Consider the following 57,639-nt stretch of genomic DNA (forward strand, 5'->3'; position numbering starts at 1 on the left):
GAAGTAGAGGAAAAACTGCAAGAAAATCATGAAAAACAAGTCAACAGCTTGCTAAAGGAGACCCAAAAAAATACTGAAGAAAATAACACCTTAAAAAACAGCCTAACCCAAATGGCAAAAGAGGTCCAAAAAGCCAATGAGGAGAAGAATGCCCTAAAAAGAAAAATTGGCCAAATGGAAAAGGAAGTCCAAAAGATTACTGAAGAAAATACTTCCTTAAAAATTAGAATAGAGCAATTGGAATAGTGACTTTATGAGAAATCAGACACTGAACAAATCCAAAAGAATGAAAAATTAGAAAACAATGTGAAATATCTCATTGGAAAAACAACTGACCTGGAAAATAGATCCAGGAGAGAGAATTTAAAAATTATTGGACTATCTGAAAGCCATGATCAAAAAAAGAGCCTAGACATCATCTTTCAAGAAATTATCAAGGAAAACTGCCCTGATATATAGAACCAGAGGGCAAAATAGAAATTGAAAGAATCCACAGATCTCCTCCTGAAAGAGATCCCCAAAGGAAAACTCCTAGGAATATAGCCAAATTCCAGAGTTCCCAGGTCAAGGAGAAAATATTACAAGCTGCCAGAAGGAAACATTCAAGTACTGTGGAAACACAATCAGGATAACACAAGATTTAGCAGCTTCTACATTAAAGGACGCAGGGCATGGAATATAATATTCCAGAGGGCAAAGGAGATAGGATTACAACCAAGAATCACCTACCCAGCAAAACTGAGTATAATCCTTCAGGGGAAAAAATGGTCATTCAGTGAAATAGAGGACTTTCAAGCATTCTTGATGAAAAGACCAGAGCTGAATAGAAAATTTGACTTTCAAATACAGGACTCCAGTGGAACATGAAGAGGTAAACAGGAAAGAGAAATCATAAGAGACTTATTAAGATTGAACTGTTTATATTTCTGCATGGAAAGATGATATTTATAACTCATGAGACCTTTGTCAGTATTAGGGTAGTTGGAGGAAAAAATTATATGTATGTGTATAGATAGATTAGATAGAGGCACAGGGTGAGTTGAAGATTAAGGGGTCATATCTGGAGAATAAAATTAAGGGATGAGAGAGGATATACTGGAGAAGAAGAAAGGGAGAGGTAGAATGGGGTAAATTATCTCACAAAAAAACAGAAAAGAAAAGTCTCTTAAACAGGGGAAGGTGAGAGGGAATGAGGAATCTTATTCTCATAGGATTTGGCTTAAGGAGAGAATAACATACACATTCAATTGGGTATGGAAATCTGTCTTACCCTACAAAAATAGGGGGAGAAGGGGACAAGAGAGCAGGGGGTGATAGAGAGGAGGGCAGATTGGGAAAGGGGTAATCAGAAGAAATACTTCTGAGGAGGGACAGGGTCAAAAGAAAGAATAGAATAAATGGGAGGGCAGGATAGAATTAAGGGAAATAGAGTTTGTTTTTCACAACATGACTACTATGGAAGTGTTTTGCATAACTACACATGTATAACCTATATTGAGTTGCTTGCCTTTTCAATGAGGGTGGGTGGGGAGGGAGGAAGGGAGAAAATTTGGAACTCAAAATTTTAAAAACACATGTTTTAAAAAATATATTTTCACATGCTACTGGGAAATAAGAAATACAGGAAATGGGGTACAGAAGTCTATCCTGCTCTACCGGAAAATAGAAGGGGAAGGGGATAAGAGAAAGGAGGGGGGAGAGATAGAAGAGAAGGCAGACCAGGGGAAGGGGTATTCAGAATGCATGCCATCTTGGGGTGGGGGGGGGGTGAGAAATTTGGAACTCAAAAACTTGTGGAAGTGAATATTGAAAACTAAAAATAAATAAATTTATATTACAAAAATATAAAAAATACATGGCAGAGGGGGTGGTGGGAATGAGAACCAAGGAAATTGGGGAGGGCTTCTTGAAGTGACACATGCTATTTCACTCCTCAAATCATTATGTGGCACCCCACAAATCACACATTTATGACTCCAAAATCCAAAACCCTTTGTTTTTGTTGAATCATTTCAGTTGTGTCTGACTCTCCATGACCCCACTTGGGGTTTTCTTGGTAGAGACACTGGAGCAGTTTGCCATTTCCTCCTCCAGCTCATTTTACAGATGAGGAAACTGAGGCAAACAGGGTAAAGGGACTTGCCCAGGGCCACACAGCTAGGAAGTGTCTGAGGCCGGATTTGAGCTCAGGTCCTCCTGACTTCAGTGACAAGACTGTATACACTGTAGCGCATAACAGCCCTCAGAGCCCTTTGCAAGCTGGCTTTGAGCTACCTTTTCCGACCATGAGAGCTCAGAGACAGAAGGAACCCCAGAGACCTCCTAGTCCCACCTGCACTGGTTAAGAATCCTCTCAGCAAAGCCATCCAGCCCCTGATTGGATGCTTTCAGCAAAGGGGAGCCCACTCTTCCCCCTTGCCTCATTTTCTTGTCTCTGCTTTCTGTGCCTCTGATGAGATCTCATCCCATGCTTGGAAAGGCTCCCATCATCTCCCTCTTCTACAAAGACTGACCCAAGGCCAGCTCCTCTGAGAAGCCCCCACCCACCCCCTGTGACCACCCCAGGTAAAAGGGCCTCCTCTTCCTTAGGTCTCCCTGGCCTCCCTCCGCCCAGGCCTCTCCTTTGCACCCATCTCAATCTCTCTCTTGTGCTGTAGCTATGGGAGCCCTTACGGCCCTCAAGGCATTGTAATCTTCTCGAAGGCGGGGCTTTGGTCATGGCTCCCTCACTGTATCCTCAGAACCTTGAACCTAGTAGGTGTTTAATAATAATAATGAAAAAGTCTTTCAAATTGAATTGAATTGTTTCTGTATGAAGGGAGTAACCAGGGGAATGCCGGACCTGCTGGATGGAGAGAGAGCACTTCCCATCTCCTCAGGCCTTCAGCCTCAAAGGGTACTGGGATTTCCCTGGTCATCCTTGTGACATACACTGATAGACTTAAATTTGATGAAAAGCTCTTGCTCCAAACAGCCCAGCCCAGACACTTGGAAATGCAGGGCCATCCACAGGCAGTTTGTTGCCATGGAGTCCTGCACGATGTCACAGACTTAGCATTCCAAATACCATCAAGCTGGAGAAGAAATATACAATGGGTGGGGGCAGAAGCAAACATCTACTTAAACAAATCATCAGCAGCCTTTAGGAGATGAGTCAAGAGAGCATCTCAAAGAAGAAGAACGTGAGTGTCCTCAGCAGGCAGGCTCCAAGGCTAGGAAGCAGCAGCTACCTGGCCTGGTTATGGCCTTAGCCTTGGCTAGCTGTGAAAAGGGAGGGGGAGGAGAGGAAAAAGGAAGGAAGTGAGAAAGAGAGAGAAGAGGGGGAGGGGGCGGGGTGTAGACAAAGGCAGCTATATACAGCCATGCCAGGCCTCCCCAAACTTCTCGTGAGCCTGCCTGTGATGGAGTCTCTGGAGAGGAAGGATTCTCCATTGGCAAAACGTGAGCTTAGGAAGGATTCTTATTTCTTTGTGAGAAGGAGCCCAAACTGCTTGGACCTTGGGGGCACAGGGAAGACACATTCCAATGGGGTCCTCTTCCCAAGGAACTGGAGTTCAAGTGAGCCTTGGATACACCCCCGGGAGATGTGGTGCTAGGGGAGCAGTGTCTACTGTGATATGGACAGTCCCAGCAGAAGCCCTTAATGTCCAGCATCAAACAGGCCAAGGCTTTCTCCTAAGAAGCCCAGGAACAGGCAACCCAAGGGTGGGCCTGCCTACTGCCCTGGGAGACCTGCCTCCCTCCACTAGTGCAGAAGCTCACAGACTCTTCCTCTGATTACTTATGCACCCTGGCTCACTAGCCATTCTTCCAGAAGCCTCTCTCAGGCAGGTGCTAAGCCCTTAAGTAAAAGCCAAGTAGAAATCTTGGCTTGCTTCCCCCCAGATAATAGGAGACCCCGGCTCACCAGTTAAATGGGTGTTTCTACAGCTCTGTTACTGTTCCTTGCACAATTATTGAATCATAGCAGCATAGAATGGTAAGGTCCAAAGGGCCTTTAGTAATCTTCTTATACTGATGAAAAAGAAAGACTGAGGCCCACCACAAAGAGGAAGTGATTCTCCAGAGTGTTAATACACTCCTAGAGGCAGAGATGCCTGAATAGGTTGATCTCTGTCAGGGCCAAGGTAGGGAACAGTGACTGAGGGAAAGGAAGCCCTGGAATGAAAGCGGTTAGGGCCCAAGCCTCTGCACAGCTTCCATGCTGGAGCTGTCAGGGTGAGAGCCCAAGAATGAAAAGATTTTTGGTCTGGGTATTTACACATCAGAGGAGCTGGTATTTCCAGGTGCTTGTCACGGGTTCAGCTCATTTCTTCAATCAGATTGTGACATCCTTTCAGGCAGGGCCCACTCCTACTCCATGCATCCCCAAGAGTACCTAGTACAAGGATGGGCACTCAATAAATACTCAGATAATTAAATTGTATAGAAGAAGCAAATTTCAAATTGAGTCAATATCCAAATCATTCAACCTCTCCTTCCCTTCCTCTTCCCCCTCAAAAAAAGAAATCACTTTTTCTTTAATAGTTTAGATGCTTGTCTTAATTCTTCAAGATGAAATTCTCTGTGGGCAACAGGCTGTATCTGACCAGACATAGACTTGGAGCCCAGTGGTCACTGTTCATGCAATATCCCACCCCAAGCAGTGCAGTATATGTGCATCACACAGCATTTGAGAGTGAAGGGGAGAAGAAATCACATTGGGGGCTTATCCCTGAGACTGATCAGGATAGGCCAGTCTCAGTGAAGTCAGTAGTGTGAAACTCAAAATAGAAACAAGGTCCTCTAAACCATGCATGATCATCCCTGCCAGTGTATTTCAACTTAGAAAACCACCTATTAACATTATCTGTTTTATCATATTTTACTGATTTTGTTAAATATTTCCCAATTACACTTCAATCTGGTTTGGTGGACATGTCTTGACACCTCTAATTTAAATCACCACCTGTAAGCAAGACATCCCAAAGGGTCTTTATGCCTGACTCTTTAGCAGGATCTGTGCAACATTGGATAGGGCGGCCATCCTCACAAGGCACCCTGTAACTTAGAGAAAACACCGAGGCTGCCAACTAGGCTAAGCACCCCTCTCAGGCCTCCCACCAACCCCCTAGATGCATCAACATCCACAGAGGACAGGTGAATATAACGGTAAGCAGGGCTGCCTAGTGCCTGTCGGGCATTCTTAACTTCTGCTTACATTTGGGTTAGGCAGACTTTGACCAAGGGACCTTCCCTTCTCGTGAGCAGAGAGCAGCTCCCCTAGTGGGGGCGGCAAAGAGAAGCCCCAGACCAACAACTCGGTTTGCCAGAACAGATGTTCTCCTTTTTACCAGCTAACTCCTTCCCCCTACCCCAGCCCAGGCCCAACCCAAAGCAGGACAATGTTCTGCTGACAAGACTTTCTCTGATGAGACTCTTCTTCATAGAAACGCTAATGGAGCCAGTCCTGTGTGACCACGTAGACTGGTTGAAAGCGATAGGCAAACAGCTGCTTTCTTTCCTCATTTACCAGGTAATTCTCATCAGTAAAGAAAAAAAGCTTATTACTATTTATACATCAAATTAGCAAGCATTTCTAGGTACCTACTGTATTCAGGAAACATTCTCAGTGCTGGGGATACATGAAATGGGAGAAGGCGGCCCCTGCCTTCGAGGAGCTCACAGACTAACAGGGGAGAAGACAAAATATGCAAATAACAGGGCTCCAGACAGGTGATAGGGGAAAGATCTGCTAAGTGGAGATGATCAGGAATGACAGGAAACATCTGGTGATCTTGAAGGCGTCCCCTCCCATGGAGCCCTGCTCCCTTTGAAGGCTTTCAAAGACAAATGCTCCAGCTCCTGCCCCTGAAGCTGCTGGCAGCTGTCCTTGTCCCCGGTGCTCCAAGGAGAAGAGGGCTCCAGTCCTCTGTGCCTGATTTCCTTGGCCTCTTTCCTTAAATTCAGTCTAACAACCATTTTGAAAGTCCTTACTCCTTCCTGACCCTATGGTGGCAAAACAGAAGCCACTTTCTACCTTCAGGCTGCAGAGTTCACTAGGTGGAGATAACAGCACTCCATAGCGCAGAATCAGCACTTAGGATGTGCCAACCCTGGAGAAACTGAGAAAGGCAAGAACTGGGTCCTGCCTTCAAGGAGCTGAGTTTAATGGGGGATATGATAAGTAAACAAGTGTGCTTAAGCGAGATCTATACAACATAATGGGAAGGCAAACAACAGAGAGAGCACTGAGCAGAGGGTGGGAGGACTCAAGACAGGTTTTTTGCAGAAGGTGAAATTTGAGCTAAGCCTAGGAAGCTCAAGCATTGAGATGGGGAGGGAGGATGTTCTGGGCACTTTGTGAGATGAGGAGAGAGGATGCTCTGGTGCAGCCAGGGAAAAGGCACAGAGAGCAGAGATGAAGTAAGGGATGTGTGTGAGGAGTGTGGAGGAGGCCACATCCCTGGACTGAAGGGTCGGCGGGGGCAGAAGGAATAAGCAGGCTGGTGGGGATGAACAGGCCTGGTAGTGGGGGGCTTTAAAAGCCAAACAGGATTTTCTATTTGATTCTAGAGACAGTAGGGAACCAGTGGCATTTGGTAAGAAATGACCTTGGTAGCTCGGGCAGACAGAGCCTTCAGCAGGCTATGAAAGTAGTCTAGGAAGGAGGTGATGATGCCTGCCCCAGGGTGGTGGCACTGTCACAGGAGAAAAGGGGGCCTAGAGGAGAGACACAGATAAACAGATACACACATAGAAATACATTTTATATATATATATAATTTGTGTGTGTGATGTTTGTATTTGAGGAGGAAGGCGAGGGCACATGACCACTGAAAGGGACACAGAATGCTTCCCACTGAAGGTTGCTCTGGATTCTAGATGGTACTGATCAGGAAAGAGTCCATTGAAGGCTGATGAACAGTCCAGCCAAGGCAAGGATGCAGGCAGTCCAGTCTGGCTGTAATGTAGAGCCCTAAAAGGTAATGATACAGAGCGAGCCTAGAAAGATCGGTTGGAGCCAGGCTTGAGATGACTACCTGAGGAGCTGCTGTGTTATCCTAAAGCACAGAGAGAGCCATGGACAGGGGAGTGACATAGTCAGACTTGGGTTTTAAGGAAATTATTTCAGCTGTTACACAGACAGAGGGCAGACTGAAGAGTGAGGAGACTGGACACTGGAAAACCAATGAAAGTATGGCAGTAATTGAGGCGAGAGGTGCTGAGGGTGCTGGTCATATGAGCAGAGAAGGTGATGAGTATAAGAGATGTGACGGAAGTAGAACTGATGAGATGGAGGCTAAGGGGATGGGAGGGATGAGGACAAGTCACACTTGGGTGCCTGGAAAGGGGGCACCCTCAACAGAAGGAGGGAAATGAACTTGGACATGACTGAGGAAGGTGGGGAGATACGACGCTCTGTTTTGGATGTGCTGAGTTGGAGCCAGCTATGAGCCATCTTTCAGAGTCCCATGAGACATCTAACAGAGAGGTGGTGATGCTGACTGGAGCTCAGGAAAGTGATGACAGACAGCTCAGCATCTAGCTCTAGGAGTTGTCCACATAGACGTGATCATTGAACACCCATTTGATGAGATCGCAAAGAGAGGGTGAAGAGAGGGAAAGGACAGAACTGGGGCCAGCTCTGGTTAGAGGGTGGTGGCAAAGAGTATAAGCCTGGAAGTCAGGAGACCCGAGTTCCAGCCATCAGGGTCTCCCCCTACTTTCATGTGTGATCTTAAGTAGGCCCCCCTCCCCTCCCTCCATCTCAATTACCCCACCTGTAAGATGAGAAATCCTTCCATTTGAAGTCAGGGAGCTACAACAGATGACTACTGGAAAGGCTTTTCCATCTCGGGTCATGTCATCCATGTAATTCCTAAAGAATGATATCTCTGTTTCTTTTGCTCAGTATGTATCATGATGAAGACATTATTAAATAAGGTAGTTCACATTGAACGGGATCTGTTCTCTGATATGATGCACCCAAAAAGCCACAGGAAGTAGGAAGATGAACTAAAAAATGGGTGTTTTACATGTCGGGGAGAAGGGAAGCCTGTAAGGTTCTTGGAAAACCTTAAAGTAATGCACAAATGCCATCCGCTGTTATTCAGAGATGCTAACATCTGGGAGTTGTGGGGATGCTTGATGGTTGTCAAATACTGCCCAAAGCCCCAAAGAATTGTGACGAGAGAGCCCAGGAGAGATGGTCGGCCAGTCTCTGAGTGGCAATCTCCAGCCTCGGAAAGCCCATTCCCTTTGGTATGATTCTAATTATTCTCTTTTCTTCTGAATCAAGTCTATTCTTTCTGCCATTTTCATTCCCTTGCTCCTGGGTCTAACCTCTGAGGCCAAACAGAACAAGTCCAATCACACATTCCATTGAGAACCTTTCAAAACCTTATAGGCAGCTCTTGTATTCACACACACTCCTTTCCCCTCCCCCAAGTCTCCTGTTCCCAGCTTAAACATACTCTCTTTCTTCTTTCAACTAATCATCATATGGAATGGCCATCAGGACCTTCACTACCAGAATGTGCTCCTCTGGATAATTCAATTTATCAGTCCACAGGGACTTATAAAGATGCTACCATGTACCAGGCCCTGGACTAAGTGCTGGGGATTCAAAGGCCAAAGGGAGCCAATCCACCCTGATGGGAGACACCATGGATGTACGGAAGCATAGAGAGAATAAATACATAGAGAAATAGAGTTACCTGGAGTGAGACCCTGGCATGAGTGGGATCTACAAAGGTTTCGTGTAGACAGTGGTTCTAGAGGTTCCAAGAGTCAGGTGTGAGGAGGGGGAGTGTTCTAAGGCTGGGAAAGAGTGAGAGTAAAGGCTGGAGACGGATGACTAAGGGTTGTACGTTAGAAGCAGCAAGCACACCAACATCAATGGACTGTACAGGGCCCAGAACCCAAGACGATGCTCCCAAAGTGGTCAAATCAAGGCACAGCATGGTGCAAAATCACCTCCTTATTTCTGAACGGCATGCTTTTCTTCCAGGAGCTGAAGATTCTGTCACTTTCTTGGCGCCATCTTAACTGAGCAACTCATAAGGAAAGGGCAGGCCATATCACCTTTTTCAAATGTCCTGATACCAAATCACACCTCTTCTACCTGCTATCTGCAAAGCCATTTTTTTTTACCCCAGATTCTTCTTTCTGCTTTTCCTGTTCTCCATCATCTCCTGATCGTCACAGTGGATCTTTAACAAATCAACCGATATGCATTTATTAAATGCCTACTATATGTCAGACACTGTGCTAAGTGCTGGGGATACAAATTGAGGCAGAACACAGTTCCTTCCCTCAAAGAGCTTACAATCTAATGGGGGAGACAGTGTGCAAACAAATCTATACAAAGCAAGCTATATACAGGAAAAAAAATAATTAGGGAAAGCACTGCAATTAAGAGGGGTTGGGAAAGACTTCCTGTAGAAGGTGGGGTTTTACTTGAAAGTTAAAGGAAGGCCGAAAGGTTAGTAGTCGAAGTGGAGGAGGAAGAGCATTCCAGGGCTGGGGGGACAACCAGAGAAAATGCCCAGAGATGAGATATGGAATGTTTTGTTCATGGATCAGCTAGGAAGGAGGCTGGTGTTACTGGATCAAAGAGCACAAAGAGGGAAATAAGGTTTACAAAGATTGGGAAAGGAGGGGGGTGCTGAGTAATAAAGGACTTTGAACACTAAACAGTGTTTTGTAGTTGATTCTAGAGGTGATAGAAAGCCACTCGAATTTACTGAGTGGGTGGCGGAGGTGCTCAGAGCTGCACTTTTGGAAAATCACTTTTGTGTCTGAAAGGTTGGTTGGTGTCCTTCGTTCTCAAGGAGGACCAAAATGGCATCACTATGCTAGAGTCAAGGTACAATGTGTCCAACTGTGGCTGATCAGACCAACATGAGCTTGGAATGTTCTACCACAGGTCAGGCACAAATAGTCCATGTGAACATTTGGAGTGGATTCTCTAAATTTTTTCATCTCTCACTTTTTTGAGCTACTTCAATTCTGCTTTGCTTGTAGAGCTTGGAGGATGAACTGGAGCAAGAAGAATCGTGAAGCAGGCAGATCCCTAGAAGCTATTGCTTCTAATCCAGGTGTGAGGGAATGAGGGCCTGCACCAAGTGCATGGGGGCAGTGTCAGAAGAGAGAAGGGTGCAGATTAGGGATATGCTGCAGAGATAAAATTGAAAGACCTTGCCCACAGCTTTGATATGGGGTGTCAGACAGAGTCCAGGAAGACTCCCAGATTTTGAGACTGAGAGCCTGAGAGACTCATAGGATGGGGATGCCTTTGTCAATAACAGGGAAGCTAGGGGAGGGGGAGGATTTAGGGGAAAGATTATGAGTTCTACTTTGGAAATATTGAGCTTCAGATGTCTACTGACCATCCAGTTTGAAGCGTTTGAAAGGCAATTGGAGATCTGAGATTGGAGAGGTCAGTGGAGAAACTGGGACAGGGAAGGTAGATTTGAGAATCATCAGCTTAGAGATGGTAATTAAATCCATGGGAGCTGCTGAGATCACCAAGTTAAGTAGGATAGAGGGAAAAGAGAAAAAGGGCCCAGGTAAAACGCTGAGGAACACCTATGTTTAGAGGATGTGATCCAGAGGGGGATCCAGCAAAGGAGACAGAGAAAGAAAAGTCAGAGAGAGGAGGAGAACCGGGAAAAACCTAGACAGAAGAGATTACAAAGGAGGAGAGAAAGATCAATGGTATCCAAGGCTGCAGAGAGATTAAGGAGAATGAGAACTGAGAAAAGACCGGCAGATTTGGCAACTAAGAAATCACTGCTAACTTTGGAGAGAGCAGTTTTGGTGAATGGTGAGGTGAGAAGCCAGATTGCAATGGGTTAAGAAGAGAGTAAGAGGAGGGAGAATAGAGATACCTATTGCGGATGTAGATTTTTGAGGTTTTTAGCTACAACAGGCAGAAGAAATGTAGTTTCCCTGCTTTTATATCTTTTAATTAAGGTCTACTTTTACTTTTGCTTTGTCTGAGATCATGATTGCTATCCCTGCTTGTTTTGTTTTCCATGTTTTTCATGTTTACCTTTTAATGCTTCTTTTGAGTCTTGTATTTGATAGTCAAATTTTCTATTTAGCTCTGGTCTTTTCACCAGGAATACTTGAAAGTCCTGTATTTCATTGAACATTCACTTTCCCCCTTGAAGCATTATATCCAATTTTGCTTGGTTGTAATCCTAGCTCCCTAGCCCTCTAGAATATTATATTCCAAGCCCTCTGCTCCTATAACATAGTAGCTACTAAATCTTGTGTGATCCTGACTGTGGCTTCATAGTATTTTGATGGTTTCTTTCTGGCTATATAAAGTATTTTCTCTTTGAACTGGGTATTCTGGAATGTTGTTTGGTGCTTTCATTTTAGATCTCTTTCAGGAGATGATAGATGTGTTGCAGTTTTATGATGTGTTGTGGCAAAACTGTTTCAAAGAATTCAGAGTCAGACCACCTCTAATCTAAGTATAAGTATTTATTGAGATGGACACTTCTCATGAAGTGGGCTCTGTTCCAAGAGGAACCAACAGCTTAGTCAGACAATACAGGCAAATTTATAGTGTGATGATGCTGATTACACAACAGAAAGTATGAACGTTAAAAAGGAAGGGGGAATTTGTTAAGGGATTAGATAATGGGAAGGGGTCCCTTTTATGGTTCAGTAATCAAACATCCTCATTGTGCTGCACTTTGATTGGCTAGCTATTGTGGTCCTGTCTGGTCAAGATGGGTAGTTAGGTATTATGGTCCTTGTATTGGGCTAAATGGATGATGTGATTGTGGTTGCATACAAGAACACACCTGTTCAAATGTGTGGATTGGATCTGGGGGCAGTAGCTAACTAGGGGCAGTAGGCTAACTAGTTAAAATATTTACATCACATACTATTCAGTGTGGCCCATAAGGAAGTTAGAACACTGGGGCTAGGGGAAGCTTTAGGATTCCATTAGGTAGATTCTTTCAATTTCCATTTTACCCTCTGGTTCTAAGATATCAGGACAGTTTATAATTTCCTGAAACATGATGTCTAGGTTCTTTTTTATCATAGTTTTTCATAGGTAGTCCACAATTCTTAAATTATCTCTCCTCAATTTATTTTCCAGGTTAGTTGTTTCTCTGAAGGAATATTTCATGTTTTCTTCAAAATTTTTTAACTTTGTTTTATTTTTTTTCTTGATAACTGATGGAATCATTAGCTTCCACTTGTCCAATTCTTATTGTTAAGAAATTATTTCCATTCATAAACCTTTGTACCTCTTTTTCCTTTTGGCCAATTCTACTTTTAAAGGAATTATTTTTAGCAGTGGAGTTCTATACATCATTTATCATTTAGCCATTTTTTTTTTTAGGAAATTGGAGTTAAGTGACTTGCCCAGGGTCACACAGCTAGTAAATGTCAAGTGTTTGGTCTGAGGCCAGATTTGAACTCAGGTCCTCCTGACTTCAAGGCGGTGCTCTATCCACTGAGCCACCTAGCTGCCCTTGCCAATTTTGTTTTAATGCATTATTTTCTTCAGTATTTTTGTGCCTCTTTTGTTGTTGTTGTTGTTCAATCACGTCTGACTCTTCCTGACTACATTTGGGATTTTCTTGGCAAAGATAATGGAATGGTTTGATTTCCTTCTCCTGCTCATTTTACAGGTAAAGAAACTAAGGCAAACAGGGTTAAGTGATTTGCTCAGGGTCACACACCTAGAAAGTGTCTGAGGTTGGATTTGAACTTACAAAGGTGCGTCTTCCTGACTCTAGGCCTGGGACTCTATCCACTGTGCCAACCTAGTCGCTTTTACCAAGCTGTTACTTGTTATTTTGTAATTTTCTTATTTTCTCTTTTTTCCAAATTTTACTCTATCAGTCTTATTTAATTTTTAAAAATTGTGTGTGCGTGTGTGTGTGTGTGTATGCTCTTTCAATAGCTCTTCCACAAATTCCTGTTGGGTTTTTGTACAATTTTCATTTTTCTTTGAGGCTTTGTTTGTAGCTGTTTTCCACTGATACCTTCTTCTGAGTTTCTGTCTCAATCTTCCCCATAATCACATTAACTTTTTTATGATCAGGTTATTTTTTGTTGTTATTATTTGCTGATTTTTCCAGCCTATATCTTGACTTTGACCTTTACATTAAGGTTGGACTCTGCTCACCTAAGTGGAGGGGTACAGCACCATCCCAAGCTTCAGGCTTTTCAACGATGCTTTTTTTCAGAGCTAATTCTGGGGTATTAGAAGGTTTTCTTCTTTTCAAGGTGGTGTGATCTCAGACAAAGTGTAATCACTGCTTTTCTGGTCTGTGCCCTGGTTCTTAACCAGGGCTGTTGCTTGTGACTACAAGCACTCTACTTTACTCTGGAACTAAAATTTCCACTCTTCTTTCACCTTAAACCCCTTTAAATAATGTGTGATCCACTAAACTAGCCTCTATTCTGTTCCCTGGATGAGACACTACATCTCCTGGCTGGGAATTTTCTTTGGTTGTCCTCTAGTCCTAGAATTCTCTCCCTCCTCATGTCTGCCTCCTGAATTCCCTGAATGTCCAGTTAAAACACCACCTTCTACAGAAATCCTTTCCCTATCCACCTTAATTCTAATATCTTCCAAGAAGGTAGAAAAAAGGCAAGGACTCTCATGAGCTTTCCCAAATTCCCCTCCAAGCAATTTTATTTTAAAAAATTTATTTATTTTTAGTTTTCAACATTCACTTCCACAAGATTTTGAGTTCCAAATTTTCTCCCCATCTCATCCCTCCCTCCACCCCAAGATAGCATGCATTCTGAATACCCCTAATCTTCCCTCCCTTCTATCTCTTCCCCCCTTCCCCTTCAATTTTCCTGTAGGGCAGGATAGATTTCTATACCCCATTTCCTGTATATCTTATTTCTCAGTTCCATGTGAAAACAATTTTTTTAACTTTGCTTGTAAAATTTGGGTTTCCAAATTTTCTCCCTTCCTCCCTCCCCACCCACCTTCATTGAGAAGGCAAGCAACTTGATACAGGTTATAGATGTGTAGTCATGCAAAACACTTCCACAGTAGTCATGTTGTGAAAAACTAAGTATATTTCCCTTCACCCTATCCCCCATCCACCATTTATTCTATTCTCTCTTTTGACCCTGTCCCTCCTTAGAAATGTTTGCTTCTGATTACCCCCTCCCCCAATCTCCCTCCCCTCTATCATCCTCTTCCTCTCTTGTCCCCCCCCCCATTTTCTGTAGGGTAAGATAGATTTCCATACTCAATTGAGTGTGTATGTTATTCTCTCCTTAAGCCAAATCCAATGAGAATAAGATTCATTCATTCCCTCTCACCTTCCCTCATTTCCCCTCTACTGTAAAAGCCTTTTCTTCTCTGTTTTATGTGAGATAATTTACCCCATTCTACCTCTCTCTTTCTCCTTTGCCCAGCATAATCCTCTCTCACCCCTTAATTTTATTCTCCAGATATCACCCCTTCATCTTCAACTCACCCTGTGCCATCTATTTATCTATCTATCTATCTATCTATCTATCTATCTATCTATCTATCTATCTACATATAATTTTTTCCCTCCAACTACTCTAAAATTGACAAAGGACTCACGAGTTACAAATATCTTTCCATGCAGAATGTAAACAGTTCAACCTTAATAAGTCTCTTATGATTTCTCTTTTCTGTTTACCTCTTCATGTTTCTCTTGAGTCTTGTTTCTGAAAGTCAAATTTTCTATTCAGCTCTGGTCTTTTCATCAAGGATGCTTCAAAGTCCTCTATTTCACTGAATGTCCAGTTTCTTCCCTGAAGAATTATGCTCAATTTTGCTTGGTAGGTGATTCTTGGTTGTAATCCTATCTCCTTTGCCCTCCAGAATATTATATAACAAGCCCTGTAGTCACTTAATGTTAGAAGCTGATAAATCTTGTGTTATCCTGATTATGTTTCCACAATACTTGAATTGTTTCTTTCTGGCTGCTTGCAATATTTTTCCTTGACCTGGAAACCTAGAATTTGGCTGCAATATTCCTATGAGTTTTCCTTTGGGGATCTCTTTCAAGAGGTGATGAGTGGATTCTTTCAATTTCTATTTTGCCCTCTGGTTCTAATATCTCAGGGCAGTTTTCCTTGATAATGTCTTGAAAGATGATGTCTAGGCTCTTTTTCTGATCATAGCTTTCAGATAGTCCAATAATTTATAAATTGTCTCTCCTGGATCTTTTCCCAGGTCAGTTGTTTTTCCATTGAGATATTTCACATTGTTTTCTATTTTTTCATTCTTTTGAATTTGTTTTACAATGTATTGATTTCTCATAAAGTCATTGGCTTCCAAATTCTCCATTCTAATTTTTAAGGAAGTATTTTCTTAAGTAAGCTTTTGGATTTCCTTTTCCATTTGGCCAATTTTGCTTTTTAAGGCATTCTCCTCATTGGCTTTTTGGACCTCTTTTGCCATTTGGGTTAGGCCATTTTTTAAGGTGTTATTTTCTTCAGTATTTTTGGGGGTCTCCTTTAGCAAACTGTTGACTTGTTTTTCATGATTTTCTTATATCACTCTCAGTTTTTCCTCTAATTCTCTTACTTGCTTCTCAAAATCCTTTTTGACCTCTTCCATGGCCTGGGACCAATGTATATTTTACTTGGAGGCTTTGGATGTAGGAGCTTTGACTGTGTTGAATTCTTCTGGTTAGATGTTTTCATCTTCTTTGTCACCAAAGTAAGATTCTATAGTCTGACTCTTTTTGCGCTGCTTGCTCATGATCCCAGCCAATTACTTGAGTTATAAACCCTTTGTTAAGGTAGGAGTCTGCTTCCAGTGTGAAGAATGTGCTGTCCCAAGCTTCAGGGGTTTTGTGCAGCTGTTTTTCAGAGCTACTTCTAGGGACCCGAAAATTTTCAGTTCTTCCAAGGTACTATGATCAAGGGCAAGATGTTTAGTCCTTTCCTGCTTCTGGTATATGAGTGATTACAAGCACTCTTTTCTGTCTTAGAACTGTGAGGGGGATTATCTCTCTGCAGCCACTACAAGCTCCACGATGCCACCACTCCTCCTTGCCCCAAGACCACCACCTAGAACTAGGACCCAGATCCAAGCATGAGCAAAGCAAGAGAATCCTGCACCAGTAAAAAAGATCCCTGTAATCTCCCTGTAATCAGCCACTAGATTCCCCCTCAGTCTGTGGGCTGGAAGCTCAGGAGGCAGCCACTGCCCTGGAGCTGAGCTTCCGGGAATGGGGCTGGGACCCCACACTTCTCTCTCACTGCAGACACAGACTTTTCCTATTGACCTTCTAAGTTGTCTTTAGAGTTCATGGGTTGAAAGGTTGAGAAACTGACACAGCTGCCTGTGATTCAGTCCTCTGAGGGCTACTCCAGGTTCACTGTGGCCTCTGCGCCCACGCCGAACTGGGTTCCTCTCCCAGCCCGGTGCAATATACCTTTCAGATCACCCATCCAGGTTTTCTTGTGCTAGAAATTTGTTTCACTCTATCTTTTTGTGGGTTCTGCTGCTTTAGAATTTGTTCAGAGCTATTTTTATAGGTATTCAGAAGGGTTTGGGGGAGAGCTCAAGTAAGTCACTGCTTTTACTCTGCCATCTTGGCTCTGCCCCGCTACCCCAGCAATTTTAAACAATACCTCAAAACAAATTCTGGAGCAGTATAACCCATAAAAGGATAGGGTGAAACAATTTTCCAGCCCAAGACAGATTAGAAGGTCAAGAAGAAAGGTCAGTTGCACTGGGGTGAGAGTGAAGCTCAGTCCAGCACAGTCAACACCTCAGCTAGCCAGCAGCCAGCCTTTGGGATGACGGAATTGGCAGTGGCTGCCAGAGTTCTCCAGCCACAGGTGGGAAGGGCATCTAACAACTGGTCAGAAGGAGATTACAAAAGTCCCTTTTCAGGCACTGGGAGCAAGACTTTGTTGCATTACCCATATGTGGATCTGAATCACAGTGCTGGGTTACAATCCCAGTGTGAGGAGGAGCACTAACATGCCACACATTGCAGCTACAGGGGAGCAGGGACCCAGATTACAGTTTCAAGACAGAAAAGAGTGCACATAACCACTCACAGGCCAGAGCACATGCCTGGAGAGCAGTGACCACATCTCTCCTTAGATCCAAAACCTGAAAACTGATCTGGAAGAACCGAAAATTTACAGACCCCACATAACTAGCTCTACAAACAGTTCCACAAAAATTCTAACACCTGGGACAATGCCCCTTCCTGCCCTCCCCACCCAGGAGCAGAGCTTAACTTTAACATAAAGTTAAAAGTCTAGAAAGAGTCTGGAAAAATGAGCAAACAATAAGAAGGAGCAGAATCTGAGTATATAAAATTACCGTAGCGACAGGGTAAATCAAAACACGAACTCTGAAGAAGACAATAACATCAAAACCACTATATCAAAAGCCTCAAAGAAAAATGCAGAAGCTACTAAATCTTCTATGACCCTAAGTGTGTCTCCATGATATTTGAATTAATTCTTTCTGCCTGTTTGCAGTATTTTCTTCTTGGCCTGCGAGCTCAGGAATTTGGCTATACTATTCCTGAGAGTTTTCATTTTGGGATCTCTTTCAGGAAGTGATCAGTGGATTCTTTCAATTTCTATTTTACCCTCTGGTTCTAGAATATCAGCACAATTTTCCATGATAATTTCTTTAAAGATGATGTCTAGGATTTTCTTTTTATCATAACTTTCTGGTAGTCTAATGATCTTAAATGATCTCTTCTTAATTTATTTTCCAAGTTGATTGTTTTTCCAATGAGATATTTTACATTTTCTTCTATTTTTTTCATTCTTTTGATTTGGTTTTATTGTTTCTTGATGTTTCATGGAATCATTAGGTTCCACTTGTCCAATTCTAATTGTTAAGGAATTACTTTCTTCAGTGAGCTGTTGTATATCTTTTTTTCCCACCTGGACAACTCTACTTTTAAGGAGTTCTTTTCTTCAATGAAAAAAAAAATGCAGCAAGTTTCCCTGACAGACACCTAATTTCTCAAATATATAGAGAACTGATTCAACTTTATAAAAATAAAAGCCATTGCCCAAGTGATAAATGGTGAAAGAATATAAACAAGTAGTTTTTGGATACAGTAATAAAAACTATCTATAGTCATATAAAAATGCTCTAAATCACTACTAGAGAAATGCAAATTAAAACAACTCTGAGGTACTACTCCATGCCTATCAGAAAAGCTGGTATGACAGTAAAGGAAAATCACAAATATTGCAGAGGATATGGGAAAATTGAGACACTAAAGCACTGTTGATATATTAGTTGGTGTGAACTGATCCAATCACTCTGTAAAATAACTTGGAACTATGCCCAAAGGGCTGTTGAACTGTGCATACCCTTTTGATCTAGAAATACCACTATTAGGTCTGTATCTCAAAGAGATCAAAGAAAAGAGGAAAGGACCTATATGTACAAAAATCTTCATAGCCACTCTTTTTATGATGCTAAAGAATTGAAAACTGAGGGGATACCCATCAATTGGGGAATATCTAAACAAGTTGTGATATGTGATTGTGATATGACACTATTGTACTATAGAAATGATGAGCAGGATGCTCTCAGAAAAACCTGGAAAGACTTATATGAATTGAGGCAAAGAGAAATGAGCAGAACCAGGAAAACATTGTACACTGCATCATACAGCAATACTGCATGATGTTCAACTGTGAATGACTTAGCTATTTTCAGCAATACAATGACCAGACAATTCTTAAAGACTTATGATGAAAAACATTATCCACCTCCAGAGAAAGAAATGATAGAGTCCTAATGCAGATCAAAGCATACGTTTTCTCAACTTTCTTTTTCTTTTTTTTGGGGGGGGGCATATGTTTTCTTTTTCAACATGACTAACATGGAAACATGTTTTGCATAACCACACATGTATAACTTATGTCAAATCAGTTGCCTTCTCAATGAGGGGTGAGAGGAGAAAAGGAGGGAATTATCTGCTTGGAAATTTTTTTAAATCATGTTAAAATTGTTTTTACATGTAATTGGGGAAAAAACCAAAACATTAAATAAATATATTTTTTAAAATTCTAATGCCTTCCATCTGTTATTTATTTCCTACAAAAAGCTTTCTTGTCCCTAAGTGTTTGCATGCTGCCTCTCCCATCATGAACTTCTCAAGGGTAGGAGATGTCTTTTGCCTTTCCTTCTATGCCTAAATCTTAGCCCAGTGTCTGGCACATACTAAGTATTTCATAATTGCCTGTTAACTAACACTGTAGGCACCTACTAAATGTTTACTGAGCAACCGATTTAGCATTTAATTGAAGCTCTGCCTTTTACCTGATGCCTTTTCTGAGTCCCATCCAAACCTTTAGTTTTCACTCTTCCTCTTAAAGCACCTTGTATTGACCCACATTGCATTATCTGAATCATGAGCTTCATCATCTACGTCCTTCCTTTCTTCTCTCTGATGGAGGCACCTTCTTTTGTCCTTGCATCCTTGGCCCTGAGCACTTGGACCTGGTACCAAGGAGGTGCTTCATAAAAGCTTGTGGGTGGATTGGTTCCCAAATCTCTTCTCTTCTCCATCCTTCGCTTTCAAAGGGCAATAATGTTGAGAGCATCACTGATGTCTGAGGGTTTTCAAACCCATTGTGATAGTTGACAGCGCTTGTCTGGATTCCTTCAAGCTCTGTAATTTGTGACTTGAGAATCACCAAAAGGAGGTGCAAGTAATCCATGTGCACTCAGTAAGTTCCTGCTTTACGGTGAAGACAGTGTGAGCAGCTGGGGAAGTGCGTACAAAAGGGACATCAACTCTGACCTCAGGGAGCTTACATTTTAATGGACGGAGTCATCTGCTTTAATCCAACAAGATGGCAGACCTCACCACTGCTATGGTCAGGAGACAAGTCACTGCTCCTAAATCCCCAAGCAGGGAAGCAACTGCCACCAGTCCCCTTCTTCTGCTCTTGCTTTTCTTCTTCCCCTTCTCTCTCTTCTCCTTTTTATTTTTTTTTAATTTTAATTTTATTTTGATTTATTAACAATCATTTCCATATGCTTTTGAGTTGAAAATTTTTCTCCCTCTTCCTCCCCCCCACCCTCCCCAACACGGTGCACAATCTGATATAGGCTTTATATTTACATACCCATTAAAAATATTTTCACATTAGTGAAGTTGTAAGTAAAAATTAAAACCAATAAGAGGAACCATCAGAAAGATGAAACAAAACTCAACAGGAGGTAAAAATAAGTGATAACAATTCAACTTTGATAGTTCATTCTTTGGGTGTGGACTGCATTTTCCATCCCCGAGGCCTCTGGAAATGTCTTAGATCCTTGTAATGCTGAGAAGGGTTCAGTTTAACAATATTAGTTATCGCATAATGTGGTTGTTATTGTGTACAAAGTCCTCTTGGTTCTGCTCACTTCACTCAGCATCAGACCATATAAGTCTTTCCAGGTTTTTCTGAAGTCAGCCTGTTCATCATTTCTTATAGCACAACAGTATTCCATCACATTCATATACCACAACTTGCTCAGCCATTCCCCAATTGATGGGCATCCTCTCAATTTCCAATTCTTTGCCACCACAAAAAGAGCTGCTATGAATATTTTTGTACATGTGGGTCCTTTTCCCATTTGTTTGATCTCTTTGGGATATAGCCCTAGAAGTGCTATTGCTGGATCAAAGGGTATGCACATTTTTGTAGCCCTTTGGGCATAGTTCCAAATTGTTCTCCAAAATGGTTGGATCATTTCACAACTCCACCAACAATGTATTAGTGTTCCAATTTTCCCACATCTTCTCCAACATTTATCATTTTCCTGTTTTGTCATGTTGGCCAATCTGATAGGTGTGATGTGGTACCTCAGAGTTGTTTTGATTTGCATTTCTCTAATCAATAATGATTTAGAGCATTTTTTCATATGACTATAGATGGCTTTAATTTCTTCATCTGAGAACTGTCTGTTCATATCCTTTGACCATTTATCAATTGGGGAATGGCTTGTGTTCTTATAAATTTGTCTTAATTCTCTATATATTTTAGAAATGAGGCCTTTATCAGAGAGACTGGTTGTAAAAATTCTTTCCCAATTTTCTACCTTCCTTCTAATCTTAGTTGCATTGGCTTTGTTTGTGCAAAAACTTTTCAATTTAATGTAATCAAAATTATCCATTTTGCTTTTCATAATGTTCTCTATCTCCTGTTTGGTCATGAATTCTTCTGTTCTCCATAGATCTGATAGGCAAACTATTCCTTGTTCTCCCAGTTTACTTGTGGTACCAGCCTTTATATCTAAGTCATGAACCCATTTTGACTTTATTTTGAGATACGGTGTGAGATTTGGGTCTATGCCTAGTTTCTGCCATACTCTTTTCCAGTTTTCCCAGCAGTTTTTTTCAAAGAGTGGGTTCTTATCCCAGAAGCTGGGGTCTTTGGGTTTATCAAATAATAGATTACTATAGTCATTGACTACTGTGTCTTGCATATTTAACCTATTCCACTGATCCACCTCCCTATTTCTTAGCCAGTACCAAGCAGTTTTGATGATTGCTGCTTTATAATACAATTTAAGATCTGGAATTGCTAGGCCACCTTCCCCTGCATTTCTTTTCATTAGTTCCTTTGATATTCTGGAACATTTGTTTTTCCAAATCAATCTTGTTATTATTTTTCCTAACTCTATAAAATAATTTCTGGTAATTTGATTGGTATGGCACTGAATAAGTAAATTAGCTTAGGTAGGATTGTCATTTTTATTATATTAGCTCGGCTACCCATGAGCAACTGATGTTTTTCCAATTATTTAGATCTGATTTTATTTGTGTGAAAAGTGTTTTGTAATTGTGTTCATAGAGTTCCTGGGTTTGTTTCGGGAGGTAGACTCCTAAATATTTTATAATGTCTACAGTAAGTTTAAATGGGATTTCTCTTTCTATCTCTTGCTGTTGGGCTTTGTTGGTAATATATAGAAATGCTGATGATTTATGTGGGTTTATTTTATAGCCTGCAACTTTGCTAAAGTTGTTTATTATTTCAAGTAGTTTTTTACTTGATTCTCTAGGATTCTCTAAGTATATCATCATGTCATCTGCAAAGAGTGATAGCTTTGTTTCTTCTTTGCCTATTCTAATGCCTTCAATTTCTTTTTCTTCTCTTATTGCTAAAGCTAAGGTTTCCAGTACAATATTGAATAACAGTGGTGATAATGGACATCCTTGTTTCACCCCCGATCTTATTGGAAATGCTTCTAGCCTGTCCCCATTACATATAATGCTTGCTGAAGGTTTTAGATATGCTATTTATTATTTTAAGGAAGACTCCATTTATACCTATGCTTTCTAGTGTTTTTAATAGGAATGGGTGTTGTATTTCAAAAGCTTTTTCTGCATCTATTGAGATGATCATGTGGTTTCTGTTGGTTTTGTTTGATATGCTCAATGATGCTGATAGTTTTCCTAATATTGAACCAACCCTGCATTCCTGGTATAAATCCTACCTGGTCATAGTGTATTATTCTTGTGATAAGTTGCTGCAATCTATTTGCTAGTATTTTGTTTAAAATTTTTGCATCTATATTCATTAGAGAAATTGGTCTATAATTTTCTTTCTCTATTTTGACTCTTCCTGGTTTAGGTATCAACACCATATTTGTATCATAAAAAGAATTTGGTAAGACTCCTTCTTCACCTATTTTCCCAAATAGTCTATATAGTATTGGAATTAATTGTTCTTTAAATGTTTGATAGAATTCATGTAAATCCATCTGGCCCTGGAGATTTTTTCCTAGGGAGTTCATCAATGGCTTGTTCAATTTCTTTTTCTGAGATGGGGTTATTTAAGTATTTTACTTCCTCTTCGGTTAATCTGGGCAATTTATATTTTTGTAAATATGTATCCATTTCACTAAGATTGTCAAATTTGTTGGCATATAGTTGGGCAAAATAATTCCTAATTATTGTTTTAATTTCCTCTTCCTTGGTGGTAGCTTCACCCTTTTCATTCTTGATACTAGTAATTTGGTTTTCTTCTTTCTTTTTTTTAATTAAATTAACCAAAGGTTTATCTATTTTATTGGTTTTTTCATAAAACCAGCTCTTAGTTTTATTTATTAGTTCAATAGTTTTCTTAATTTCAATTTTATTAATTTTTCCTTTGGTTTTCAATATTTCTAATTTGGTGTTTAGTTGAGGATTTTTAATTGTTCTTTTTCTAGTTTTTTTAGTTGTATGCCCAATTCATTAATCTCCTCTTTTTCTATTTTATTTATGTAAGCATTTAGAGATATAAAACTTCCCCTAAGAACTGCTTTCTGCATCCCATAGTTTTGGTATGTTGTCTCATTATTGTCATTCTCTTGAATGAAATTATTGATTGTTTCTATGATTTGTTGTTTGACCCAATCATTTTTTAGGATTAGATTATTTAGTTTCCAATTATTTTTTAGTCTATCTTTCCATGGCCCTTTATTACATATAATTTTTATTGCATCATGATCTGAAAAGGATGCATTTAATATTTCTGCCTTTCTGCATTGGATTGTGAGGTTTTTATGCCCTAGTACATGGTCAATTTTTGTGTATGTGCCATGTACTGCTGAGAAAAATGTATATTCCTTTCTATCCCCATTCAGTTTTCTCCAGAGGTCTATCATACCTAACTTTTCTAATGTTCTATTCACCTCCTTAACTTCTTTCTTGTTTATTTTGTGGTTAGACTTATCTAGTGCAGAGAGGGGGAGGTTCAGGTCCCCCACTAGTATAGTTTTGCTGTCTATTTCTTCCTGTAACTCCCTGAACTTCTCCTGTAAGAATTTGGATGCTATACCATTTGGTGCATATATGTTTAGTAATGATATTACTTCATTGTCTATGGTGCCTTTTAGCAGGATGTAGTTTCCTTCCTTATCTCTTTTGATTAGATCTATTTTTGCTTTTGCTTTGTCTGAGATCAGGATTGCTACCCCTGCTTTTTTTACTTCAGCTGAAGCATAATATATTCTGCTCCAGCCTTTTACCTTTACCCTGTATGTGTCACTCTTTTTCAAATGTGTTTCCTGTAAACAACATATTGTAGGATTATGGTTTTTAATCCATTCTGCAATCTTTTCTGTTTTATGGGAGAGTTCATCCCATTCACATTCACAGTTATGATTACTATCTGTGTCTTTTTCTCCATCCTTTTTCCCCCATTTATGCTTTTCTTTCTCCTTTTTCCTTTCCCCTTCACTAGTGTTTTGCTTTTGACCACTGCCTCCTTCAGTTCCTCCCCCTTTTTATTATCCCTTTCCCTTTTCTTCCCCTTTACTCTTACTGCTTCTTCCCTCCCTTCTTTCCCCCCTCCCTTTTTTTCCCCCTTTTTCTTTCCCCTTTTCCCTCCTACTGCCTATAGGGCAAGTTAGATTTCTATACCTAACTGATTATGTTATGCCCTTCTTGAGCCAAATCTGATGAGAGTAAGGTTCAAACAATGCTCCCCCCCCTTCTTTCCCTCTGCTGTAATAGGATTTTGTGTCTTTTCCTGTAATGTAATTTACCCTTGTCTGCCTCCTCCTTTCTCAGTACATTTTCTAAGATCAGATTGATCCACTTATTTGGATCCATTTAACCCACTTGATTAGATTTTTTTTTATCATTACATCAAAGTCAACTAATATCCACCCTCTTTATGTATACTCCTTTAACATATTGTAATAACAATACAGTTCTCAAGGGTTGCAAGTCTCATATTCCCTTGTAGGGGTTTAAACAGCCCCCCTCCATTAACAACATATTGTATCTTCTTGTACCATTTACCTTTTTAAGTCCTTCTTGAGTCCTGTACTTGAAGATCAAATTTTTTGTTGAGCTCTGGTCTTTTTATCAGGAAAGTTTGGAAGTCTCCTATTTCATTGAATATCCACTCCTCCCTTGAAAAATGATGCTCATTTTTGCTGGGTAATTGATCCTTGGCTGCATTCCAAGCTCCTTTGCCTTATGGAATATCATGTTCCATGCCCTGCGTCTTTTAATGTAGAAGCTGCAAGGTCCTGTGTAATCCTGACTGTGGTTCCATGATATTTAAATTGTTTCTTTCTGGCTGCTTGCAGCACCTTCTCTCTTTCATCTGGTAATTTTGGAATTTTGCTATTATATTCCTTGGTGTCGTCAATTTGGGATCTCTTTCAGGTGGTGATGGTGGATTCTTTCTATGGTTATTTTCCCTTCTGGTTCTAGGACTTCAGGGCAGTTTTCCTTTATGATTTCCTGAAAGATACTGTCCAGGCTCTTTTTTTCATCATGATTTTCAGGTAGTCCAATAATTTTTAAATTGTCTCTCCTGAGTCGATTTTCCAGGTCGGTTGTTTTACTGATGAGGTATTTTATTTTCATCTATTTTTTCATTTTTTTTTTCTGTTTGACTGATTCTTGCTCTCTCATAGAGACATTAGTTTCCATTTGTCCAATTCTAGTTTTTAACAGATTGTTTTCTTCTGTTAGTTTTTGTACTTCCTTCTTCAGTTGGCCTATTGTGTTTTTTAGGGACTTGTTTTCTTCAGTGTATTTTTTTTCCAATTGGCCAATTGTATTTTTGAAGGACTCTTCTACCTCTCTCATTTGACTATTAAAATCCTTCTTGAGCTCTTCTAAGAAGGCTTTTTGGGCTTCAGACCAGTTCATATTCCCTTTTGTTGTTGCAGATGTGGGTTTGTTGACAATGTTGTCCTCTTCAGAATTTCTGTCTTGATCTTCACTTTTCTCGTAATATGAGTCTATGGTACGTTTCTTTTTACTCATGGTGTTTCTTTATTCCCTGGCCTTTAAAGAGATTGAGCTCTCCTGCTGGGGAACAGAGGGTACTGACCCAAGCTTCTTGTGTTGGGAGCCTAGGTCTTGGTCACTGGCTTTGTGTGCTGGGGCCTCTTATGCTGGCAATTGGAGGCTGTAGGTTTCTGGCAGCTTACCTCGTTGGGCTGGAATCAGCAAGGCTGGAACTTTCAGGCAATTCTAGGTTGCCTGCTTTTCCTTTCCTTTAGCTTTCTTCAGCTCCTTTTAGATGGGTGCTGCAGGGTGTTTATCTGCCTGGGGCCCCTGCAGTGTTGTCTCCCTTTTTCTGCTAATGCACTGGGAGATTCCTTTGCAGTGGAGTGCTGAGGCACCTGGTGGTTTTCTGAGCTGGTTTCCACCGGTTCCCCCCCACCCTCACTGAGGCACTTGGAGGTCCAGGTGTTGGCGTTTGCCCATTCTACCACCTGGGCTTCACAATTTCTTCACAATTGGAGGCTGCAGGGCTCTGATAGCTCACCTGGTGTTGGGTTGGAATCAGCAAGGCCGGGGCTTTAGCAAGCCTTTAGCTTGTTTTCTTCACCTCCTTTCAGATGAATGCCTCAGGGTACTTATCTGCCTGGGGCCCCTTGTAGTTCTGCCTCCCTTATTTTTGCTGAGGCACTGGGAGATCCATTTTCTGGGCTGCTGCACTGCTGCTCCTTGCCTTTCTTCTAGTTCAGGTGTTCCAGGGTTTGGTTTTTTTTTTTTTTCTGGGGTGATATTTTCTGGGTTTTGAGAGGTTGATAGGGGAGAGTGAGAGTGACTAACTTTTCACTCCGCCATCTTGGCTCCCAGAAGCGGAAGTCTCTCTTCTCCTTTTTAAGTGAAGAGAAAAATGAATACAGTAAAAATATACTTCTGGCTATAGAAGAAAAAAATGAGATGGAATGAAGACTAGAGGGTGAAGACCATCTAGATCAGAGGTGGGGAAGCTGAGGCTTTGAGGCCGCATGTAGCCCTCTAGGTTCTCAAGTGCAGCCCTTTGACTAAACCCAAACTTCACAGAACCATTCTTGAGGATGAACAGGGCCACGTGCAGCCTTGAGACCACAGGGAGGCCACAGGTTCCCCACTGCTGGCCTAGAGGCAGGAAGCCCTGAATTTAAATCTGGCCTCAGACACTTACTAGCTGTGTGACCTGGAGCAAGGCACTTACCCACTGTCTGCCTGAGTTTCCTCGGTTGTAAAATGGGGACAATAACAGCACGTACCTCCCAAGTTGTTGTAAGGATCCAAAAAGAAAATAATTGTAAAGCCCTGAGCATAGTGCCAATACATAGCAGGAGTTATAAATGTGAGCTATTATTATTAGCTACTAAGTTGAAATCCTCGCTCTGATGTTTGCTGGCTATTTGACCCTTCACTTCACCTCTGTCTGCCTCGGTTTCCTCGTTGATAAAATGGGGGTAAAAATAGCAGAGCTGTCATGAGGACATACGAGCCCATATTGGTGAAGTGCTTTGCAAACGTTAGACAGTAGTGCTGGGACCCTGTGCCCGTTATTCAGCGTCTCTGGCCCCAGCCTCCTCCTCTGTTCAGGAGACCCCGAAGGTCCTCGGAGCTCTACAGTAAAGCGGCATCCCACAAGCAGCGAGTCGACCTGAGAACGGAACACCAGCGGCTCCTTTTTTTTGCCGGTGATTGTCCTTTTATTTCAGCTTGACGACCTCAAGTCAAGACAGACCGCTATTGTCTTTTGTTTTTTCCACATTAAGAGGGAAGGCGCCATGAAAGTTCCCAGAGAACACAGTGACTCCGACAGGAAGACCGTGCGGGATATCGAGAGAATGAGCTCTCGCCAGAATGCCCAGGTGAGCCGACCCGTGCGGCCGCAGCGGGTCAGGTGTGAAGACATCAGGCAGGGGGCGGGAGGCCGCCAGCGCAGGAGGAAAGGGCTGGGCGCGGGCCCGGCTGCCCGGACAGGTTCTTAGGGGAGAAGTAGGAGCGGAGGTTCCCTGCTCCCCCTCCAGTCCGCAGGGCCTGGGTCCTAGGCGGGCCCCCTGGAGACGATGCCGGGTCTGACTCAACCTCAGCCTGCCGGAGGAGACTGCCTCTGGGTCTGACTGGGACGGGGCAGGGCGTCTGGCCTTCGCAATGACCGATTTCTGCCCAATCTTTCAGATGAGGCGTGCAGTCAACCCGATTCACTCGCTAAGGCGCTGTTCGATGTGGTGTTTCTCGTCATATAGACGCTGCCTTGGCCTGAGTGTTGTGGAGGGAGCATTACTCCTTGATCCCTTCCGCAGCTTGAGTATTTATTTGTATGTGTGCCTGTTGTGGGAGCAGGGACAGCAGGTCGTCATAATCAGGGTGAGCAGAGAACACACCACCCGACTTCGAAGGGAGCCAGAGGTATTGTGAGGGAAGGCGGAGGGGACACAGGGCAGAGCAGGCTGCCAGCAGGGCCAGGGGCCGCCCCTTCCACTTGTCTTTCCCCCTCCCCGGAATTTCACTCATGTCAGAAGCTGAAGGTTAGATCTGAAGTCTCCTGACCACAGAGCAGACCGCTGTCCAGTGCCGTCAGGGCTGCTGTCTCTCATAGGGCACTGTTGGACATGCATTTGACTCTTGGCACCTTGCAATAGGAGAAGAAAGGACCCATGCTTAGGGGCACAGAGGGGCAGGGAGCCGGGTGCTCAAGGCCACAGGAAGCTTTCTTTGACTTTCGGTTCTGGACATCCTATTTTGTGCCCCGCCCCCTTGCCAGTGAATCTAGGTCCAGGAGGAATTGAGGATAGGGGTGGAGGGATAGAGAGCTGGGATGGAGGTGCAGGTGGAAGTGAATAGATAGTCAGCAAGGAAGGGAAGGGAAGGGGACAAGGGGGCACAATCATCCAATCTCATGTTTATAATTGGACAGGCTGTGTGTGGAGCACATCGGGGTAGTGGACAAATGCTCCTGTTTTTCATCTTCCCTCAACAGACTTTAAGCCAAGAGTATGATACGCTGAATAGTGACACTCAGAAAAGCCTCCGTTCATGGATTTCTGACTCAGAAGATACCACAAGCTCGAACATGCAGGTATGAAGAGGAAGAAAGGAGAAGGGGATGAGAGGATGAGAACCCTGAGGGCTGCGTGGTGGACTGAGTGAGACTATGAGTCCAAGCCATCATTCTCTTGCCTATCCTTGTCTCCTCCTGGGCTTTCCCTCTGTCCTCCCCTGAGCAAGGGTAATGGGAGCCTGAGGGTCATTCACAACAGAAGGAAGGAAACAAGCATTATTAAGTTACCACTATGTGCCAGGCACTGTGCTAAGCACTTTCTAAAAATTATCTCACTGGATCCTCCCAACAGCCTTGCAAGGTAGGTGCTGTTATTATCCCCATTTTATAGATGAGAAAACTGAGGCAAATAAAGGCAAAGTGATTTGTCAAAGATCACCCAGCTAGTAAGTGCCTGAGGCTGAATCTGAACTTGGAGCTTCCAGAGGCCTTGCCCAGGGCTCTGTGCAGAATGGTACCACCTAAGTGCCCTCACAGAAGCACATCATATCTGACCCTTCCTGCCCTCCTCTTCCCACCCACAGCCCCCACCACATGTTGTCAGTGCAGGGCATTTTGCTGGGGTCTTTCTCTGATTGCTTGTTTCAGCTACTGGCCATGAGAGGGGGCATCAAAGATGTTAAAGTGTCTTGGCTTTGGGTAGGGGGGCCATCAGTAATAAAATATGAAGCTGATTTGGCTTCTGTCTTTGCTGCCAAGAGCCCAATCTCTGGCCCAGAAAAGACAGGACAAAAGTGGTTCATGAAGAGTGGACCCCCAACCCAACTAAGGCAATAAATAGCAAGAGGTCATTAGCTGACCCTGACGAGCCCGAGTTGCCAGGCCCAGAGGAATGGTGTCCTTGGCTACTGAGAGGCCTGCTGGGACAGACTGGGGAGGACAGAGGGACAGCCCAGGAGGAGACAAGGACAGGCAAGAGCATGGAACCTGCCAGATCGAGGTGAGGGGGCTCACCGAAAAAAGGAGCATGGAAGTGAGGTCTCATGCACAATGAGAAAGGGGAACAAGGAATAGGTTTGTCCAGAGCAGTCATGTTGGAGGAACCCAATCTCCTCATCAGACAAAAACACAAGGGAAAGATGAGGAAAATGACCTAACACAGCAGGGTCTTTCACCCCACCCTTGGGGCTGGGATTCCAAGGCACTCTACAGATGATAATTTCATTGGATCCCATCTGTATAGGGCCATGTCTAAGCACCAGCCCTCGAGGCAGGAAGAACTGAGTTCAAATGCAGCTTCAGGAACTTCCTAGCTGTGGACCTCAGGCACAACCGTTCACTTCTGTCTGCCTCAGTTTCCTTAACTGTAAACTGGAGATGATAACAATAGCACCTACTTCCCAGGGTTTTCGTGGGGATCGAATGACGTGATGTTGATAAGGCACTTGGCAGGCCTTAAAGTGTCAGAGAAATGTTAGCTATTATTACTACTATTGTGAAAGATTATCCCAAGCCTGTGCAGTTAGGTCCTCCAGTCTCTATTCCCATCTTACAAATGAGGAAACAAGCTGAAAGAAATGAAGTGACTTGTTCAGGGTCACTGTGCCAAGTAAGCACTAGTCAGGGTGGGAGCCCAGGGCCTTAGAGTCTCAAATGCCACATTCTAAGCATGAAGATTTAGCGGATTCAAAGCTCCCCCTTCCTCTCTCCGTCTCTGTCTTTTTCTCTGACTCTGTCTCTCTCTGTCTTTTGGTGTTTCTGTCTCTCTCTCTGTCTCTCTCTGTCTCTCTCTGTCTCTCTCTGTCTCTCTCTGTCTCTCTCTCTCTCTCTCTCTCTCACACACACACACACACACACACACACACACACACACACACACACTGTGCACTAGAGTTGTCTTATCCATGGATTGTGCCTCCTCAGTAATATACCTTCCCCGGGAAGAAGGTTAGAAATGAGGAGTGTGGAGGTTGGCGGGTGTGGGGAGGGTGGCTTAGAAGTGGCTGTGAACATTCTATGAATGAATGAGGCATCAACAGATTGAAGCTGGAATCTGTTGCATCTCAGAGCCTTTAAGGGCACCATGCTGTATGCTCAAGGGAGTGTGTGCTGAGCCAGGGACCTAGGCTATGTACAGTGACCTTGTGTTGGGGGGAGGAGAAAGAAGAGGGGCCTGGGGTCAGGATGTACCACTCACTCAGCTCATTACCCCTGTCTCCAGCAGTCCAGCAGCATGGAATCTCTATTCTCCATGATGGATCCTGGGGAACAGAAGCTGCCTCCTATTCTGACTGCTATTCAGAGCTCTGGGGCACCAAAACAGCCTGCAAGTCCACTTCTACCTCCAACCTCAGAGGTGCTTAAGAACCAGTCACCCCAGGGATGGAAGCTCACCCCGAGCTCCAGGGATGTGAATGAAGACACTGATGAGGACATCTCCAACTGGACTTCTGGCCGACCCAGGCCAGTAAGCACCATCCACGTTCCCCTTTCCCCACCTCCCAGGGCTTGGGGTATGCCTTGGGCCTCCCCTGCCTTTCTGCAGCCAGCCAGACTGTGACCTGGGTTATATTCTTCTTCTGAACTTTGACTCCCCCTTTTCCAGTCACCCTTCACCATGTTTCATGTGTCCCTTTGTCCATCCTCTCTACTTGTCCCCTCATTGCTCCCCTCTTCCTCCACAGCCCTTACTGTCTATCCCTCTATCTTTCTACTTGTCTTCACTGATCCATTTATCCCACCCATTCCTCTCTTACCTGCAATCAACCATAATCCATCCAACCAACCAACCCACCAATATCTGTCCCTCCTCCCATCCTATGCCATACCACACCCTTATTTCTCTCTTTCTGTCTGACCCACTCTTCTTCCTCTAGCAATTCCTGATCCACCCATCTTTCTGTCCACCACTTCCTGCAGCCCAAACCAAAGAATGCTATCACTATCGCTGTCTCTTCCCGGGCACTCTTCAATATGGTGGAAGACAGTAAAATCTTTGAGAATGAAGGACTGGAGAAGTACATGGAGTACCAGATCAACAATGAGAATGTCATTCTGAGCCCGGGACCCGCCTTTGGCTTCATCAAGGTACCAGTCCATGGACAAGCTGAGAAAAACCCGAGCTAAATTCTCAGCACTCCCCAGCCCTGTCTCTTCCTCTGCTCGATGAGGGGTCAAGGCTTGAGGATGTCTTGGGGCCCTTCCACGTCTGACAAGCTATGACTGTGTGACTCTCTACTATCCACTCCCCCAGCCTAGACCAAGTACACCTGAAAGTTTTCTGCACAAAGATGACTGAAGCCAGGGGAGTGGATGCAATCCGCAAGTGAACAGCAGGGAAGGTGAAAGTACTAACAATCAGGGACATTGGGAAGGGTCTCACTTAAGAAGTAGTGCCCTGAACTGTGCTTGGAAGCAAGCTAGGGATTCTGTTAGGAGAGGAGGCAAGGAGGGGGTACATTCCAGACATAGGGGCCACTCTTGAGAAGACATGGGAGGTAACAAATGGAAGATTGTGTATGGGAAGTATCGAGCTGCCCAGTTGGACTCAAATACATACTACAAAACAGCAAATAATATGAAATCTGACTGAAAAGAGAAATGAGGGTTAGACTAAAGGAGGGGAGGGCAGCAACAAGCATTTATTTGGTGCCTGCTGTGTGACAAGCACTGTGCTAAGCACTCCACAAATGTTACCACATTTGATTTTCACAGGAGCTCTAGAGGTGGGTGCTATTATTATCCCCATTTTACAGATGAGAAAACTGGGGCAGACAGAGGTCAAATGACTTTCCCAAGATCACAGAGAAAATAAATGTCTGAGGTTGGATTTGAACTCAGGTCTTCCTGATTCTGAACCCAATGCTCAGGTGGAGTTTAGGAAGGCTTTAAATGTAAAAATGGGAAGTTTGATTTTTTTTCTAGAGATAATAGGGAACCACAAAGTCTTTTGAATAGGAGAGTGATATCATGAGATTTGTATTTTAAAAATAGCAATTTGGCAAGACTGTGGAGAGAGACTAGACAAGGTAGGAAAACCAGTTGGACATTTATTGCAATAGTGTAGGATGAGAAAGGATAAGGACTTGACCTAGGATGGTGACTTTATGGGTAGAGAGAAGGGAACAAATTCAGAAGACACCATGGAGATAGGATGGACAACTTGGGTTGGTGGATGGGGGGGGGCAGTGGATGAAGGGAGAGGAGAACAAAAATCTTTATTTGTACTTTGCATGTGTTGGTTTTGAGATGACAGTATGTTATCCAAGTGTAGTTATTCCACAATCAGTTAAAAAGTAAGGTCCTGGAGGTTGAGAAAGTGCCTGAGGTTCAATAAATAGGTCTGTGAATCACCTGCTTAGTGATCAGAGAAAGTAGAGAGGGAAGAGAAAAGAACTCAGGACAGAGTGAATACCCACAGATGGGGGTCATGACATGGGTGAGAAACCCACAAAGGGGCCTGAGAAAAAGAAATTAGACAGGAGAACCAGAAGAGATCAGTGTTACAGAAGCCAAGAATGAGAGTGTCCAAGGGAAGGGAGTGGAAGATGGTGTCAAAAGCTACGGAGAAGTCAAGGTTGAGAACCTGATGAGAAAAGAAGGCCACTGAATTGAACAGTTAAGAGATCACAGGTAACTGTGAAGAGAGTAGTCTCACTTGAGTGATGGAGCAAAGGACCAAAAGTGAGTGATATTTCTGGTGGTGCTGACATTGACTGACAACAAGCTTTTCAAGAGTGTGAGCTATACTAGTAGGTACGGTATATGTAAGTGTTTAAGGATGGGTAAGACTTAACTGTAGGGCGTGGGGAAGGGGCCATGAAGAGGAAGTGGGAGAATAAAAAAAGGCAGCAATTGGGGTCAAGAACACAACAGAAGGGTTCACTTTACCAGGAAAAGGCATCATCCGTCCTCCCCTGAAAGATGGTGAAGAGGAATGTCTTCACTAAAGGAAAAGAGAACAAGGGATGATACAGAAGTATTTTGACTAGTGGGGTGAGAGAGAGACTTCTTACAGTATCTAAATGTGTAGATATATATACCCAGTTTTCTCTGTCCTCCATTTTGTTTAGATTAAAAAAAAAGAATGATATACCAGCGTGTGTTTCTGAGCCACCAGCACTGACCTTTGAAAGATTTTAGAGACAGCGAGAGATAATTAAACATGTACATAAAGCACTTTGCAAATGATCAGTACTAGAAACACTTAGAATAGTGCTGGACAGACTAGTCAAGTACTCTAAAAGGCAGAAAAGCAAATATATATGTATATATATTTTAAGTTAGGAGAGAGCATGAAAATTATAAGCCAGTAGCCTTAGTTCAGATTCCTGGGGGAAATTATAGAATATGTTATTAAAAGGATGTTACTGAATGTTTCAAAAAGGCAGAAGTGATCACAAAGATCCAGTATGTCTTCATCAAGAGCAAGCCATGTCAGACTACAAGGTTACTGTACTAATAAATTAGGAAGAATGCAATATTGTTTACCTGGGTTGTGGCAAAACTAATGTCTCTCATGCTGCTCTTCTGGATGAGATGAAAATATAGGGGCCAGCTAACAGCACAGTCTGCTGAACTCACAACTAAATGAGCAGACCCATTCCCTTCATTGTCAAATAAATGGCCTGATGGTCAGCATAGGCATTGATGTTTGAATAGCAATGTGGAATGTGGCAGGGAGCAGCAGTGGCTCCTGGCATGTCTGACATTCTTATGATTGCCTTGGGGTAGATGGCATGCTCACTGAATTGACAGATGGCTCAAAGCAAGAATGAATGGCTAGCTAATTAGATTATAGAGTGGGATCCAGAAAAATCTCAACAGAAGAAAACAATGGGATAAAGAGAATAAGATTCACTTCAAAAGAGACAGAAACAACACATTTCACAAATATATAGGTAGGCAGAGGTGGCTGGACAGAGACTCATCTAAAACCTAAGAACAACAAAGGTCTCAGGCTTTTAATGCACTACACCTTTAACACAAATCCACAATGGAACATGGTAACCCAAGAGGCTACTATCACTGTAGGTCTACTGAGAGAAAAATGATGTCCAGAGCTGGGAAGGTCAGAAGTGAATTGTCCTCTGCTCTGTGCAGACCTTGTCTAGAATATAGCATTAAGTTCTAGGTGCCACATTTTAGGAACAAAATTAGTATGTAGGGAGAGTCTAGTGGAATGCAACTAAGATGGTAGTGGTGGTGGTGGTGAGGATGAAGAGGATGATGGTGATGTGGATGAGGATAGTGATGATGGTGGTAATGAGGAAGATGAGGAAGATGATGATAGTGGTGATGGTGGTGGTGATGAGAATGATGATGATGGTGGTGATGGGGATGATGGGGATGATGAAGATGATTATGGTGATGTGGATGAGTGTAGCGATGATGATGGTAATGAGGAAGATGAGGAGGAGGATAGTGATGATGATGATGATGGGGATGATGGGGATGGGGATGAAGATAGTGATGGTGGTGGTAAAGATGAAGAGGAGGAGGAGGATAGTGATGATGATGATGGTGGTGGTGGGGATGATGGGGATGATGAAGATGATTATGGTGATGTGGATGAGTGTAGCGATGATGATGGTAATGAGGAAGATGAGGAGGAGGATAGTGATGATGATGATGGTGGTGGTGGCAGCGGTGTGATGACAGGGATGATGATTAGCATCTGTGCAGGACTTCAAGGTTTGCAGAACGCTTTGTATCAATCATCTCATCTGATCCTCACATACCTCACCCTGTGAAGTAGGTGCTATTACTCTCCCCATTTTACATATAAGAAAATAGTTTCAGTGAAACTGAGTAGCCTGGGGTCAAATTATTGTTAACTCTTCTTCTTGGCTACAGGCCTGGCCCTTCCCTCCACTGTACCATTTAGCAGCTATAAGGGCCTTAAATGTCATTCGATATTAGAACATGCTGAATCAATTGGAGATGTTTAGCCTGCAGACATGGGTAAACTTAGGAAGGACGTAATAGCTCTGTGCAAGTATTGGGAAGCCTGAAGACACTTTAGACTTGTTTCTACTTGGGCCTAGAAGGCAAAACTTACCAACAGAGAGTCATTGTGGAGAGGCCATTGTAGGCTTCACATTGAGCCTACGGTTAGAGCTGCCCTAAAGTGAAAGGGATTGTTTGTCTCAGAAGGCATTGCTCCCCAGGAATACTTTGGGCAGGTCTGAGATGAGCCCTTGTCAAGTAGGTCATGAAGGAGGCTGCTGTCCACATACCAGCTTGAGGAAAACAATTGAGGTCTAATTCTGTAACTCGTGTGCTAGAGTCAAGATTGAAGTTCAGGCCTGCTGTGACCCCACACCCAGTGCTCTCCTGGGGACACCCCATTCACTCTGCAAAGTTCCTTGCCTAAGCTCCTAGGGGTAGCTTTTAGTGGTAGACACAGGACCAGATTCCCCTCTACCTCTCAATCCCATGGATGTTTTTTCCCACTGTACCCCAGCTACCTGCCCCAGAGGTCATCTCAGCTCTTACTCATTCTGGCTCAGTGCTTCTCAGGACCTCCAGACAACATCGTTGGAGGGAGGGGCTTTCCGCTGGTGCAGTCATGGGCCCAATCCCAGCCACCCTCTCTTCCACAAAAGCAAATGGTTCCCACCTGTTTGTGCTTTTTCTCTTGGCTTCAAGAGGTGGCCTAGGAATCCAAGAAGCAGGTCTGGCCAGGGAGATGGGCCCACTGTTCCCCTTCCCTTTCGGTGGCTACTCTCTGGGCCTACCAGGCTGACACATGCACCTCGATGTTTGTAACCTGCAGGCTTTGCAGAATGTCAATGCCAGACTGCGCAGTCTTTATCCCAATGAACAGGACCTGTTTGATATTGTGCTGGTGACTAATAACCACGCCCACGTGGGGGTGAGGCTCATAAGCAGCATCAATCACCACGGTAAGTAAGTCAAATAAACACCGTGTGGAGGATGTGTCTGTGGCCCGGGCTGGGGGGCTGGGGGCTCTGCTGCCCCCGACTTGCCTGAGCGCAGCCCCTTTGATGCAGACACACGGGCTGCACGGTAAGTGTTTATTTGCAGATGTCAGAACAAGAGCCACCATGTGTGTTTCCAACTGCAGCAAGAGGGCTTGGCCCAAAGCTCTGGACTTAACTTGTCAAGTGTGAATTTCAGGGTCTTAATCCCAGGGTCTGCAGTATAGTTCTGTTTTCTGTTTTGTTTTGTTTTGTTCTAAACTTAGGAACTTGACATCAAGGCACTGTCAATCAGGAGGCATTCTTTCTATGATCAAACAATTCATTCACCAGTAAAACAAGCTAAACGTGTTAAATATTTAAGAAGGTTCACCTCGCTTTTCCTACCCTTACCACCAAGAACTTTAGAATCTCAGACTTGGGAGTGACCTCAAAGGTCACCTAGTCCAACCCCTCCCCACAACTCAGATCTCTTCTAAAGTATGACTGGCCAATGGTTATCCAGCTTCCTGTAGGGAAAGAAACACTACTGAACCTGTCTTTTCTTTCTCCTCCTGTGTCCTAACCCCCACACACGCACACACATGAACACACACATGAACACACAGCCTCATACCCTCATCTTAGATGAACATTCTATTGATTAAATTCCACTGAAGTCATCTTTGAGTTTAAAGAATGTTTTGAAGGATCAAAGAAATGGCCCTGAGTCTTTCTGCTTTGGGAAAGACTAGGGAATGATGCTAACACCCTCTTTTTGACTCCATCTAATGCCCAAAATTGAGTATAAGTCACTCTACCATATGTTTTCTTTGATAAAAAGGAAAAACAAACAAAAAACTCTTGTCACCTCTGTACTTGTGCCCAATCAAAATTGCAAACCTAAGAGCTATAGTGTGGGAATGAAAACTCCAAGGCTACTTGCTGACCCTCATTCCTAAGTAGAAAGCCCCTGTGCCATGTCCCCACTGAGTAGTTGTCCAGACCTCTGGTGATGGCAGTCCATGACCTACTGAGGCAGCTCAGTGCACCTTCAGCACAGCCTTCCCTGTTAGGAAGTGTTTCCTTATGTCAAAAGCCCAAATTGAACTCTGAGAAGCTTCTACTCCTTCTTCTTCATCTCTCCCTTTGAAGCCAAGCAGAAAGAGTGCTCTGCCACTTCTTCCACCTGACAGCCCTTCAAACTCTTGAAGACAGCTTGCATATCTCCCTCCCCTGAATCTCCTCTAGAGGAAGCATTTGTGGTTTCTCCAGTGGATCTTCATAGGGCATGGGGTCCAGTCTCCCATAATTCTGGTCACCCCTGTCAATAAATTCTACATAGTGTCATGATCCTTCCATAAGACTGTAAGTAGTCAGCCAAATTCACTGAATCCCACTGGAAGAACAAGAGAAGGGATGAAAGCAGACTGGAGAAGTCTGACGTGCCAGGACAAGCCCTTCCCCTATCATACACCAGACAAATGGTCATTCCTCTGGGACAGAGAAGCTGCTGTGTACAGAGGGAGTCCCTTCCACTTTTGCATGGCTTTAATTATTAGGAAGTGTTCCTTGATACAGGAAGGTGCTGCTGGAAGGGATGCCTAATAAAGCAAGGAATTTGGAATTGGAATGAAGGTTCTACACGTACAGTCCTGCCAGATTCATGTTGCCCTTCTGATCTTACCCCCAGGAGCCAAACTAATCCAAGGGCATGTGTACATAATGAGAAACTGAGAGGAGCCTCCTTACCTTACACATCCATGGCTCCCTGGTGGTTTTCTTGAGTAAAGTATCCAAAAGGATTTGAGAGGATGCAGGCTGAGAGCCAGGGATGAGACAAGAATTAAAGTGATTTCCTAATCCCGGGTCAGATGGTTGGGTCCAGGGATACCAAGAAACATCGAAAGAAAAGCTGCTAAAGAGCAAACTTAGTCCTTGCCTGAGGGCTTCAGCACACATTTGTTGGCTCCTCGGCTGGCTACAAACTGCAATGGCTTTAGCCCTTCTAGTGTGGGAGAGGTTAACCAGCAGGGGATAGCAGAAAGCAGCAGATGGACTGGCTTGGCCATCAGATGGCAGCAAGAAGCGACTCAGCAGATCCCCCACACAGCCAGAAACCAGCCAAGATGATCGGCAGAGATGTGACGCCCAACAGTGAGAAGTGTGATCCGAGGACACCAGCAGGATCAGAGACGCAAGGTGCCCTGGCCACACGTGCTCTATGGGCACACGGACAGCCACTAGCATTCCCTTTGCGGATGCCCCTCTGAGGGCGTACCAGGGATGTAGTCCTGGTGCAGGAATCCCTTCGACAGTTACTCAATAAATAACACCCAAGAAACTTGCTACGAGCAAGGTCCGTGCTGGGTACTTTGGAGACGAGATATAACAATACTGACTCTGCCGATAAGAGTAAAGAACAAGAAATAACACATTCCAGACTTCAGCACTGGCCTTTGGGGCTGCAAATATGGAGAATCCTTTTCCAGACCACAAAGCGCTTTCACATCCACTAAGTGATTCGACCTCATCACAACTACTGAAGGAATGCAAGTCAGAAGTTACTTCTATTCTTCATAGGAAGAGGGCTCAGATTGGTTTAATGGTCATCCCCAGGTCACACAATTTACATGTGGGAGAGCCAGTCCTTGAGGAGATATCGGGCCTGTGTCCTTTCCACACAGCAAGGCACCATTTTGTATGGGACGGCTCGGATTGACATTGAGAGTCACAAAGATTTTTGTTGGTTTCCTACTGACTTAAAAAAAATAAATCCTACTTTACTTATTTTGGGAGGTCCTTGATAGAATGAATTTCATCAGTGCATGAAGTTTAAATGGGCCAGCAAACAAGTTACCTGAGTGAACTGACCATAGAGTGTGTATCTGTGTCTGTGTGTGTGTGAGTAGGCCTGGGTGTGTGTCTGCATATCTATGTCTGTGTGTTTGTATATGTTTTTATCTGTTTATCTGTGTCTGTGTGTCTATATGTGTCTATGTGTGTATGTATATGTCTATGTGTCTGTGTGAGTGTTTCTGCATGTGTCTGTATATCTGTGTCTCATTATGCCTATGTGTGAGTATCTGTGTGTTGGTCTGTGTCTACATGTGTCTATCTATGTCTACGTGTATCTTTGTCTATGCGTGTCTCTCTGTGTCTGTCTGTGCGAGTGTTTCTGTGTTCCCACCTTTAGTGGATTGGTAGACTCCAATGGCCAGTAATGAATTTCACACCAAAAGGATTCGGGAAGAAAGAGGTTGATGCTTCATAGTTTTCTGAGCTTAGTCATTTGGAAGTAAGGCAGGTCCAATTGCAAAGAGACACATTAAGAACATGCTGTGGGGAGGAGCAGGAGAGGAGAAGGGAAGATAATAAGCATTTACAAATCACCTACTATGTGCTGGGCATTGTGCTAAGAGTTTTTTTTTTCTTTAATATTCTCTAATCCTTACAGAACCCTCGGGAGATAGGTGTTATTTTTATTCCCATTTTAAAGTTGAGGAAACTGAGGCAGTCACAGGTTCAGTGACTTACCCAGGGTCACACAGCTAGTAAGTGTCTGAGGCCAGATCTGAACTCAGGTCTTCCTGATTCCAGGCCCAGTGCTCTAACCACTGTGCCACCAGATGCCTCTAAGGAGAAACAATTTCTTAATAATGAAAACTGTCCAAAAGTGGAATGTGCTCTCGGATGAGGTGGTGTTCCTTTCTTCGGAGGTCTTCAAGCAGTGTCTGAACAAATGGTATGTTGTGCAGGACATTCTAGGGTTCTGTGAAGTCAATTTTGTCTTGTTAATTTGAATAGGCAACTAACATTTATTAAGCACCTACTATGTGCCAGGCACTCTAGTGAATGTTGGGAATACAAAGAAAAGCAAAAACAGTAAATAATAGTCTGTGTTCTCAAGGAGCTCACAGTCTAATGGGGGAGATAACATGGGAACACGATGTACAAGTAATCTAGAGGCAGGAAATATTGAGGATCGTCTCAGAGGAAGGCACTAGGGTCATGGGGTATGGGACAGGCTTCTGGCAGAGGTGAGACTGAAGCTGAGACTTGGAGAAAGCCAGGGAAGCTAAGAGGATAGAAATGAGAAGAGAGAGCATCCTAGGCCAAGGCCTGGCCAGAGAAGATGCACTGAGAGAGTGAGTGAGATAGGCGTGAGCAGGGAGCAGCCGGGAGGCTGGTGTCTGGCTCCCCGCCCACCAGGAAACAGAGGGGAGGAAGCTGTAAGAAAGATGACTAGTGGAAAAGTCACTGAACAGGAGCGAAAATATCTGGTTTCAAAAGCTGGGTCTGCAGCTCCCTGTGTGACCTCAGCAAGTCATAACCTCCTTGGACTTGAGAACAACTGGGGACAGAAATGCATTTCACTAACAGGGAAATGGAGAGAAAGCAGGAAGTTCTTCCAGCTTTAATGCTGCCTGGTTCTGCATTTCTCAAATCAAACCATCAGACACTCAGGAGTTGTCTAGATCCTATAGAGTGCCTGGAGTGGCGCTGTGAGTCAGGAGACAGGTGCAGGCAGATTAGCTAGAACAAACACTCCTCTTTGAGGCATGAAGACTCCAGTTCAAAGCCAGCCACTGACCCTAGTAGCTCTGGGATCGTGGGCAAGTCATTTAAGACTTTTTCATCATTATTGGAGTCCCATTCTTCCACTAAAGCTGACTATGGATAAATCATTTCTCTTTTTGAACTTTAGTATTCAACTTAAAAATGGGAATAATAGAACCTCTCTTCTCTAAATCATAATGCTAATCTAACCCAATTCAACAAATTTTAAGCACTTGCTATATATATGGCACCATGCTGGGTTCTGACAAGAGAGAACAAAAGAGGCCATGCCCCCACCGAATTTTATTCTATCAGGGTGGGAAAGGGGAAATTACAACACAGAGACAAGTAAGACACAAGTATTTTTGAGAGGGAGAAAGAGGGAGGAACAGACAGCAAGACAAAAAGAGACATAGGGATGGAGAGAAGGAGTGAAAGAAGGAGTGAGGAGAGAGGGAGAAGAGAAGATAGGACATCAGGAAAGATCTCATGAAGGGTTGGCAGCTGAACTGATTTTGAAGGAAACTAGGTATTCAAAGGAAGAATGCATTGTTTGCATTGGAGAGAGCACTTGTGCAAAGGCAAGGAATGAGAGATAAAGTGTGATTGGAACATGACTAGCTGGCTAGTCTGATTGGAGTGGATAGTCTGTGAAAAGGAATGACATAAAATAAGCCTGAAAAGATAGGTGGGAAGTCAAATTGTGGATGTCTCTGAAGGTTGTTAGGCTGAAGAGCTTGCATTTGACTACAGGCAATTGGGAGTCACTGAAGATTTGTTGTGAAGGAAGGTGAAGGAGCTAAAACATTTGATCTTTCTGAACCACAATTTATTTTCTTGTTTAACCAAAAAAGGAGAGGGGGAAGTGGACCTCTAACTTATCTTCCAGCTTTAAATTCCAACATTTGTAAGATCAAATGAGCTAATATATAGTGAGTGTCCCACAGGGCTCTGTACTGGGCCATCTTCTCCCTCTACACCACTTCACTTGGTGATCTCATCAGTTCCTATGGATTTAATTTACCATCTTTATGCTGATGAGGCAGCAGTGGAACAAAATGCAGCCTCAGTTCACAGCCAGAATATACCGTGGTTTTTATGACTAAATGACCTCTGACCCACCCCCTTCTAGATCTAAAACACTGTGGATCTATGAAATCTTTGAACTACTTATTATGACAAGCCCACAAAAATCCTCTGCAAAATGAATCTTTAAATCATAGAGCCCAAGTATAAGCAGTGCTTCCAACAGGTGATGTTGCTAACATATTGGCTGGATGTGGTTCTAACAGTGGTTCTCTTGTCTGTTCATAGGCTTATTAATTGACCGCTTCTGCCTGACTGGTGGAGAAAGCCCTATCGGCTATCTAAAGGCATATCTTACAAACTTATATCTTTCTGCAGATTCTGACAAGGTACAAGAAGCCATAGAAGAAGGTAGGGATCTGTTGTTGTTTTCTTTAATAGTCGGTAGAGCTAGACGTATACTAAACCTATAATTTCATTGGAATGTAAGCATCCCAGGTGAAATAACTTCCTCCCCCATTGCAGGTTGGCATTTTCTCTGCAACTAACAGTCTTGGGAGATGGTGAAGAGGCTGTGACTTGCCCAGGGTCAGACAGTCAGTCCACATCAGGGGCAAGGAGAACACAACTCCTCCTGGCCCTGTGGTTGCCTCTCTTCTCCACACCAAACTGTACCACCTTGCTGAGTTATTTGTCCTTTTTTTGGCTAAGTGGCCAGGCTAGCTTCCAGCTGACACCCAGGACTCAGGGGCCTCTCCACTGGGTCAGTGCTTGCACCCCATAAGCCCTACCCCTAAATGACTCCCCACAATCTACCCCAACATGCAATCACTCATCTGTAAATCAAACTCTGTTTCACCCACCTCTCTCCCAAAGGAAAAAACACTCATTCCAAGAAGGAACAACTTAAGATATGATTGATGCAGCTCCACCTTTAGTGACTCCCTGTCATCCATGAGATAAAGTCCAAACTCCTCAGGCTGCCATTCAAGGTTCTCTGTAATCTGACTCCAATCCCCATTTCCAGGCTAATGTTCTACATTCGATTCTTAATAGGAAAGCTTTGCTTCATCCAGGCTAGTCTACCCATCATTGCTGGGCTTGTGGTTTTCTAGCCTTCCTTCCTTGTTCCTGCCTTTTTCCACACCTTTTCCCCAACCTTTATCAATCCTACTTCCATTCAATTCAATTTTTCAAGATTTATAGGACATACAAGGCCCTATACTGCGATGAAAAGTAATACTTCCTGACCCTCAAGGAGTTCAATGTTTGGGGGAAGAAAAGGAGAGGGAAGTGAATACCAAAAAGTTCAATACCCATGACCATAATGGGGCCAAAGACCTCTTCCTTCTTCAAGTCATCCCTGATCACTTCAGCCCATTAATCTCTAATCCCTGTTGCTGACAGATGGATCTTAGGACTTAGAGCTGGAAGAGACCTCAGGGATCATGTAATTCAACGAATTCATTGTACATGGATTAGAGAATTAATGCAATGACCCCTGATCCCTTGAGTACAATGGATCCAACTAGCCAACTTGGTGAGATTGTGCAGTGTGACAGACAAGTACAAGGACCAATGAGGTATTTCAAATTTGTTCCTTGCAAACTTGGAGGAGTCCCATGTGCCTCCAACACTCTGCAATAATGAACAACCTGAACCAAAATCCAATCCTTTCTTATCTTGTTAACTCTTTTCACAAGTCTCTTACCTCTCCCCTTCATTACTCTACCACCTATATATTCAGGTGCGTGGTTTATTAATCCCTGTCGGACCCACGTCAAGTAGCATCAGGTTTTGTTTTTTTTTTTTTTTTACCATTTCTCACTGTCTCTTCCTTCATCCCCGTCTCATACATATTTACCAGGGCAAACCCCTCTACATGCACAAGTGATCCCGTTCCACCCTGTCCTCTCTTGCAGATTGCTCCACTACCATCTTCACTCTTTTACTCACCTTCAGTGATTTCATTTCTCCCTGTCTCCGGCCACTTCCTACTCCTTACACATATGTTCACATCTCAGCAATCCTCAAAAAACTCTGACTTGACATGTCTAGCCTTGGGCTCTATGGTCCAATACCTTTCCTCCCTTTCAGGGCTAAAGTACTTGAGAAGGTCATCTACAAATGCGATCTCCATTTCCTTTCCTCTCATCCTCTTAATTCACTAAAACCTGGCTGCTGCTTCTTGTCCTCCTCCTCCTCCCCCTCCTCTTTCTCCCCCTCCCTTTCCTTCTCCTCTTTCCCTTTCTCCCTCCTCTTCCCCTTTCCCTCTCCTCTTCCTCCTTATTCTCTTCCTCCTCCCCTCCCCCTCCTTCTTTTCCTCCTCCTGTTCCTCTTCCTCCTTTTTATTCTGGTCGTTAAGACGCCTAAATAATTTTCTTGGGGCAGCTAGGGGGCCCAGTGGATAGAGCACTGGCCCTGGAGTCAGGAGGACCTGAGTTCAAATCTGGCCTCAGATGCATAACATTTACTAGCTGTGTGACTCTGGGCAACTCACTTAACCCTAATTGCCTGACCATAAATAAATAAATAAATACATAAAAATTTCTTTCTTTTTCATGCTTAATATTTTATTTTCCCCAATTTCATATAAAAACAATTCTAACAATATATATTTTGTAATTTTGAGTTCCAAATTCTCTCCTTCTTTCTTTTCTTTCCTCTCTACCTGAGACAGTGAGCAATTTGATATAGAATATAAATGTATTGTCATGGAAAATATTTGAATATTAGTCATGCTGTGAAAGAAAACAGTTTAAAAAAAGAAAAAGAAAGAAAGCTTAAAAAGTATGCTTTGATATAAATTCAAATTCCATCATTTCCTTCTCTAGAGATGGATAGTATTTTTCTTCACAAGTCCTTCAGAATTGTCTTGGATCAAATATATTGCTGAGAACAGCTAAGTCATTCACCGCTGATTGTTGTACAATATCACTGTTACTGTGTGCAATGTTCTCCTGGTTCTGCTCACTTCACTTCGCATCAGTTAATGTAACAGATTTTTCTGAGGGCATCCTGTTCATCATTTCTTATAGCACAATAATATTCTATCACAATCATATGTAACAACTTGTTCAGTCATTCCCCAATTTATGGACATCCTCTCAATTACCAATTCTTTGCCACCATTAAAAGAGCTGTTATAAATATTTTTGTACATATAGTCCTTTTCCTTTTTGTTTTTTTGTCTTTTTGAGATACAGAATTAGTAGTGGTATTACTGGGTCAAAGAGTATGTATGGTTTTATAAAACAGTTCTAAATGACTCTACGGAATGGCTGAATCAGTTTACAACTCCACCAACAGTGCATTAGTGTCTCAATTTCCTCACATTCCCTTTGACATTTGTCACTTTCCTTTTCTGTCATATTAGCAAATCTGATAGGTGTGGGGTATAAAGTCTGGCTTCTGGCATAATTGCTCAAAAAAACTGTTCTCTCCAAAGCTGCCAATGATTTATGTCTTCCAATTTAGCAAGATTTTTTTTTAATTGTATAATATTTTATTTGTTATAGTCAACCAAAAATCTGCCTTCTCATTCTCCCACTCTAACTGTCCCCTCCTTACCCCAATTAAGAAAAACAAAATCTATTATAAACATTTATAGACAATCAAAACAACTTTCCACACTGGCCACATCTAAAAAATATATTTGTCTCATTATGAATCTTCACCTTTCTTATCAGAGGGTGGGCATCACATCTGGAATCCCAGTTGTTCATTACATTGATAAGAGTTTAGTACAATAGTATCCAATCACATTTATATACCACAACTTGTGCATCCATTCCCCAGTTTATAAGCACTGCTTCAGAGTTCCATTCTTTTCCACTTTAAAAGAGCTATAAATATTTTTGTACACCCTTAGAGTTTTCTTTGCTTAGGACTAATTGCTTCCTCCACCCACCCCTTTATCTTCCTCCCTTCTAGCTTCCTGTCGAGTGCAATATATTTCTTTCTTTTTTTTTAATATAAATTTATTTATTTTTAGTTTTCAACATTCACTTTCACAAGATTTTGAGTTCCAAATTTTCACCCCATCTCGCCTCTCCCCCCACCCCGAGACGGCATGCATTCTGAATATCCCTTCCCCTAGTCTGTCCTCTCTTCTATCTCTCTCCCCTTCTCTTATCCCCTTCCCCTTCTATTTTCCTGTAGGGCACGATAAACTTCTGTATCCCATTTCCTATATTTCTTATTTCCCAGTAGCATGTGAAAACATTTTTAAACACATGTTTTTAAAACTTTAGGTTTCAAATTTTCTCTCTTCCTCCCTCCCCAACCACCCTCATTGAAAAGGCAAGCAACTCCATATAGGTTGTACATGTGCAGTTATGCAAAACACTTCCATAGTAGACATGTTGTGAAAAACTAACTCTATTTCCCTTAATCCTATCCTGCCCTCCCATTTATTCTATTCTTTCTTTTGACCCTGTCCCTCCTCAGAAGTATTTACTTCTGATTACCCTCTTTCCCAATCTTCCCTCCTCTCTATCAACCCCCTGCTCTCTTGTCCCCTTCTCCCCCTATTTTTCTGTAGGGTAAGACAGATTTCCATACCCAATTGAATGTGTATGTTATTCCCTCCTTAAGCCAAATCCTATGAGAATAAGATTCACTCATTCCCTCTCACCTTCCCCCGTTTTCCCCTCTACTGTAAGAGACTTTTCTTTTCTATTTTTTTGTGAGATAATTTACCCCATTCTACCTCTCCCTTTCTTCTTCTCTGAGTATAATCCTCTCTCATCCCTTAATTTTATTCTCCAGATATGACCCCTTAATCTTCAGCTCACCGTGTGCACTCTATCTATCCATCTATCTATCTACACATACATATATTTTTCTTCCTCCAACTACCCTAATACTGACAAAGGTCTCATGAGTTATAAATATCATCTTTCCATGCAGAAATATAAACAGTTCAATCTTAATAAGTCTCTTATGATTTCTCTTTCCTGTTTACCTCTTCATGTTCCACTGAGTCCTGTATTTGAAAGTCAAATTTTCTATTCAGCTCTGGTCTTTTCATCAAGAATGCTTGAAAGTCCTCTATTTCACTGAATGACCATTTTTTCCCCTGAAGGATTATACTCAGTTTTGCTGGGTAGGTGATTCTTGGTTGTAATCCTATCTCCTTTGCCCTCTGGAATATTATATTCCATGCCCTGCAGTCCTTTAATGTAGAAGCTGCTAAATCTTGTGTTATCCTGATTGTGTTTCCACAGTACTTGAACTGTTTCCTTCTGGCAGCTTGTAATATTTTCTCCTTGACCTGGGAACTCTGGAATTTGGCTATAATATTCCTAGGAGTTTTCCTTTGGGGATCTCTTTCAGGAGGAGATCTGTGGATTCTTTCAATTTCTATTTTGCCCTCTGGTTCTAATATCTCAGGGCAGTTTTCCTTGATAATTTCTTGAAAGATGATGTCTAGGCTCTTTTTTTGATCATGGCTTTCAGATAGTCCAATAATTTTTAAATTCTCTCTCCTGGATCTATTTTCCAGGTCAGTTGTTTTTCCAATGAGATATTTCACATTGTTTTCTAATTTTTCATTCTTTTGGATTTGTTCTACTGTGTCATGATTTCTCATAAAGTCACTATCTTCCAATTGCTCTATTCTAATTTTTAAGGAAGTATTTTCTTCAGTAAGCTTTTGGACTTCCTTTTCCATTTGGCCAATTTTGCTTTTTAGGGCATTCTTCTCCTCATTGGCTTTTTGGACCTCTTTTGCCATTTGGGTTAGGCTATATTTTAAGATGTTATTTTCTTCAGTATTTTTTGGGTTCTCCTTTAGCAAGCTGTTGACTTTTTTTCATGATTTTCTTCCATCACTCTCAGTTTTTCCTCTACTTCCCTTACTTGCTTCTCAAAATCCCTTTTGAGCTCTTCCAAGGCCTGGGACTGATTCATATTTTTCTTGGAGGCTTTGGATGTAGGAGCTTTGACTTTGTTGTCTTCTTCTGGTTGTATATTTTGATCTTCTTTTTCACCAAAGTAAGATAATATAGTCTGACTCTTTTTGCACTGCTTGCTCATGATCCTGGCCAATTACTTGAGTTTTAAACTCTTTGTTAAGGTATGAATCTGCTTCCAATGTGGAGAATGTACTGTCCCAAGCTTCAGGGGTTTGTACAGCTGTTTTCAGAGATACTTGTAGGGACCTGTAAATTTTCAGTTCTTCCAAGGTGGTATGATAAGGGGTGAAGTGTTTACTCCTTTCCTGGCCTTTGACTAGAAGTACTCCTTTCTGTCCTGTAACTGTGAGGAGGGGTTTCTCTCCCCAGCCACTACAAGCTCCACCAAGCCTGCACCCCTCCTCACCTCAGCACCGCTGCCCAGAACTGTGGCCCAGATCCAAACATGGGCAAAGCAAGAGATTCCTGCCTCAGCACTGGCAAAGAGATCCCTGCAATCCTTCTCTGATCAGCCACTGGATTCCCCCTCAGTCTGTGGGCTGGAAGCTAGGGGAAGCAGCTGCCCCCCCCCAGGGCCACACTCGGGGAATGGAGCTGAGACCCCACCTTCCTTTCTCAGAACCGACAGAAACAGACTTTTCCCACTGACCTTCTAAGCTCTCTTTGGTATTGGTGGATTGAGGAGTCTGGAAACCTCCACAGCTGCCCAAGATTCACTCCTCTGAGGCCTGCTCCAGGTTCACTGTGGCCTGCGCTCACCCACACTGCGGCCTGCTCGCCCATGCTGCGGCCCGCACGCCCATGCCTTGCTGAGCTGCTCTCCCAGCACAGCATGATACACCTTTCTGATCAATCATCCAGGTTGTCTTGGGCTGTAAATTTGTTTCACTCTGTCTTTTTGTGGGTTCTGCTGCTTCAGAATTTGTCTAGAGCCATTTTTATGAGTATGTGGAGGGGTTTGGAGGAGAGCTCAAGCAAGTCATTCCTTTCACTCTGCCATCTTGGCTCTGCCCCCTAGTGCAATGTATTTCTGTACTTATTTATGTTTATGTATATGGGCAGGGTGTTCTTCTCTCTTTTGACCAGTCCAGATGAGACTGAGGTTCAAGTGTCTGTCTCTGCCCCCCAACCCCTTCCTCCTTTCTACAGATGCCTACTTGTATACTCCGATTATGTGAAATAATTTCCCCTACCTCTTCACCTCCCCACCAAACTCTGGTGTATTCCTCTTCCTCTCTCTATTTGTTTATTAAAATCAACAAGTTTTTGTTTTGTTTTGTTTTACTTCAGAAAAATTTAATCAATAAGCATCAAATGTACTTTTCATTGATAACTGCAAAACTGAAAATTACTATATTTTAAGTATTCTACTTAAGAAGGTTAGCGATTTTTTTTTTATTATTCTGGGAAGCACTGTGAGCCTAGCATCAATCTGTTCAGATGAATATTGGTTTTGACTAGCTTAGTCACTTTATTTCTGCTGATGCTAATATCTAAGGATTTTTTCACTTTTCAAGTCTATAAGAAGTAGACTGAGTTATTTGTGTCCTTTTGCATTTTAGCAAGTTCTTTTACATAATTTAAAAGAATAACTTTTGAAATGGAAATTCACAACACACCACATCAGGAATCACATGTCCAGTTCAAATGCATTTGGTTCAAGTGTACTCAAATTTTCTTCTATGCCTCAGGAAACAATTTTTGCAACAGATCTGGCAATAGATCTGGAACATCTTTGCTACTGTGTTACATGGTACAGTTTCCAGAAAGACACCTTTCTCTGTATCAATAAGACTTGAGATGGGTTTCCACGCCTTTGGTGTCTTTCATTCCTTCAGATAACTGGTACACTTACAATTCTATAGTCACCAGCAAGGATTTCCTCCATATCATCCTGGTCACATCATCCATATTTGTTCTAGTTCAACTATTTTACCCATCTCTAATACCTCCAGGATGAAATATAAAATCCTTTGGCCTTTAAAGTCCTTTATAGCTTGTCTTCTTCCTACCTTTGCAGGCTTCTTTCACCTGACTCCCTTTCATTCACTCTGCCCTCTCTGTCAGCACTAGCTTATGGGCTGTTTTCCACACAGGACCCTCCACCTCCCATCTCCCAGGACTGAAATGTTCTTTCCTTTCCTGTCTGTCTCTACTTCTCTGGCTTCTTTTAAGATTCAGCTCAAAGACCACCTCTTCCAGGAAACTTGCCCAGTTTTCTAGGGAACAGCCTCTTCCTTTGAAATTATCTCCCACCTGCTTTGAATAAATCTTATTTGTACCTGGTTATTTACATGTTTCTTCTCCATCAGATTGGGAGCCCCTCGAGAGCAGGGGGTATTTTTACTTTTCTTTGTATCTATGGCACTTAGCACAGGGCCTGTCACAGGATAAGTATTTAATTAATGCTTGTTCCATTTGGGAGCAGGGGATGGATGGTGCAAGATGTGAAAAGAGAAGGAAAGACTGCGAATGAAAAATTTACACACTTGCTCACAGAAGCTGGGCATATGAAAGCAAGGCAATGTTATGTTAAATTTGATAAATGTTTTTAAATTATGGGTGGTACTTTAACCAAAATTTCATGTATGACCCTCTTTTTTGCTTATTCTTTGTATAGGAAAATGTCCATATTTGTTGACGTATATTAGTTGCATAACTAAAAAAGAGTTTAAACAAAGGAGGGGGGCAGAGGTTCCAGGGGCACTGCGATGGTGCTAACAGAGCCGTGCTATGTGTTTACAGGGATTGCTGCAGCTACAATGTACCTGGGGAATAAAGACTTGCCATTCTCAGATACACAACTCCGAGTGGCCTTTGATGGGGATGCTCTCCTTTTCTCTGATGACTTTGACCAGAACATCAATGCAACAGGACCAGACAAGACTTCTCAGCAAGACCCATTTAGTAAGGACAAGCCTCTTGCCCAGGTAAGGTGAAAAAGTCTTTCCTAGACACCAAATGTCAGTGGGAGGAGACCCCATGAATCAATCTAATCCTAACCCTTCATTTTGCTGGTAGGGGAAGTGACTCAATTAGACCACATCCCTGTTCATGGGTCATGCTGGAGATTCTCCCTGATACCTCCTTTTCAATTCTGATAAAATTACACAATTCCAGCATTTTAAGAGGAAGCTCTGTGACCCTCAAGGCCAACATGTACCTTGAAAAGAGTCCTCTCTGTAGCATTCTGGAGAAGAGGTCACTGAGCTGTTCAGCTCGGTTTTGCTTGAAGGCCTCCAGAGAAGGAGAACCACTGCCTTTTGGGTCAACCCATTAAGAAGGTTAACCTGATGTCCAGCATCCATCTGTCCCCTAGTGATGGCCCCTCTTTGCTTCTAGTGCTTTCTTCTGAAGACACAGAATAAGTCTGGGCCCCCTTCCACGTGAAAGCCTTTTAAACCAGAGGAGATTTTGCAGAGGTCCTTCTAATGCTGTTCTTCTCCAGCTTCAACACACCAAGTTCCTTCAACTGACCTGTATAGAGTGTGAACAGAAGGACCTCCAAAACTTTTCTTCTTCTTCATTCACTTTTATCATCTGTAAAAAAGTATTTCTTACTTTACTATATCTTAATGTTACTTACAACTGGTTTTATTTTAAACTTTATTTTTACAAATCCCTTTTACATTTTTTCAATGATCAATTATAACAAGATACAGCAAAAGAAAGTGACTAAAATATCCATACCCTTTGATTTAGAAATCCCAGTGCTAGGCTTTTACTTCAAGAAGGGAAAGACAGAAATAAAGATTCTATAGAGATCAAAATATTTACAGTAGCATAAAACAACTGGAAAGAAAGTAGATGGCCATCTGTTGGAAAATGGATAAATCCATTGTGGTCTGTGAAGGCAATGAAAATATTACTAAAATGTAAGGAAGGATGACTATGAAGAATCCAGAGAAGCATCGAGAACCTCATATGAACTGATAAAAAGCGAAGTAAATGGAACCAAGACAACAATACACACAGTGCCCATGGCCATGGAAATGGAAGAAGAACAGCAGCAACAATGGCAACGGCAACACAAAACAGGAAGGAACCGTGCAACATCACAGAGCCCACACGTGGGCCCTCCAGAGAGACAGCAGCAAGAGTCCTGTGGACCGGGAATAAAACACTGGGACCGGGTAATGAGCTGGTAGTTCTGCTAAACGAGTTTCTCTCTCTCTCTCTCTCTCTCTCTCTCTCTCTCTCTCTCTCTCTCTCTCTCTCTCTCTCTCTCTCTCTCTCTTTCTCTCTCTCTCTCTCTCTCTCTCTCTCTCTCTCCCCCCTCCTCTCTCTGTTTCCTCATCTCTCTCTCTCTGTTTCTCTCCTCTCTCTGTATCACTGTCTCCTCATCTCTATCTCTCTCTCCTCTCTCTCTCTGTCTCATCTCTGTCTCTCTGTGTCTCCTCATCTCTGTCTCTGTCTCTCTCTGCTCTTTTCTCTCATCTCCTCATCTCTATCACTGTCTCTCTCTCCTATCTCTCTGTCTCCTCATCTCTCTCTGTCTCTCTCCTCTCTCTGTCTCCTCATCTCTGTCTCTGTCTCTCTCTCTCTGCTCTTTTCTCTCATCTCCTCATCTCTGTCTCTGTCTCTCTCTCTGTCTCTCTTTCTTTTCCCCTTCCTTTATTTCTTTCTCCGTTTCAAGAAATGGCTTTCTGGGAAGGGAAGAAGTAGGCATATATTGGAAAGTCAATATTTGTTTGAAAACAAGTACAGATAAAAACACACCGTTTTTATCTCCCTCGGTCCATGCTGCTGTCCTCCTCAATCTCATATGTGTAGGCTGTTCTACGAGACTCCTGCTCGTCTACATCTGGAATTTTATCGAGTAGACGTCCCCTCAGTTGATGCAGATGTTGGCCTATCTCTGCCAGTTTATCCTGTGTGCTTTTGCCTATAGGCCCTCCTTGCTGTCTTGTGATGTCACGAGGTCATCTCTTCATAGTAACTGTGAGTTCCTTGAAGACCAAGTTTCACTTTACATCTAAGGATGCTGTTCCAAATCCTCATCTGGATGAGGAAGTTAACCCAGGATTCTCAGAGGCTGAGCCCACTGAGGGAAGCTCAAGCAGGCTCCTGGCTCGACACTTCAGGGACCGTGAGGGCATAGGCATTTCCTCCACGAGTCTGGATCCTGCCCCATCCACAAGGTTCTGCCAAAGGCACTAGAGGTCATTTCTCAGGAGTCTCTGCTTTTCTCTCCCCCCACCTAAACCTATTCTCCTCTACATTGATCTATGTACTCAGGATAAGGTGGCACTTCTGCTAATCAAGTATAACACCTTTTCTTGGGCTCCCAATCTAATCCCATCCCACCTCCAGGAAAATATCTCTTTTACTATCCACCCTATCCTTTATTCAGCTTTCCTGCCCTTCGGGTAAACAGCAAGCTATCACTCGGCCCTGCCTTCCTTGCTGTTCTTTCATTGCCAAACTTCAGAAAACATGATCTTCTCCTGCTGTCATGACTTCCTCAATAGCCACTCCCTTTCCCTCCTTTGCCATATGGTTACCGACCCTTCCCCTCTATTGAAATTCCTCTCTTAAAGGTTAATAATGATTCCAACATTGCTAGTCTTTTCTCAATATGAATTCCCATTCACCTCAATGACTTCTTACACTGCTGATCACCCCCTCTACCTGGACTTTCTCACTTCTTTTGACACTTCACCTCAATCTCCTTTGCTGAAACATCCTCCAGCTCCCACTCCCCATTAAATGTGGGTGTCCTCCCCCAACATTGTTCTGGGTACTTTTCTCCTTCTACCCTCCATACCTTCATTATCTCCCCAACTTCGTGGCTTTAACTATCACCTCCCAAATCCATACATCTTACTCTTACTCCTCATAAGAATTCTAGTCCCATATTTCCAGCTGATTGTACTAGGATGTCCTGCCAGCATCTAAAACTCAACATCAAATGCAACACATCATCTTTTTACCTAAACCAATCTGTCCCAACTTCCCTGTGTTGTGAAGGGCATTGCCACCTTGCCATTCCAGGCTTCTTCCTCTCCTTTGGCATTCTGTATCATAAGTCTGCAAAATCTGCCTCCATACTATCCCTCATCTGTTCCCTTCCCTCCACTCTCACAGATCAAACTTTGTGCCAGACTCTCAGGCACTCTAGTCTACATTATTCCAATAGAGTTGGCCTTCTTGCTTCCAGGCTCTTAAAAAGAAGCTGAAAATGAAAGCATGTTAAAGTAAGAAGGGACCACAACTGCCATCTTGTCCAAGCCACCCCTGAAAGGGATCTGCACTCTCACCTAACTGACAAGGGGTTCTTCCGGACCTGTTTAATGATCCACAACAGGGGAGAACCTGTCCGCTGAAGCAGCCCACTCCACTGCTGCCCACCTCTAATTGTTAGGAAGCCTTCCCCTGCCATGTCTTCTCCACCTGACCACAAGCATCCACTGGTCTCTTTCCAGGCCCCTCTATTGTTCCCGGGTCTGTCCTGCAGAGGGGCAACTACACAGCTCTTTATCATCTTTCTGAAAGCCTCCATTCTTCTCCAAGACCCCCTCATCTTTGGCTCCGCTTCCCACATAATGGTGAATACTGTAGGCACCATGCTAGGTACCATGGCAGCCTTGCTTCTACCAGTAGGCTCTGTGCCTATAAGAATCACTTCGAGAAGCCCCCTGGCGGTCTGCACACACACCCAGGTGACATGTCTGCAGTGCTCAGAAAGACGATAAAGAGCCGTGTAGTCACCCCTCTGCAGGCAGCCACCAGATATCAAGAGTCATCTCCGCCCATCTCCCCAGGTGACCCCTTCTTATGCAAGGGCTCCTGTGCATCCAAATTGACCTTTCCAACCAGAGGACCCAGCTCCAAGGGAGCAAGTCTTATTCCCTGGGCAGTCTGGCCAGATACACTCTGTGCCCATGCAAGGACTCGTCTTCTTCTGCATCCCTGGGTGAGGATTCATTTGCTGGGCTGGGCTGGGCTGGAAGTTGCCTCAAGTCTTAGGCACAAAATCCTGATGGGGAGGTCTACTTCAGACATGAAGGATCAGGGGGAGCACAGGAAAGGAAGGAGAGATAGAGAGGAGTCCGTGTACCTGAAATGCAAACTATGTGAAGGGGAGACAAGATTAGAGCCAGAAAGGAGACAGCCTGGAAAGCCAGGCTCTGGGGTCTATACATCACAAGTGGGAGGGAAGGAGTCACAAAGGAAGAGGCAACATTCATCTCTCACAGGGGACTATGGGATCTGGAGGCCATGTCCACAAAGGTTAGTGGTTCTGAGCTTCTGATATATCCTTTTTCTCATCACCATATGAAGAAGGAGATATGGGGGAAATCAAGGCACAGAAAGATCCAGCAGGCTACCGTGAGCCCTGCGTATGTAACCCATGAACAAAAACCAGGTCTAAGATTTGTGTATAGCATCTAGGACTTCCCTGAGTTCTTCCAAATACCCTTCATCATTACTGTCCGTTCAATTCCCAGGGTCCCTTGAAACAATTCCTAGAAGACTTAGGGCGGCTGCAAAAGAAGTTTTATGCCAAGAATGAGAGGCTGCTCTGCCCCATCAGGACCTACCTCATCACCGCCAGGAGCGCCGCCAGCTCAGGGGCCCGTGTGCTCAAGACACTGCATGCCTGGGGCCTCGAGATCGATGAGGCTCTCTTCCTGGCAGGGGTTCCCAAGGGGCCCATCTTGGTGAAAATACGGCCCCACATCTTCTTTGATGACAACATGTTCCACATCAAGGAAGTACAGAAGTCTGGAACCATCATAGCCAGTGTACCCTTCCCCAGCCCCCTCAGAGGTAGCCTAAGTCAGGAAGGGGAGAAGAAATAAAATATAGAGCACTAATCATGGGGCCCTAGGGCAAGCTTGTCTAGTTTAGTCACCATCAGAGGGAAGGAAGTAGGAAGAGAGAGGAATGGGGAGAAGAAGGAGGGAGGGGAGAAAGGAGCAGGGGTGTGGCAGGGACAGAGAGTGACAGGGATGGGGGAGAGAGGGGGAGAAGAAAGACAGAGACAGACAGAGACAGAGAGGAAGACAGAGAGAGAGAGAAAATGTGGTGAATGAGGTATGTGGTGTTTTACCTATTGAATAAAAAAGCAGACGGCTCAATTCCAAGACCCAGCCTTTTTGAAAAGATGTTGCAGTGATAGTTTCATTTATTCATACACATACTCATGAATCATATCCTTGGTTGGACTATTGAGTTACATTTGAATAGTTTCCTATTCTGCTGTTACATATAATCTATGTACCCACACAACATTTGTGCAATCAATGAAAATCTGTACTAATGTTCCATTAGGCTGAGACCACCCTTGAAACCTAGACACGCAGCCCTCCCCTGGCAGAACGGGTGGATGAGAACAGTTTGTTCCAATGGCCACGAAGGCGGCTGAAGCAGGCGCTGCGGAGAGTTCACAGCTTGGTCAGACATGGATGACACCAAGGTCCCCCACCACATCCCGGGCCACCCCCAGTCATTCTGACTTTTGCCCTGCCCCCAGACTTCAATGACTCTGGAAGAGACAGTGCAGCTGGCCACTTTGTGCAACTCTGCGTCACTGAAATCCAATTCACAAACAAGTCAAGACATCGCCCCGTGATGTCATTGGTCCTCTTCAAAGAAAGACAAACAACAAGGACTACAGAAAAAGCTACTATAAACACTTCTGCACACATGGGTGCTTCATCTTCAGTCTCTTTGGGTACAGGGAGTGGTACTGCTGGGGTACACATAGTCTAATAATTTGGGGGGCGATAGCATAGTTCCAAATACAGGCATGAGTAGGTAGGTGGCTGTTGAGCCGAGAGCAAAGGAAGCTGGGGATTCCAGGAGATGGAAGTAAGTGAAGGGAGCATTCCAGGGATGGGAGACATCCCGGGAGAAGGCTGAGTCAGCATATGGTCCATCTCTTCACTGACCTCCTCATAAATCCCTCTTTCTAAATGGAAACGACACTGAGGGAGGCAGCTGGGTACAAACCTGGACCAGATTCTGGCCCCTAAAGCATGAGGGACACCCTGGGGACATTCTGACCTGTCCAAATGCAGAAATGATTGTGTACCCTGGACCGCAGGAGAGCAGATGTCAAAGAAATCAGGGTTAGAGGGCTTTCAGAGGCCCTCTAGTCAAAGGGGGGTCCCAGGCTCAAAGAGACAGAGAAAGAAGCAGCTCTTTAAAAGGAAACATTGAGGACCCAGGCACGGATGACACAGACGAAACAAATCAGGGAGTGGGAGTCCAAAGGAACCAAGAAAGCACAGTTGCATGATGGAGTTCACCACTTTGTTGTTGTAAGTGGGTACTCCATCCAAATCCAAGGCTGGTGGCTCGGGGTCTCCAGCAGCTGCTGGATCAGAGACGTAGCCTCAGCCTGGGCCAGGAAGGCCTGGTCATCTTGAGCTCATCCAGCCTTGGAAAACTGATCCCCAGACAATGGGAAGGTAGCAGGCGAGGCGTCAACACGACCACAGCACACACAGTGCATGAAGGCACGTGCACGTGGTGACCCAGTCATGTATCTCTTGACCCCTGGA

At 43.3% G+C, this 57,639-nt stretch overlaps 1 protein-coding gene across 4 annotated transcripts; it reads left to right on the forward strand.

Annotated features, from left to right (window-relative positions):
* Positions 1-3,065: 3,065 nt before the first annotated feature.
* Positions 3,066-56,219, forward strand: NT5C1B (5'-nucleotidase, cytosolic IB). Of its 4 annotated transcripts, none has more exons than XM_020967449.2 (10): positions 3,066-3,182; positions 27,416-27,568; positions 27,879-28,067; positions 28,681-28,779; positions 30,923-31,168; positions 31,621-31,788; positions 36,479-36,608; positions 42,498-42,620; positions 50,873-51,057; positions 55,579-56,219. In XM_020967449.2, the coding sequence occupies exons 1-10, from the start codon at positions 3,150-3,152 to the stop codon at positions 55,930-55,932; spliced, it is 1,680 nt and encodes a 559-aa protein (XP_020823108.1). In that variant the 5' UTR covers positions 3,066-3,149; the 3' UTR covers positions 55,933-56,219. The 4 variants fall into 4 exon arrangements, with proteins under 4 accessions (XP_020823108.1, XP_078005346.1, XP_078005347.1 ...); XM_078149220.1 differs by having other exon boundaries at positions 30,926-31,168; XM_078149221.1 differs by having other exon boundaries at positions 27,473-27,568.
* The last annotated feature ends 1,420 nt before the right edge of the window (positions 56,220-57,639 follow it).

This window comes from Phascolarctos cinereus, unplaced genomic scaffold (genome assembly GCF_003287225.1).
Source record: "Phascolarctos cinereus isolate Bilbo 61053 unplaced genomic scaffold, phaCin_HiC Scaffold_2;HRSCAF=192, whole genome shotgun sequence".
Lineage (NCBI taxonomy): Eukaryota > Metazoa > Chordata > Mammalia > Diprotodontia > Phascolarctidae > Phascolarctos > Phascolarctos cinereus.

Coding starts and splice junctions, on each gene's coding strand:
- NT5C1B (XM_020967449.2), top strand. CDS start 3,150: ATGAGTCAAGAGAGCATCTCAAAGAAGAAGAAC. Junction 28,780..30,922: donor CCACAAGCTCGAACATGCAG/GTATGAAGAGGA, acceptor CCCTGTCTCCAG/CAGTCCAGCAGCATGGAATC. Junction 42,621..50,872: donor ACAAGAAGCCATAGAAGAAG/GTAGGGATCTGT, acceptor ATGTGTTTACAG/GGATTGCTGCAGCTACAATG.